The 72,089-nt window shown below is 40.9% G+C and overlaps 2 protein-coding genes across 10 annotated transcripts in view; both read left to right on the plus strand.

Moving 5' to 3' along the window:
* TNIK (TRAF2 and NCK interacting kinase) overlaps nucleotides 1-3,599 on the plus strand; it is a 400,085-nt gene extending 396,486 nt beyond the window's left edge. For all 9 annotated transcript variants that reach the window (XM_055569073.1, XM_055569075.1, XM_055569079.1 and 6 more), the window contains one exon: nucleotides 1,099-3,599. In XM_055569073.1, coding sequence (XP_055425048.1) covers nucleotides 1,099-1,182 — 84 coding nt within the window. In that variant the 3' untranslated portion in view covers nucleotides 1,183-3,599. The remainder of the gene's footprint in view (nucleotides 1-1,098) is intronic.
* A 23,669-nt stretch (nucleotides 3,600-27,268) lies between these two features.
* Nucleotides 27,269-57,030, plus strand: SLC2A2 (solute carrier family 2 member 2). Its single transcript, XM_055570332.1, has 11 exons — nucleotides 27,269-27,369; nucleotides 35,399-35,491; nucleotides 38,792-39,048; nucleotides 42,613-42,737; nucleotides 45,826-45,941; nucleotides 46,824-46,986; nucleotides 47,463-47,650; nucleotides 51,321-51,425; nucleotides 54,990-55,091; nucleotides 56,155-56,358; nucleotides 56,444-57,030. The coding sequence occupies exons 1-11, from the start codon at nucleotides 27,355-27,357 to the stop codon at nucleotides 56,642-56,644; spliced, it is 1,569 nt and encodes a 522-aa protein (XP_055426307.1). The 5' UTR covers nucleotides 27,269-27,354; the 3' UTR covers nucleotides 56,645-57,030.
* Nucleotides 57,031-72,089: the final 15,059 nt, after the last annotated feature.

Genomic DNA, 72,089 nt, shown 5'->3' on the forward strand with positions numbered 1-72,089 from the left:
CTCAGGAACGGGCTGAGACCACACCAGTGTCAGGGCCCTGAGGTTCAGAGCCAGGGCACACACAACCTGGAGAGCAGCAGCCCTCTCCTCCCCTTGTGTTTCCACAGGTCCTCTGTGCTTCCCCCTGTGATCCATTGACCCCACAGTAGCTTTACTAACATATGTAGCATTAGCTGAATGATACACATTTCCACAGAGCTTCCTAAGAAGTTGTTGGGAGAGACAGCAATGTTCTTCTAACGAAGTTGTGGAAATGAAGTAGCAGAGACTTTATACTAGTGACTAAGTAAATGCCTTGGACCAAAGCGTGGTGTCGGCTGATTCTTAAAGGACTCGGCCAAAGCACGTAACATTATTTTCCTAGGCAGCGGTTCATGGATGTTTGGCTCAGGCAAGCAGTACCCCAAATCTTGCTCCCTTCTCTCAGTTGATAAAATGATTTAGCAGACCCAGACCTAATGGACTGTGGTTCTTATGAATGCCATGATCTCCTTCAGCCTAGGATATGCCTTCACCATCACATCAGCAGAGAAGCCAAGTGTTAACTCTTGAAGTGCCAAAGTGAATAGGCATTAAACACCTTATCCTATCCGACTAGAGCCACTTGTTTGTTTGTTTTTTTTTAATTGAAAAATGAAACTGTATAGTAGTCAGTAGGCCCAAAATTCTCTCTTGACTTTCATTCCCAAAGTCTGCCCTCTTGTCATTAGGAGAGAGGTGAGGGGAGCCCCTGTGACTTTCCAGAAATTAACAAAGGAACTGTTGTGTTCTTGACCAGAAATCCAGCATATTATCCTAGCAAGAAACTCCCTTGTAAAAAGTGAGCACCCAAAGGGTTGTTGCAAATCAAGATGTAGTCCCTTCTGGGTCCCTGAAGGCCAATACCATGATAAGGAATAGTAACCTTATAGGAATAAAGGCAGGAATGCCTACAGAGGATGCAGTGTATTAAAAGATGCTTTAAAAACACCAGCCATTGAGTCTTAAGAGCTGACACATGGCAAGGATAGGACATGTGAGAGAAAAATGGATGGACGGTTGAAGAAAAGAGGGAGAGAAACCATGCAGTTGAACTAACTTCTTTTTAATTTCAAACAGGTATTTTTTGCATCCGTGCGATCTGGAGGAAGTAGCCAAGTGTTTTTCATGACCCTCAACAGAAATTCCATGATGAACTGGTAACAGAAGAGCACTTGGCACTTATCTTCATGGCGTTATTTCTAATTTAAAAGAACATAACTCATGTGGACTTAATGCCAGTCTAGAGGCAGAATCAGAAGGCTTGGTTGAACATACTGCTTTCCCCTTTTCCTCTCCCTCCACCCGTCCCGATACAGTCCATCTTTCAATGTTGCAGCCTGGTTGAGAAGGAGAGAAAAAGGTGGCAGGAATTTCCAGGAGATCCCCAAGAATGCTGCGTTGTCTATGGACAGAGATGGACCATGTGCCCTTCGGAGTTAGGGATAGAAACAAATATTGTGTGCTCTTATGATTAAGCTGTGTTACGGTGGATTTTTGAGTTTTGTTTTGTTTTTTACCTTTTTTTTTCTTTACCCCCTTACTTTGTAAGAATGGGGAGAGAATGCATACTGAGAAAGTGTCTTGTTTTTAATTCTGTCTGCCTGCTAGCTTTAAGTATATGATATGTTGTTAAGATCTCCAACTTCAAATGGTGAGAGACAGCACAATAAATGTACCTTATCTCTTTACACTGAAGGCCATAACTACACAGTGGGGTAATTTTAGAACTCTTTTGCCTTCACCAACCCAAGAGGTTGCTTTTTGATAGCAACTGCTAATGAATTTTTAAAAGAGAAGAAAAATACTAGTATTCCCCTCTTTTGGGAAATAGATTTTAAATGGCTAAACTACTAGCCTTAGACTAATAAAATCAACTACCATTTTTGCGAGTCTGGCAGGCCCTATGTTATAGGGCCCTGTACAGACCAGAGTGTGTCTCATGGGATAGTAGTGCCATTGAGTTAAGTTGGCTCTAGTGAATGAGGGACTCTATATACAATGTTGCCTCAATGATTACTGCAACAGATCAGGGCAAAAGATGGGATGACAGAGGGGGTCAGATGGAAAGAGCTTCTGGAAACAAGCTAAAAATGTATATATATAAACACACACACACATTTTTTTTTCAAATGCACAAAACTTCCCAGCTAGGAAGTCACTCTGTTTAGGCTTCGTTAGGAGTTAAGACCTTGTTCTTTCTGGGAATTGGAGAATCGATGACATCCAGGCTCTAGTTACTCCCAGCTTCTTCCTAAGGGTGCCACTGTCTCAAGATGAAAACTGTGACTGAAAAAATAATAATAATAAATGTTTCTGAGCTGCCTGTGTTCTCTCTGGGTTGGTGAGAGAAGGGACTAGACTACTAAGCCTGCCTGGGACCCAGCAGGCATCATTGGTTCAGATTTTATAGAACTTGAAAGCAAGGCTTTGGCCGAAATTCTGAGACCCTAATCATTTTACCTTCCTCCAAATTACCCAACATCCGGTAAACAGCGTTTGTGCAGAGATATGTATGTATTTCGTTCAGGTTGACTTGTGTCCTTATAAACTCTTCCACGGATGATTTGAACTTTTGCGTGACTGTCTGGGATTTTTTTTCCAAAGCTCTGAGCATGGCCGCCTGTGGTATCAAGGTGTTGCAAAACAGTATCTGTGTTGCGCTTCCTGTTTTAACCTACCTCGTTTCGTTCGTTTCGTTTCACTGTTCATCACAGCAGTGTTATCTCCAGGAGACATATAGAGAGCTCAACTGGCAATCTCAGGTGTATTTCGCATTTTTAAAACAAAACAGTAGTTGACCAAATTGTTCTTAAAAAATTGGAAAAAAAAAAAGTCCAACAGCAACAAAACTAATGTGGCTTGTTTCCGGAGAAAACAATTACTGTAAACAGATCCAAAACCAAAAAAATCTGTGAGCCTACTGATTTTGCCTAAATACGTGAGCAGCTGATGTACTATTAATGAGAACGAAATACACATTAGGAGAACACCGCCATTTAAATCTGGTGGCTTGGGCAAGGGTGGGGGACACGGAAAGGGAACTACTCTAGTTTTTGAAGTGGCTGATTCTACCCCTCCTGTAAAGGTGGTTGTCATTTGCATTTATTTTAAGCAGGTAACACACAAATGGAATTGAGGATTATCTTCAGGCGATCACCAAGATGTCCTCATTGTGGTCCCTTTAGCACTCAAAAGCAATGAAATCCTCCCGTTCTCATTTTTACTGCTAAGGTTCTGCTGCTGAACAATACGGCCTTCGCAAATTCCATGCCACAAATTCAGCAATAACGTTTGGGATTGAATAGCAACTACTGTCATGGATGCTGACATGGACAAGGCACATTGATTTGGGTCTCATCTCCGCATGTGATTGCCACCAGCTCTTTATATTGCTGCTGTGGTATTTTGAACCAGAAGCTTCTTTAAATTATGTTGCAAACTGATCTTTGTTTTATGTTTTGTTCCGTTTTGATTTCTAAGTGATAAGTTCGAAACACACAGCTTTAACTGATTTTTTTTTATTGTGGGATTTGGGGTACAGTAAAGAAATAAAAGGGAATCATTGTGTTTAAACATAAGGTAGTTTGTGAATGTATTTTTTAAAATCTAGATTCATTGAAACAAAAAATCATAAGAAAACAATATTAATGCAGTCTTGTTTACAGTATGTACACTGACATGACATAGACCATGAGCTTTTCTGGTGCCAAGAAAAATAAAACACAGACGTTAACCATCAAGCCATGCTTTTTATATTTTTGCACAAATATTTTACACAGAGTACAAGGCAAAACCAAATTTAAAACAGCCCCCCACAATTCTGTGCTCCTTAAAAGATTTCTAAAGAATTCCTTGAAGCTTTTATCTCCAAAAATACATTTTCCTCCATAAGGACAGGCCCTAGCCCTGAAATACTGGAGGCCTAGGTCATGCAGAATATTTCAGAATAACTGTTCTTGGGGCTCATAACAATTACCAACATTTCAGTTTGCCTTAATTCTTTTTTTTTTTTTTTTTGGCAGAAGCAAGCGAGTGGTTGTGCTTTTCATCCCTCTTAATATCATCTTAAAAATAAAATGAGCCAGTTTTAGAGATAAAAAATCCCCTGTGAGAAAAACTAAAACTGAAACTAGTTTCAAAGCTAAAAAAGTTTTTATCAAGATTTGTATACAAAGAGAAATGGAACCCTCCCTCCCCCAGGGTTTCACTGCTGCTGCTGCTGCTAAGTCGCTTCAGTCGTGTCCGACTCTGCAACCCCATAGACGGCAGCCCACCAGGCTCCTCTGTCCCTGGGATTCTCCAGGCAAGAACACTGGAGTGGGTTGCCATTTCCTTCTCCAACACATGAAAGTGAAAAGTGAAAGTGAAGTCGCTCAGTCGTGTCCAACTCTTCACGACCCCATGGACTGCAGCCTACCAGGCTCCTCCGTCCATGGGATTTTCCAGGCAAGAGTACTGGAGTGGGATGCCATTTTCTAGTTTCACTAGATCGTTTCATTCCCTGCTACTCAATGTTGATGACCATGCAATAAAATCCACTTTGGCTGCTTACACCACAGTCGTGGGCCAGGGTCTGTCAGGTGATTGTCATTGCTAGGTGCTAGTCCGGGACATTAGCGAGGATTCCTCCATGCAGTGCATAGTGGGAGCAGATGACCTACAAGATCCTTTAAGATGGGGAGAGTTCTCCCCATGCCAGTTATATTCAGATCGTTGTCCTTGCACACAAGGTAAGGGAAGATATCTTGCACTAAGTGCCACCCAAAATCTAATGACTATTTAAATAGAGCTCATTTTTCTTGAAGACTTTCTAACAGAGCCTCAAGAAGACCAAGGGCTATTTCAACAGTGTAGATTAAGATACAGATGACATCCCACGAGGCCACTCAAACAGGTATTCCATTTCTCTCACACTTTAACATTGCTTTCTAAGACATACTTCTTACGTACATCACATCAAGTACACATTTTTTAAAAGCCTCTTAATTCCTGGTTGTCAAGACCTACTAACAGTTTTCTGTCTGCTCTTGTGACTTATTGGTAAGTGGTGTCTCTGGTCCCTCCTGTGCAGTAGATTAGAAAGATGTGAAAAATTCAGGCCGGAGCCATTGGGGTTTTGTCCATTGCCCAGACAAGGAAGCAGCTGAAGCCTAACCTCACATTCCATAAGCTAAAAGAAAAAAAAAGTTTTCCCTACTAGTATGTGTCCTGGTTCCTGTCACTGTATTCTTGAAATGTTGAAGAGCTTTGTGTTAACAGTGTGTGTTGTCTTTGAAAGTCTGCTTGAACAGGCATCACTTGCATTCATGCTGATTGCTTTAAGATACAAGATGTGCCACATTATTTTAAGAAAGAACATGCCGTTATTGGTCAAGATTTTTTAAACTTCTGGAGGAAAATAGAATATCCGCAACATGCTGATGGCAATTCTGAATGACTCTGTCATGCTCCCATGATTCTATGTTCTAACCATCTCAACAGTTTCTGTGAATTATTAGTCACTTTTTCATTCATTCCTCTTAACCTTAAATCTAAACAAATCAAAAAAATAACAAACAAACCCAAAACTGACTTAACTGAGACTACATAGTTACAACACAAAATCCAAAAATCTAAATTTGATTTCATTTGCCTGTCCATATTTCTCATAAATACCATTACATTTTGGCCTTAATCAGGATCGCAATATCAACAATCTTAAAATGTTCTGTCCTTGTATGGGTCTCAAAATGGATATAAACTGATCTTCTTTCAGAAGCCCCAGCTAAAAAGAAAACCTCTTGAGAATTTGCAAGTTTAAAACTGACCATTGAGGGACTTCCCTGGTGGTCTCGTGGTTGAGACTCTGTGCTTCCACTGCAGGGGGTACAGATTCCATCTCTGGTCAGGGAATGAAGATCCCTTACCCTGCATGGCACAGCTGAAAAAAAACTGACCATTTACACATGTCCATTAAACATTTTCTAGTATTTTTTGATTTCCAAACTGTATCATTGGGATTTGGGGGATTTTTTTCCATAGATACTTAGGATATTCAAAAATTTGCATAACATTAAACAGTATGAGACCATAACTCTCTGCTTTGAAAATTATTCTTCTAAGGCTGTCATCCCAGAAGATGCCAGAATGCACCAAAATAAAAATCTTCATAAAAGCATTTTTTAAACAAAAATCCCTGAATAAGTTTTGAGATATTCTAAATTCACATCAAAATCTTGGACTCTGTGTCCATGATGCCAAACATTCGGAGGAAGACTAGAAAATACAGTTTAAAATAGAAATGTCCTAAAGTTTCCAGATTTGGGGGGTTTGTGTAGATATCTTCAAACAGACTCAATTCCTTGCGTGATAGGGTTTGGTTTTGATAGTTGGTTTTTATCACACCAAATTGCACTGCACATTTGGGGCTGGAGGAAAGGTAAGTTTTCATATCCATCAACGGATCATTGCTCATCTGTAGCGAACATCCATGCCCCAGTTGTCTCTTCCTCATATTTCTCCCTCTGGGGTTAGTGTTAAGAAATAGTAATTTGGTATTATGGTTTATTTACAAACCTCAGACATCACCCTGAATCAGAATTTCAAATGTTAGGTGACAGCAAGAAATAAATCTGTAGCAGGGGGAAAAAAAAGGATGACAGCTTAGATGAAGTTTCAAATTGGATGTTGTGAAACTGTTCTTGTGCATTTAGCTGTCTTTTTTTTTTTTTTTTTCCACAATGTTAACGTAATTGTAGAAATGCCAAATTTGTAGTATTGGAAAGGAAAACTATCATTTTGCTATGCCTACGAGTGTTTATGCTGTTTAAATTTCCAGTTTTCTAAAGTGTTTTCAATTGTCAAAAATATGCTGAAACTGGATCATTCTCACCTGTGTAGTGGTATAAAGAAAGAAAGTCTTCTTGGCATATTTTCTAGTCTGAACCTTTTGGTTACTTTCAGGTATTTTTCCCTGCATTCACAAAGCCTTCACTTACTGTTGTCTAAGGTTGTTCAAGCAGTAGTTAGAAATGATTTACTAGGTTCTAAGCCAAGGTTTTCCTTGACTGTGACTGCCACACCCTGGAATATACTATTTTATGTTATCTCTATCAAAATGTGAATAATAAAATATTGATAGTAGTAGGACGCCTGCTTGTTCTTCATTCAGTTCAGTTCAGTCGCTCAGTCGTGTCCGACTCTGCGACCCCATGAATCGCAGCACGCCAGGCCTCCCTGTCCATCACCAACTGCCAGAGTTCACTCAGACTCACGTCCATCGAGTCAGTGATGCCATCCAGCCATCTCATCCTCTGTCGTCCCCTTCTCCTCCTCCCCCCAATCCCTCCCAGCATCAGAGTCTTTTCCAGTGAGTCAACTCTTCACATGAGGTGGCCAAAGTATTGGAGTTTCAGCTTTAGCATCAGTCCTTCCAATGAACACTCAGGACTGATCTTTAGAATGAACTGATTGGATCTCCTTACAGTCCAAGGGACTCTCAAGAGTCTTCTCCAACACCACAGTTCAAAAGCATCAATTCTTCGGCGCTTAGCTTTCTTCACAGTCCAACTCTCACGTCCATACATGACTACTGGAAAAACCATAGCCTTGACTAGACGGACGTTTGTTGGCAAAGTAATGTCTCTGCTTTTGAATATGCTGTCTAGCTTGGTCATAACTTTCCTTCCAAGGAGTAAGCGTCTTTTAATTTCATGGCTGCAGTCACCATCTGCACTGATTTTGGAGCCCCCAAAAATAAAGTCTGACACTGTTTCCCCATCTATTTCCCATGAAGTGATGGGACCTGATGCCATGATCTTAGTTTCCTGAATGTTGAGCTTTAAGCCAACTTTGTCACTCTCCTCTGTCACTCTCATCAAGAGGCTCTTTAGTTCCTCTTCACTTTCTGCCATAAGGGTGGTATCATCTGCATATCTGAGGTTATTGATATTTCTCCCAGCAATCTTGATTCCAGCTTGTGCTTCTTCCAGCCCAGCATTTCTCATGATGTACTCTGCACATAAGTTAAATAAGCAGGGTGACAATATACAGCCTTGATGTACTCCTTTTCCTATTTGGAACCAGTCTGTTGTTCCATGTCCAGTTCTAACTGTTTCTTCCTGACCTGCATATAGGTTTCTCAAGAGGCAGATCAGGTGGTCTGGTATTCCCATCTCTTTCAGAATTTTCCACAGTTTCTTATGATCCACACAGTCAAAGGCTTTGGCATAGTCAATAAAGCAGAAATAGATGTTTTTCTGGAACTCTCTTGCTTTTTCCATGATCCAGCTGATGTTGGCAATTTGATCTCTGGTTCCTCTGCCTTTTCTAAAACCAGCTTGAACATCAGGAAGTTCATGGTTCACATATTGCTGAAGCCTGGCTTGGAGAATTTTGAGCATTACTTTACTAGCATGTGAGATGAGTGCAATTGTGCGGTAGTTTGAGCATTCTTTGGCATTGCCTTTCTTTGGGATTGGAATGAAAACTGACCTTTTCCAGTCCTGTGGCCACTGCTGAGTTTTCCACATTTGCTGGCATATTGAGTGCAGCACTTTCACAGCGTCATCTTCCAGGATTTAAAATAGCTCAACTGGAATTCCATCACCTCCACTAGCTTTGTTCGTAGTGATGCTTTCTAGGGCCCGCTTGACTTCACATTCCAGGATGTCTGGCTCTAGGTGAGTGATCACACCATCATGATTATCTTGGTTGTGAAGATATTTTTTGTACAGTTCTTCTGTGTATTCTTGCCACCTCTTCTTAATATCTTCTGCTTCTGTTAGGTCCATACCCAAATTATTATCCCTTCTTCCTCCCAAACACTGGAATGTTTTGAAGCTCTTGCCATTAGCCTATGAAGTCTCCAGTAATCCTCAGCCACTCTCCCTCATTGTTTCAGTATCTTGGCTCTTAATTCCTTCTCACTATCTCCAACACCACCCTTGATTAGTTCTTGTGATCTCAGTAACCACTTAGACAATCCTCTAAATACCCTGGCTTCTCAGTTTCCTGATCTTGACCAATTAAATTTAAGGATTACCGATTACCTCACCACCTCCTAAGCTGGTAGCAGTCAATCTTCATTTGCTCTAAGTGGACCCATCTATCCATCATCACCAAATAAAGGTCATCACCCCAAGAATCCCCCCGCCCTCTTCTGCATCACCAGCTTTACCCATTCTATTGGAGAGTTTCACTACGTTCATACTGCAATCTCTTGTGTTATAAACACTCTCGACCCCATTAATTGCCAACTTATCTTCTCCCCTTCACACACAAGAAAACCTCAGATCAGGCTTTTATCCCCACCACAAGCAGCTCTTGCTGAGGGCACCAGTTACATTCATGATGTCAAATGCAGCAGCCAGGTCTCTGACTTCATGCTTCTTGATTTACCTTCAGTCTTTAACACAGGTAATAACTCCTTCCTCCTTGAAGAAGTTTCTCAGCTTGGGGACACCCCTCATGTTCTTTCACCCCTCTGGCCATTCCTTCTGGGTCTCCTTTGCTGAATTCTTAGAGTGCCCAGCACTGGATATCCTCTCTCTTAAGTGATCCCTACCAGGCTTGGGGCTTGAAAAACCAGCTATATGGAGACAATACTCGTATTTTTATTGCCAGCCCTAACCTCTTTTCTGAAAACCAGATTTATACATCTAACTATTTACTTGACATCTTCATTGGATGTGTAATTGACATCTCAAATTCAACATATTTAAAACCAAATTGATTTGTACTCCACCTTCCAATCTACTCCCATTACAGTATTCAGTTCAGTTCAGTCGTTCAGTCTTCTCCAGCTCTTTGCAACCCCATGGACCGCAGCATGCCAGGCCTCCCTGTCTATCACCAGCTCCCAGAGTTTACTCAAACTCGTGTTCATCGAGTCAGTGATGCCATCCAACCATCTCATCCTCTGTCGTCCCCTTCTCCTCCCGCCTTCAATCTTCCCCAGCATTACAGTATTCTCTGTCAGTGAATGGCAATTTTGCTCCTCCAGACCAGAAAATATTCTAGTTTCCTTTCTTTTGGCTGTGCCGGGTCTTTGCTGCTGCCCAAGGGCTTTCTCTAGCTGAGGCGAGTGGGAGCTACTTTCTTCACTGAGGTGACTTCTCGTGGAGCATGGGCTCTAGGTATGCCAGCTTCGGTAGTTCCAGTACTCAGGCTCAGTAGTTGTGGCACACAGGCTTACTTGCTCCATGACATGTGGGATCTTCCCAGACCAGGGATGGAACCTGTGTGCCCTGCTTTGGCAGGCAGATTCTTAACCATTGGACCACCAGGAAAGTCCAAGATGACACTTTTAAAACATCCACTAATATACAGGTTATGCCACTTTTCTGCTCAAGAGCTCAAGGTCTTCCCATCTTACTCAGAATATCAGTGTCCTTACAGTGGCCTATAAGGACCTCATAAATCTGACTTACACTTTGCTCCATCCCCAACCACCGCTACCACTTCTCTGACTTCATCTACTTTTTCCCTAGTTCACTTTGCTCAGCCATACTGCCCTCCTTGCTTTATCCAGGAAACACTCAAAGCATGCGCCTGTCTCGAGGTCTTTGCCCTGGCTGTCTCCTCTGTCTAGAAAGCCCTCCATTCATGTATCTGTACAATGTGCTTTCCCCCACCTTTGGGTCTCTGAACAGATATTCCTATCCTATCAGAGACCTATATAAGATAATTCTCAATTCCCCATTTAGTCTCTGCTTTATTGCCTTTCATAGAGCTTATCAACATCTAGTTTGTTCACTGGCCGATCTCCTGTACTTACAAGAATGCCTGGCAAATAGTAATCAGTAAGTATTTATTGGATGAAAAAATGAATGAAAATAAATAATAACAGAGTTTTGGAATTCTTTTATTAAGGTATAAGCCTATAAGACCATTTTCATTTCAATATCAAAACAAAAAGCTGTGTCCAAATTCTATATTATAAAAGCATAGGTCTGCTTTCATGTAGAAAATGAAACACTCAATGGATTTTCTTTCTTGGGAGGCTTCTGTGGATGGAAAGCACCTGGCTGTACTTTTTGGCTCCATGAATCATCTTAACAGGTCAAGAGTTGAAGCCCTGCAGGGTTGGAAGAGAGGCTGCCATATAGAATCTTGAGAAAAATAGTATTTCAAGATTCTTACATTTATACAGATAATGATCCATTTTAAGCTACTGGCATTGCAGTAAGTGCAAAGTTGCTAGAAGTGGGAAGAGGATTCTAAATTTTGTTTTTTGGTCTAAATGTTTAAACATGATAACAATTCTTTTTTTTTTTTTTTTCTAAAACAAGAAATAAACAACATTAAAGGTATCTCCTGCCAAATGCAGCTTCAAGAAAGCCTAATGACAGCCTAATGACATTTTGGTTTTATCATTCTTCCAAGTGACAATAGTTAGGAGGCTTCCCTGGGCGGCCTGTAACATCTGTATATATTCAGCTCCATTGAATATTGTTGCATGAAGTTTTGTTGTAGGAAATTGACACATGCCTTCTGATGAATCCTTGTTTCACTCAGTCTTGTAAAGGGCACAACTTGTAGTTTCAATTTGTTCAACCATGTATTTTCCTGCTCACTTAATAAAAGAAATATTAAAAATAAATAAAAGAAGAAAATAATGAAGTGATATAATATAAAGCAATATAACAGTAAAGGAATTGTTTTGCTTATTACTTTTCATGTCTTTTCACAAATCTGTTGAGATGCAGGATAATGTGTAATTCATGTTAAATAGCAAGGGTGATGGTCTTAATCAACCTTTTCCAGTACCAAAGCCATTTTTGGATTCCAAAAATGCTGTAGATTCTTGGAGTCCTTTACAGAAGATAGAGAGTATTGGTTTCCGTTAAGATGAAGAATGTGAAACAGGTGCTAAGTAATGCCTGAGGTATCAGTCATTGCAGATGATCTAAGCATCACAAATTGCAGTTGTAAAAGACACCCTAAATGATTCTAAAATAAGTTCTCAATAATTTATGTGACAATATTTTAGAGTGTTGGTTTTCTTTAAAATTGAATAGCATCCGCTTGAATATGTGTTTTTATATTTCTGTAAGCAACTAAGTTCATGCCCCATGACAGCAACAATTTTAAAAGGGTCACCTCCAGCACAAAACAGTCATCTTAGATTCCCAAGTTCAAAGTTACTTTGCCAGATGATGTCAGGACGACACGGACCAGCGGCATTATGGTCTGACAGAATGTTCTAGCCCTATGCCCATGCTGCAGGATCTCAGCTTATCCTGTATTACTAAACTCATTTTGTAAAAGAGATGCCAGTTAAGATTGAGGAATTTAGGGCTAGGAGGCATCACTGGAGCAGAAAGAAATAGTATAGCCTTCAGGATAATCTGATGCTTTCCCCTCATCTCATCCTTCCTCCTCACTAAGACGGCCATTAATAATTGGAGGCCCATCAATCTGACAGGCCAAAGTTATCACCGGTCCAAGACAAAGGCCAACAGAGTGACTTTTCCATAAAGCTCATTTAAAGACAGTCTTTTTGCAGGTGGCATGCTCTCATATAATGAAGAAGATGTATTTGAGAGTCTGATAATAATATGTATACATTCATTTCATTAAGTGTTCTAGTTTGGTAAAGTTAATAATTGGCAGCCTTTTTGTTGGTCCCCAGAAGATTTGGGGTAGCATAAGGAATGCTTTAGTTTTGTTTTTGAAATTTCCCTGCTTAGTGGAAATTTTTTTAATGTGGTAATAATTGTCCATTGTTGTTGTTTAGTCACTAGGTCATGTCTGACTCTTTGTGACCCCATGGACTCTAACCTGCCAAGCTCCTCTGTCCATGGGATTTCCCAGGCAAGAATACTGGAGTTAGTTGTCGTGCCTTCCTCCAAGGGATCTTCCTGACCCAGGGATCGAACCTGCATCTTCTGCTTGGCAGGCAAATTCTTCACCACTGAGCCACCAGGGAAGCCCAATAACTGCTCTAGAGAAGTTATGAAAGTCCAGATCATTTTTTTTTTCTTAGTATAGGAATGTACTGCCCATCTCAAAAATTGATGGGATAAATATAGAAGGGGAAGAAAGAGGGAGGAGCATCACCCAGCATCAGGCTCAAAGCAGATGGCCCGCCTGGTGTCCATATTTAGATTTCTGTTGCTGGCTTTATCCAGGTAATTGATGGTTAATCTTGGGCAGAATGCAAAGCACTTCTATAGGCCAAAGTACCAGTACAGAGTGGACATGCTGTAAGACAGAAGCCACTCCATCAGCTAACTGGATCCCAGTCACCTTATAAGCCTGAGTTTCCCAATCATTTTAAATATGATGACTTCCCATCATAATCACCTAAGAAGCTAAAAAGCACAAAAAGTCCACTAATGCTTCTAAATATAACTGCATTTTATAAGCCACATCATTTGAAAAAATTCCTTGTACATGTGAGTCATTTAGTCTACAAACAATGCTCAGTATACACTTGGGTACTGGACCCTTTACTGGACCCCCAGCCCTGCTGAAGTCCTTGGTCCATAATTTGGAAATCGTAACTGTTTGCATCTTCCCTAAAGACCTTCATTTGTTTGGCTTGCTTCTGGCTGCATTCTACAGCATGCGGGATCAAACCCTGCCACTGCATTGAGAGCATGGAGTCTTAACTACTGGCCCACCAGAGAAGTCCCAGAACCTTCTTTTGTATCTTTGTTGTGTTTTATGGCAGCGTTTAATGTGGATATATTAATGGTCATTGGTTCAGTTCATCTTAACAAAGCTACCTTATCATCTTCATGTATCAGAGAACTCAAAAAAAAAAAGTATTTTTATTTTTTGCCTGCTTATGTGCTGTGCTATGCTTAGCCACTCAGTCATGTCGGACTCTTTGCAACCCCATGGACTGTAGCCCACTAGGCTCTTCTGTCCATAGGGATTCTCCAGGCAAGAATACTGGAGTGGGTTGCCATGCCCTCCTCCAGGGGATCTTCCCAACCTAGGGATCAAAGCCAGGTGTCCCACATTGTAGGTGGATTATTTACCAACTGAGCCACCAGGAAAGTATATGCCATCTTATTTCTTTTAGAAGCGTTGGAGATAGCCACAATCTGACTTTTGACAAGCCACACACAAACCCACCTATATAGAGAAAAACCAAGCAATGATTTATTTACCAGCTGCCTAGGACAGAGAAGCCTGGAAGGCTACAGTCCACGGGGTCACAAAGAGTCAGACATGACTGAAGCGACTTGGCACTCATGGCACATATGACATAGCAGAGGGGCTTCCTAGGTGGCATTGCTGGTAAAGAACCCACCTGCCAATGCAGGAGACATAAGAGACACAGGTTCAATCTGTGGGTTGGGAAGATACACTGGAAAACAGAATGGCTACCCACTCCATTATTCTTGCCTGGAGAATTCCATGGATTGAAGAGCCGGGTGGGCTACAGTCCTTGGTTTTGCAAAGAGTCGGACATGACTGGAGCAACTTAGCATACACACACATTACATAGCAGCCTTCACACCGGATGCTGAGGGAGAAAGCTGATGAAGAAATGATCCCTGCCTCCAAGGAGCTGCAGTCTCCTTTTGCTAAAGGGCAGGTGGGGAAGGCAAGGGAAGAACACCAACAAGCACAGAGACGACACCAAAAGGAGAGCCCAGCATTTGCCAGAGGAAGGCAGGGACTGCTCTGGGACTGAAGAGAAAGGGCCTCTGCCTGGAATGTTTATGGAAGGCTTCCAAGAAGAGGTGGTCTTCACCAGATTATGGGTCAGGAAAAAAAGGGAGAGAGACATTCCATTGAACGAAGCGGCTGGAACAAAGGCAGAAAGGAATGAAGAGTATGTGGGCCCTGAAACAGGCAAGGAATTCAGCAGGACTAGAGAAAGTGCTGATGGGGCAGGAAAAGCAATCACCTGCCTACTTAGATGGTGAGCGTATTCTTTACACTCCATGCTCTAACATAGGTCCCAGGAGTTCAAAATCCTGATTCAGCTGTCTGCCTGGCCTCCGTGGGCAATGTTTGATGAATGAATCATACCATCAGTAAGGACCGTGCTTAATTCTCTGTGTTGGTGGTGGAAATCCGTGAGAATGGAACATTTGGGGCATGTTATTCCCAGCATTCTTTCATTTGCTGTCTCTAGCAGCAAGTCCCCAAATTTCTTCATTGAACCCCAGCTTTGAAGCATGAAGCTGTCCTGAGCCCTACTTGCGCTAACTCCCCTGGTCCTAAGAATCACCCAAGTGCTTGTTAGTAAGACAAACTTCTGGAATACCCCCACCCAGCTGTGAACAGCAGTCTGTAATTTGGGTGCCCATGGTCTTGAACAACTGTGAACAACAACATCTCATACTTTGAGAAATGCTACACTTCTGGAGTTTTCCTTTCTTCCCCTTTCAATGATTCAGCGTATTTCCAGTGTGTCTAGACACCAAAAGTGTGTCCAAACAATCACCCTTTCTCATGTTGTGTAGGCATGTTGGTACCATTTTTTGACCCAAGTAGGGATTGGAGAAGACTTACTCAGAAGCTGCTATGACCAGCCAAATGGGTCAGGCCACCTAGGCCACCGACCCTCCTCATCTCCTCTGCTGCTTCCCTTCATCACTGGGCCATTCTCCTCCTAACAGCCAGGAGCTTTGCTGCCCACAGGGCCTGAGCCTCCTACGTGGAGACACAGCACTGCAGCATGTGGCCTCGGCTCAGAGGCTTTGCTGAAGACACCGGATGCCTACCTGCTCTCCTACACAGGACATTTTCTTCTTGTTTTCTTGAAGTTAATTTAATAATACCTTTTACTTTTAAAATATACCCTTTGAAAAACACATTCTGTTGATTGTGTGTGTGTGTTTGTGTTGCTTTAGTCTTATCCAATTCTTTGTTGATCCCATGAACTGTAGCCGGCCATGCTTCTCTGTCCATGGGATTCTCCAGGCAAGAATATTGGAGTGGGTTGTCATGCCCTCCTCCAGGGGATCTTCCTGACCCAAGCAGATTCTTTACCTTCTGAGCCACCTGGGAAGCTACTTTCACCTATTTGCCTGTACTTTGCTATTCTTATTTATATGACTTTGAACTTCCTTTCTTTTTTCATGCTGACCCTCTTTCTGTCTCAAAATTTTAAACCTCCATTTATTTTTACATCCTTTTTATTGTCTCTTAGAATTAGGTTGAGATTAAAAATTTGTATTGCTACTTGCTTAATACTTGTCATTTTATGTCACTGTTGTTTAGTTGCTAAGTCCTGTCTTTTTTGAGACCCCATGGACTGTAGACTGCCAGCCTCCTCTGTCCATGGAATTCTTCAGGCAAGAATATTGGAGTAGGCAACCATTTTCTTCTGCAAGGGATCTCCCCTACCAAGGATGGAATCTGCATTTCCTGCATTGGCAGGCAGATTCTTTAACATTGAGCCACCAGGGAAGCCCTGGCTTTTTCTACTCAACTTCTAATTTCTCTTACTTAGCTATATATATATTTTGTTCTATTTTTTGTTCTATTTTGTTCTATATTTTTTGTTCTATTTTGACCTCTTATTTGGCAACTGTCTTGATCTCTGCTTCTTTGCAACCTAAAATTCTTCTTAACTTTGATTTTCTCCTTCTTTGAATATTTTTATGCTTAAATATCTCTGTTTACCTTGTGTTATTTGCTTTCAACCCTTTCCCTCTTTTTATTTACATTTTATGCCTTAATCTACACTTATAATCTTGCTTTACTCTTAATTCCTTAGTCTCTTGGTTGTTTTGTTGGTCTTGCCTATTTTTTATATGCTCTAATTATTTTTCCTTATACATTTTAATTTTTTCCATCATATTTAAAAATTTCCCTAATTCTAATTTAGAGCTTTATGCTTAATCCCCTCATTTTGTGAATGGAGTTGCTGAGATGCAAAGAGTTAAAAAAAACTTGCTCAAGATCTTAAGAAGGGCAGTGATGGAACCTAAATGAGCAGCTGGTTCTATTGGTTGCCAGTCTGGTGCTTTTCAAGCAAACCACTCCAATAACAATGACTGTGCAAAGAGTACGGCTCCCCTGGTGGCTCAGATCGTAAAGAATCCGCTTGCAAAGCAGGAGCTGCAGGAGACTGCGTTCAATCCCTCCCTCAGTCAGGAAGATTCCCTGAAGGAGAAAATGGCAACCCACTGCAGTATTCTTGCCTGGAGAATCCCATGGACAGAGGAGCCTGGTGGGCTACAGTCTATGGCTCACAAAGAGTCAGACATGACTGAAGCAATTTAGCATGCACACATGTGCAAAGAGTACCCATTTTCTTTAAAATAAAGAATTCCAGGGACTTCCTTGTTCAGTGTTAAGACATTGTGCTTCCTCTATGGGGGGGGGAGGGGCAGGGGCGGGAGTGGAGGAGGTAGGTTTGATCCCTGGTCGGGGAACCCACATGCCTTGTGGCACAGCCAAAAAAAATAGGAAAATAAAATACAATTCAATAAAGAAAGCCTGGGTAGCATCTCATTCAAGAGCATTAGGCTTCCAAGACATTAGAGTCAAGACTGTGACTCAGTGTCAGTGATCACCCTAGGAGAAGGTTTTTCTTGACCTCTCACTAAAAAAACATGTGGAATTAATGTGAAAAAGGGAAAGCCAAGAATTGACTTTATTTGTAAAATACACAGAAAAAGAGGGTGTGAAGTCAGAACACAATGTGCAAACACTCTAAGCAAACAGACAACTCCAAGCCTGTTTTCTTGTTTCTAAAATGGAATCATCTGGCTATTCCTGCCGTACTCACATTTGTGTTGTTGATCAGATCAGAGCACCAACAGAAAAGTTCTTTGTAAACTTTGTGCCTAGTTGTTCTTATAATGCCTATAAAATTCAAGAGACATGTTATAGGATTAACTATATTATAAAGAACACCACTTTTACTTTTAAAATATTAGTATGTATATAGGTTTATATAAAAAGGGAAAGAATACGATGTTGTGCTACTCTCAATACTCCAAATCATATCCTCCCCTTCTTTTTTTCTTTTTTTATAAATCAGATTCGCTTTTATTGACTTTCTATTGTTTGATGCACATTTCCATCCAGTGCTCTTGGGTTTATAGTCCTGTGTTATATGCCTGCTTCATTCCTCAAGTTCTGATGGATTTTTAAAAATGAATATAACACTACCTTAAAGAAAAATACTTTATAAGAAAGTCTGTCTTTAGACTCCAATTTGATCTTACCAATCAAGCAATGACTTCTGCAGCAAACTTGGGGTTTCTTCCCTGATCTATTTCTTACTTCTACTTTCCCACCAACGTTCCACTACAATCTTTGTGGAAGTTGACAATGACAATGAGAACAAGCATTACCTTGCACATCTGGTATTTGAGACGATTTTTTAATTTCATTATCCAATAAACTTTTCAGACAGCAATCTTTCAGGGCCTTGGCATCTGAGGTGGTTATCTCTGAGGCAGAACTGGCTCTGCAGCAGCAAATTAATGGATTAAAATGCTGAGTGAATTCTCACTGGTGAGAAATGTGGGAGTAAGAACAAAGGATGAGTTAGGTCAGGTGTTACTGATGAGGATGACGGATCAGGAACATTCTAGACCTGGAGCTGCCTCCCAGCCAGTGCAACAGCCACCAGAAAAGAACTAGAGTAATTGTCACTCGGGACACTTACGTGTGGGGGCATCTGACCATCTTTTTGTCCTTTAGTGAAGTGCCTATGAAGCCATAGGCAAGAAACCTATCCCTTGCTGTGATCTTACATGTGATCTCACACGTCGTACTCTGATCTTACATGTCTTGGAAGGACAAAATTGCAAGGAACTTAGAACTTCAGTTAGAAGTTCTTCACTATAACTCACAACTTCCTCTCAGAGACCCTCAAGTCCCTGAGTGACTCAAGTTGGCCTGGAGGCTTGCATCAGCAGTGGAACAAGAAGCTTCCTAGGACGACATTCTTTCCTCCCCACATTTCTGACCCTCTTCACCCTGCACCCATCAATGACAAAACAGAGGCAAAAGAGCCCACCCACAATGTTTGACTAGTCTTACATTTGTCAGGGTGGGAGACCTGTGTTCTTGCTGTAGCAAAGCAGAGCAATTTCTGCCTTCAGCTCAGCATAGGCCACCTGGGGAGACTTTGGGAAGAGAGAATAAAGAGGAGTGACTGGAAGTGAGAAGACAGGCAGGGCACAACCTTAGGGTAGACTCTTATGAGAGGAGACTGGCCACCACCAAGAAGGCTCCATCCTACAGCAGTCTTGGACATCCCTAGAGGCCCAGTGGGTTGCTCCTAGGACCATGGACACTGTGCTATCTACGACATGGAGACACGGAGGCACTGAGTTTCATTAAACATTTTTTTTTCTGTTTTTTTGGCTGCTCTGGGTCTTCCTTATGGTGGCCGGACTTTCTTTGGTCATGGCACGCTGGGGCTTCTCTTGATGCAGAGCATTGGTTCTAGAGCAAGTGGGCTCAGCAGGTTGTGGCGCCAAGGCTCCAGAGTGCACACGCCTCTCTAGTTGTAGCACGCAGGCTTAGTTGCTCCTTGGCATGTAGGCTCTTAGCTCCCCAACCAGGGATCGAACCAGTGTCCCCTGCACCAGAAGGCAGATTCTCAACCACTGGACCACCAAGGAAGACCCTTGCGCTTCAATTTTTGATGTATTCATTTAAAAACCACTTCCTCTTCCCACCAACCACCACAAAGTGCTTCCCCAAACCCAGTTGCCCTGTTCAAAGAGGGAAGGTGATTTCAAGATGTAAGGGAGAGAGATATTCCATTTGGGTTTATTTTTACCTGTCTTGCCACTGACGCTCCATGTCTCTGAAGAGATGCCAGAGCCCACATTGGCTGTTTGTAAACAGTGAGGATTTTCTGAGGACAGTTAATGTTAGTTGCTCAATCTGTCTGGTTCTTTGCAACCCCATGGAATGTAGCCTGCCAGGCACCTCTGTCCATGGAGTTATTCTGGCAAGAATACTGGGGTGGGTTGCCATGCCCTCCTTCAGGGGATCTGCCCAATCCAGGGATCAAACCCAGGTCTTCCACATTGCAGGCAAATTATTTACTGTTTGAGCCACCAGGGAAGCCCTTTCTGAGGAGAATGGGATTAACAAATATAGCTGAGTGTGTCTCTTCAAGTTCTACCAGACAACAAAGCACCTGGTCAACAACTCGCCCACCACTGAGTTGCACCATCTGCGTGTTACAGTACATTCCTGGAACTCTTCTCTGTCTGGTAAACAGCTGTCACGAGAATCATTTCTCCCTGACACTGCTTCTTTTACTGGTGACCTATTGGTCAATAGCACTGAGCAACATTGTTTGCTAAACCTCAATGATGACCCCATGATCTTCACTCCCAATTTATATATCCACCTCCCTTAGCACCCTGAAAATTAGCAGCAAATGGTACAGAAGGCAGTGAAAGAAAATAGCACAGTGTTGGAAAATGATTAACTCACAGACATTAAAGAGACACAAACTCATAAATAGAAAGATGCCCTGCAGAGTACTGTGGGCATTTAGGCACACTTGATAGAAAAATGGTTAGGAACAGGGAATTTTAATTGACTTAATTTAAACTGAGATGACTCAAGAATTGCAAACAAAAACTTTCTGCATGCAGCAGCACCATTCAATTTAGACTGAATGGCCCAGTGATTAACTAATTTGAGACAGTGCTCACTGATAAATTGCCATAGATGCACATCTGTCAAAGAAATTTGTCACAGGTTGTCAAACTTCCGTGACATGAATGACACAAATCCACTCATTAGGTGGCCCCTTGTTCTTTTCATGAGCCCTCATTGACCTCAAGGACAAATAACACAAACCCCAGGCTAAAAGAAGGAGCAGAACTCACGTAGCTAGTCAACCTTGGGGGTCACAGGAGTCTATACGAACTTTTGGAGAGGCTGTTAGGAACAAAGAATCATGGAAACTGAGAGCAGAAATACACTAAGAGCTGACATGTACTGAGAGCTGATGATGTTCTGGGCTTTATTCTAAGCACTGTATCCATACTATCTTATTTAACCCTCACAACAATCCTTAGAGACTGATTCAATCTTCATCTTTCATGTGACGAGACAGAGATTATCCACTTTGCTCTATAGATGAAACCTAGAGAATTTGAGCAAGATTTGCCCATAGTCACAGAGCTAACCCTTTGGGGAGGGAAAACCCAAAGGACATCTCTTGACCCTGGTCCAGTGCTCCAAACCCTTGTAAGCGGGTGGCAAGCATTCATTTTACAAGGTTTACTGAGTTCAGAAAAGACATAAAGCCATTCCAGGAAGGGGAAACTTTCCATCATTTCCAGAGTAATTGATGGCCAGTAGGCTAAAGGGGTCAGCCAGGTGTCATCTGGACTGGCCAGAAGTAGAGACACAGCTGCTCTTCTTTTCCTCATGTTCTCTCTCAGACCAGCAGAGGCCTGGGGTGCTGGAAGGGGCTATTGGGACACCTGAGGAACTGGGCATCACTTGTCTACAGCTTCTGAGCCATGCTAGGAAAGCAAACTAAGAGGAAGCTTCTTGAGGAGGAGGAGTTAAACTAAGACCTCATCCTAACATGGCAGACAAGACAAATCTGGAGAGGAGGCCAAGTGATAGAAACAAAAGTAGGAGGTTCAAAGGGGATGGTGAATTGGAAAGATACCTACTAAACTGAAAACAGAGGCATCCTTAACCAACTGTTGTGGCTGAAAGTGGTGGTAGAGAGTCATTCCAGCTTTATCTGTGGCCAACAAAATTTTCTCAGTGACAATAGTCTCATGTATTTATATTTAATTTGCTATTAAAATGAAGTAAATATTTTTGAAAGGAGAAAAACAGATAAATGAAAGGTGGGGGCAGTGTCTAGACTTGTACAGGTATTGGGTAGCTTTTCAGCTGGTACCTGAGACTCCCAGTGTGAGTCATTGAACAGCTATTAAGGTCACTATATCAGTCCAAAGGGGGCTTCCCTGGTGGCTCAGCAGTAAAGAACCCACCTGCCAATGCAGGAGATATAAGAGTGATATAAGGAGATATAAGATTTAATCCTTGGGTCAGGAAGATCCTCTGGAGAAGGAAATGGCAACCCACTCCAGTATTGTTGCCTGGGAAATCTCATGGACAGAGAAGCCTGGCAGGCTACAGTCTGTGGGGTCACAAAGAGTCGGACATGACTTAGTGACTAAACAACAACAATCTGCCCAAGAAGTCAAGATAGTCACAGCCCCAGTGACCAGGGTTTCTTCCTCTTCCCTGCACCTGGGGGCCATAGGTTTTCCTTTGGGACGGGGTCAAGAGGTGCCCCAAGGAGAGAGAGAGAGAGATTTTGAGGAATTGCCTCGTGTGGTTGTGGATGCTTGGTGAGTCCAGAATATGATGGGGGAGGCCGGCAAGCTGGGAAGTCAGGAAGGAGTTAGAGCCCAAAGCCTGAGAAATCCCTCTTGCTCAGGAGATGTCAGGTTTTTGTTCTATCAGACTTTCAACAGATTGGATGAGACCCATCCACATTCTGGAAGGCAACCCACTTTATTTAGTGTCTACTGATTTCAATACAAATCTCATCCAAACCCATCACAGAAATGTCCAGATTAATGCTTAATCAAATGTCTGGGCACTGTGGCCTGCCAAGTTGAGACATCACATTAATCATCATAGCATGTAACCTTTGAGGACTTTAAGAAGATTGTCCTGTGCTGAGACTAAGAGGGAAGGACATGGGGCAGGTTGCTTGTGCCAGTTCTGTCTATGGCAGCCAGTAAATTAGCCTATATCCTTTATTCCTTTTCTTTCTTTTAAACTTGCCCATTACTGAATCAATTCAATGACTAATCTTTAGGTGGGTTAGGAGGAACTGGTGCTTGCCTGGTGGCTCAGATGGTAAAGATTCAATGCAGGAGGCCTGGGTTCGATCCCTGAGTCGGGAAGATCCCCTGGAGAAGGAAATGGCAACCCACTCTAGTATTCATGCCTGGAGAAGCCCATGGACAGAAGAATCTGGTGGGCTACAGTCCATAGGGTCCCTGAGTCAGACACAGCTAAGGGCCTAACACACACAAAAAGGGATAAGTAGATTCTCCTGGCTAGCTCCGTGATCATCTAGCAACACTCAGACACTCTCAGATGATAAACCCAAATGCACACAGAGGCCTGGAGACCTCTTGATCCCTTCCCAAAGGCAAACCTGTGGCTCCCAGGTGCAGGGAAGAGGAAGTATCCCTGGTCACTGGGGCTGTGACTCTCTCGACTTCTTGGCCAGATTACTGTTGGTCTTTAATTGCAAAGTCATGTCCGACTCTTTTTCAAGGTGAGCGCCCCTGCTTTCTCTTCCTAAGCACCTGTTTAGTTTCTTTCATGGAAAGTAACCCCCACATGAGCAGATAATGTTTTGTTCATTGTTGTGACTAGTGCCTACAAAGATGTTCAATAAATACTGCATTTATTGAATGTTAAATCAATAAATGTCCCCATTGCAGGCTCAGACTATTGCAAGAAAGTAACTCTTTTTGAACTTCTTTCATTTGTTAAACAAACATTGAGTGCCTACTATATACCAGGCACTCTCAAGCCGCTGCAGATAACAAGAAGGGCAAGGTCTCCTCCACATTCATGGAACTTAAATGGGGTGAGGAAAGTGGACCATGATAGACTGTAGCCTATCATGCTCCTCTGTCCATGGGCTTTTCCAGGCAAGAGTACTGGAGTGGGTTGTCATTTCCTTCTCCAGAGGATCTTCCCGACCCAGGGATTGAACCTGAGTCTCCTGCATTGTAGGCAGACACTTAATCATCTGAGCCACCAGCGAAGTCCAAGTAATAAAATAGTAAAGAGTAATAAATTTAAATAACAAAATAATTTCAATATTTGATACTTTAATAATTAGATATTTTGACTAGACATTTCAATTTATTAAATGTTTAATTTTTAATAAATAATGGCAAATCAGATTTCAAGCATAGATCTATGAAGAAAATAAAGCAAAGTAACAGGCCTGAGAGTGAGTTGGGGGGTAGGTTGTGCCCACCTTAAGAAGCCTGCTTGGCGAGCCTCGGTGAGCCCTCAAGGGAATATAAAGGAGCCAAGACAAGCCTGGGGTGGAGTGCCGTAGGCAGAGCCACATCAAGTGCAGAGGTGCTGAGACTGGAACACGTTAATCAAGTCTGAGGACAGGGTGGCTAAGCCCAGAGAAGGAGAGCGTAAAAGGCTAGGTCAGGGTCAGGGAAGGCTATATCAGCTCAGCCTCTGAGGCTGTGCTGACCAATGTGGGTTTCCTTCTAAGGGTGACAGGGAAGTCTTTGGAGACTTTTAAGCAAGGGGTATTACTTTCTGGTGCATGAGGCATAAGAGCTGTGGGTTTGATCCTGGATCAGGAAGAGATCCCTGGAGGAGGGCATGGCAACTCACTCCAGTATTCTTGCCTGGAGAATCCCATGGACAGAGGAGTCCATGGGGCCACAAAGAGTCAGACACCACTGAAGCGACTTAGCATGCATGCATTACTGTCTGGTTTACTTTTTAAATCACCATTGGCTTCTCTGTCAAAAAGAGGCTGTAGGATGAGACTGGGGGCAGGGAAGCCAGGCTGGGCAGTCACATTCAGGAGAGATACTGGTGGGATGGATCAGAGTGGGATCTGTGGAGAGGGTGAGAAGAGGCAAGCTACAATAAGGACAAACTTGACTCAAAAATCTTAAAATACACTGGCCTTCTTCAGAATCTAGGACTTCCCAATATTCTTCCTGCACTCCTGGGTTGGCCCAGTTTGAATTCATTTTATTTGGTTCCCCAGAGATGCCTTTGCACTTCTCCATACCTGATCCTATCAGAGAGGGACGCAGCATGCTAAGACAGTGAGTTGTCTTTTTTCCATTTATAGAAATAAACTCTCATTTCACTCAAAGTAAAGATATTATGGGGTTTCCCAGGTGGCTCAGCCTGTAAAGAACCCGCCTGCCAATGCAGAAGAAGCAGAAGTGGGTTCAATCCCTGGGTGGGGAAGATCCTCTGGAGAAGGGAATGGCTACCCACTCCAGTATTCTTGCCTGAAGAATCCCCATGGACAGAGGAGCCTGGCAAGCTACAGTCCATGGGGTCACAAAGAGTCAGACGTGACTGAGCAACTGGGCGGGCAAAGATAATACAGAATAAAGGAGGGGAAGCTCTTTTCCATCCTTGGAAAACTCTCTCCAGTTAGAGCCACTCGTGTCTACTATGAAGATTAAATTATTCAAGAAGTAATCAGAATATGACTTGAAGTGTTTAAAAAGTGAATCCTGAAAAAACAAACAAATAAACAAAGCCCACCACACAGAGCTGGTTTTACACCACCCACAGGGCATCTCTGGGTGATTCTAGGCTCTGGTGCACCTCATTGGGTGGCCCCCATCCCACCAGCAAAGCGAGAAAAGGCTGACTTTATCTCACAACCAGGGAAACATGGAGATAACTCCAGGCAATCGGATCTGCCGCTCCTCGGGTGGGTGCTAAGGCAGACTCTCCTGAGAGGCTGACACGCTTTATCAGTTCTCCGAGAGCTAAATGCCAATGCAGTCACTGTTAACAATTCCTCCACCCTACAACTGGAGATAAAGTTCCAGCCCATCCCTAAAAGGTGCAGAGATTACTTATTTCTGAGTAAGAGCGGAACAGGAGAGGTCTGGGCTAAACCAGAGGAAACTGGTCTGGGTGGCTTAAGGTCCCGCATCCTGGGTTAACGAATAGCAGGGCGCACTTCCAATGGAGAGAACAGCTACCCTGCACGCGCTGCACGGCTCCAACCTAGTAAAAGTTAAAGGTTTCCTGACCTCACGCCGCACTCAAGGCCATCTCTTAAAAGGAAAATCCCAAAAACAAAGGTTGGTAAACAGAGGGGACTATTATTTTTGACAGCAGCACAAAGGCTTTCTGGCAGAATATCATGTCACTGGAAAATGATTGCTAAGGAGTCCTCTCCTGATTAAAGATGCTCTGACAATTGTTGTGGGCCTCACCAGCTGAAACCAGAGCAGAAAGCCAGGAGCCAGGCTAAGAGGAGTGTAGCTACCTGGGGTCTTCAAAGTCTGATTTCAAAACTGCTCCCTAAAGCGTGGCTGTGCAACGGAGAGTGCCTTCTGTTATGATTGAACCGGCTAAGGCGTGCAAAGTGCTAAGAGCAGCACCTGGCACCAAGCAAGAACTCATAAAGATTAACTATCTTTGCTAATAATACTCACTCATGCCTTTCCACCAAGAAATTACTGTATTGTTGTCTATGGTTACGTTTATCCCTCCTTATGCATTATGAGCTCTGAAGTGTCTTTTTATATCATGCATCCCAGAGCCTGGGACTGTGATTTGAAATGAATTATTGACTCACTTGCATTATCTGGTAGAAGTGACAGAAATGGAAAGAGGGCAGAGAAATAAAAGACAAATGAAGTCTGAGTTTCCTTTGCATCCTCACCCTCTGTTTCTTTGTAACACCCCTCATTTAGGGGCTGTTTGTTACATTTTCTCTGTTGGACACTGGTTCCAGTTGAGCCTCAGTGGAACCAGTAACACTCTCTGCTAGACACAGTTCAAGCTCAACCAAATGAGATGTCACCGGTCTCCCCACAAGGACTGAACATCACAGAGGATACACAGAGGGCACAAGCCCAAGCCCTGTGAGCAGGTTTATTTGAGACCTCTCCACCACTGCCCCTGACAGGTACTTCCTGACATACACTGAACCAATAACAGTAATAGCAAAAACAATAGCAACCAACATTTGCTGAGCACTTATTATTTCATATATTACCACATTTAACCCAATCAATAAAGTGTATATTCTGTTCTTTCGTCGGGCGAAAAACTAAGGCACAGAGAAGTCTCATGCTTTAAGGTCACACCACTAGTAAAATGGTGAGATTCAAACCCAAGTTCATGATTGTCCAAATTCATTCAGGTAACCACTCAATCCTACTGTGACCCCTGGCCACACAGTCTGGCTCTGAAGCAGAAGCACCACAGCACTGGTTATCTGCAGGGCATGTGCCTCCCGTGTGCCTTTCTTGTCCCCGCAACAGAGCAGGGCAGCCCAGCATATCTCATTTTTTATAAAAGCCTCTATAAGCTTTCTTTTTCACTTGCACCTGGTTACTGCCACACTTAGCATGTGCCTTAAAACACAACCATCTCTGCTTTGTAATTACACTGAAGAAACCTGCTCTCCTTTTCTTTCCTGGTGGAACAAAAACATTGACACCACAGGTAACAGAGGCAAAGCATTTATTGATTAGATTCTCATCAATATTCACCTCTGCCCAAGATTAGACTTGGCCTCATGCCTCCTACCTGGCCCCTCCTATTCTAATGTATAACTAGTCTCAGAAAGCTGGAGAAGGACAGTCAGAAGCTGGCCACTGCATCTGCCACTCTAGACCTGGAATTAAGAGGAGGACTCTGGCCCATAAAATGACAGAAGATAAGGTACAGTTGTATTATGTCCATTTGAGGACATGAGTAGGGAAATCTGTTCAAGTCAGTGAGCATATTGAAGATTCTGTACGAGTATATTGAAGATTTGGGGAATGTTGGGTGTAGCTACTACAGATGAGCCCTTCTTCTCTTGGCCAATTGATAGTTAATTTAGCCGCTAAAAAATCATATTTTTTTTTCAGTAATTGGAAGTTTAAGAATACTTGCTCTGTTTTCTGACTAGCCTATGTAATGTTTTCTCGAGTGGTACAGCATAACAATATTACTGAAAGAATGTGCAAAAAAGGGCACTTTAACCCAAATCTAACTCATCATGAAACTGATCTGAAATTCTCAAAAATATCAATATATGAGAAGGACTGTCCTAGATTAAAGGAGAGTAAAAAGGACTATTCTAGATTAAAAGAGACAAAGAAGAACTGACAGCCAAATGCAACAAATGAGCTTAGATTGTGGAAGGAAGAAGAAAACAGCTCCGGGGACACTATAGGGATAGAAATTGTGGGTATATTAGATAATATTTTATAACTACTACATTCTTGGATGTGATAATGGTATTGTAATTATGTAGGAGTAGGAGAATGTCTTTTTCTTAGTGAGTACATGCTGAAGTATTTAGGAGTAAAGTGACATAAATATCTGATACTTATTTTCGAATGATTTGCCAAAATAACACACACAGACACACACAGTGAGAATGAAACAAATGTGAAGGCTAACCATTGGTGAACACAGGTGAAGGTTATGGAGTGTTCACTGCACTACTCTGTCAATTTCTCTGTAGATAAAATACTTTTCAAAATAAAAACTTGAAAAGAGAAAGGGTATAGTGCTATTGTTCCCTTATAAGTGTCCCCCAACCAAATCACAATCATACAATGGGTGTTTGAGGAGGGACCTCTGAGTTCTGATCTGGTGTAATTTACTCTGCCAAGCCTTCCTTCATGTCAGTAAGTGACAAGGCTGGGAGCACAGGCTTTGTGGTCATGATCCTAGATTGCGAGTGTGCTAATGTTGCCTACCTGCTGTGATATGGGGGTTAAGTTTTTTTAATTGGCCTATCCACCAATTGAGATTTTAAGGATATTTGCTCTGTTTTCTGACTAGTCTGTGTAATGTTTTCTCAAATGGTTTTTCTCTCTTGCAACAAATTAAAAACACATTGGAATCAAACATAAAGATATAGTAGGGGAGATAGGGATTATAATAGTTCTTTACTGTATGGAGCTTCCCTAGTAGCTCAGACAGTAAAGTGTCTGCCTGCAATGCAGGACACCTGGGTTCGATACCTGGGTTGGGAAGATCCCCTGGAGAAGGAAATGGCAACCCACTCCAGTACCCTTGCCCAGAAAATCCCACAGATGGAGGAGCCTAGTAGGCTACAGGCCATGGGGTCGCAAAAGTCGGACATGACTGAGCGACTTTACTTTCTTTCTTTCTTTCTTTTACTGTATGGGAGTAATTAAATGAGATAATATTAGAGAAACTCAGGTGACAAACAGTTTACTATCAATAGCTGTGTGTTTGTATAATGTATATTTAAGGAATACTAGCTAGGATTTCATGATTTCCTATTACAGCTCAGGATACAGCTAAATTAGATAAAACTTTAAAAGCAGTATAAAGATAAATATTGAGTTAATAACTATACAGATGATATGTAGATTTGGCAAAAAAAAATCATGAAGGTAGCATTCAAACAACTGAAGTTTGGTAGATACTGCAAAACAGAAGGTGCTTGTCCACGGTGCCTGGCACATAGAAGATACTCAAGTTTCATTTAAAATGATTATTACCTTCCCTTAGGAGCCTTAGAAATTGTGCTATAGCACTTCTCTTGAGAATTAAAGAATTGCCTAGAAAGGGAACCCAGAAAGAATGAGAACTATTGTAAAGCACTATGTGTCATCTTTGTAAGTTCACCCGGGTTGAAAGGAGTGAGCTAAGCACGAGGCTGGGGGGTAGGAGACCTGGATTCTCACTCTGGATATAGCCAGTAATGCATTGTATAACTTAAAGGACTTTGATTCTCCAACTGAAAAAGGAAGAGATTAGACTAGAATCCATTGCTCTTAAAGGTCCCTTGAAACTTGAAAATTCTATAGCTTGAGAAACTCCTGGACTTTTCCAAAGTTGAGTGCAAGATCGCCTTTGACTTGCTGTGTGTGATATTTTGTAGAGGAAACAGTACAAGCTTCTCCTCCCTGCCTAGTCAATCAATAGCTGCTGAAAATCTGAAAATCATTTTGTTTAGCAGTGGGAGTTTAAGATGAGCTCTGGGTTCCAATAAAAGAGTATCTGTTATTTACCAGCTATGTGTGTTGGGAATACCACTTGGTCTCTGAGCCCTGGTTTCCTGTGAAATGGGGATATTTTGTAGTAGTGTTATAAAAACTATATGTTTGAAAAATTGACAGGCGGTTTTTTTGGCAAGAGTGATGAACAAGATGGTAATAATGTGATTAAAAATCAATTGTTTTACAGCCCTTTTACTATTTATAGGAAGACCATAGTGTGTGTCTTATTCAGTCTTTATAATAAGTCTATGCATAATTATTATACCCATTCTGGGGGCAAAGAAACTGACACGTGGGGATGTTAAGGGCCTGGATGGGACTTATAGGTTTTCTGACTCCCAAGTTGATTTGTTTTTCCTAATGGACTCCATCTGACCTCTAAGTCACAAAATAAACACCACGTTCTGTTCTTTGTTAAGGTTTAGCCCACTTGCTCACATTCTTTTCTTCTATATTTATCCAGCAGCATATTTTTAATTGGATATAGAGCATAGCTTTCTTTAACTTAAAATTATTAAGCTCCAAATGTCTTTCAAAAAGTGCAGGCTTAATACCTTGCTGTCTATGAAAACGGAGAAGGCAATGGCACCCCACTCCAGTACTCTTGCCTGGAAAATCCCATGGACGGAGGAGCCTGGTGCTGCAGTTCCTGGGGTCGCTGCAAGTCAGACACGACTGAGCGGCTTCGCTTTCACTTTTCACTTTCCTGCATTGGAGAAGGAAATGGCAACCCACTCCAGTGTTCTTGCCTGGAGAATCCCAGGGACGGGGGAGCCTGGTGGGCTGCCGTCTATGGGGTCGCACAGAGTCGGACACGACTGAAGTGACTTAGCAGCAGCAGCAGCCTATGAAAAGGTTGAGAAAAGACTTGAATACCTTCTACCACTTGGTGGTCACAGGCCTTCAGGCAAGTTCCTTACCCTTTCTATACCAGCTTTACCGTATGTAATATGATAGAATTCCAACCTGCAAGGTTATTGAGAGAAAAGGCAAACCAATTAGATCACAGAGCCTGGACAGAGTAAGCTCCCAGCTAAGTTTTCACTAGCTCCTATGTACTTATTTGTGGGTCAGTCTCTTGGATGATAGATTGAATGAATTAGGGTTAATGGGCTAATTCAAATTTAGTAGTTTTCAGAAATTCTCCCTCTCATCAACAGAACTTTCTCTGACCAAATCTAACCACATAGAGGGTTGACTACAAATGTTACCTCTTTTTATTTGACAATGGAAAAGGAAAAGATGAGATGCAAAGAGCCAGTTCAGCATGGAGTTCAGAGAGGGAAATCAAGCCTGAAAATAAGAGATACAAAACAAAAAAAGAAAAATGCAATCAAACAGTTCCAGAGACTTCGATATTTGGAATGATTGCTTCATTTGGGAATTCAAATGACCCACTTAAAATAAATGAGATTGCTCCTTGTCTGACCAAAAATTTCTCTCTTGATGAGTTAAAGTGAGGAACTACAGGCCATAGGGTGGCAGGATCAGAGCCTTCACTAAAGAAAAGAAGCCAGGAAGACCAGAGGACAAAGATTTTAAGAACATCCTACGATTTCTAAACATTTAAAACCTCTCCTGAGTGGGACGAGTGAAGAAAGTAGCATCGACATGTATACACTACCATGTGTAAAATAGATGGCAGGTGGGAAGTTGCTATACAACACAGGGAGCCCAGCCTGGTGCTCTGTGATGACCTAGAAGGGTGGGCTGGGAGGAGGGGATGGAGGCTCAGGAGGGAGGAGCTCGAGCTCCAGTTCCAGTTCCAGTTCAGTCGTTCAGTCAGATCTGACTCTTTGTGACCCCATGGCAGGCTTCACTGTCCATCGCCAACTCCCGGAGTTTACTCAAACTCATGTCCATTGAGTTGATGATGCCATCCAACCATCTCATCCTCTGTCGTCCCCTTCTCCTCCTGCCTTCAATCATTCCCAGCAACAGGGTCTTTTCAAATGAGTTAGTTCTTCAAATCAGGTGGCCAAAGTATTGGGGTTTCGTCTTCAGCATCGGTCCTTCCAATGAATATTCAGGACTGATTTCCTTTAGGAAGGACTGGTTGGATCTCCGTGCTGTCCAAGGGACTCTCAAGAGTCTTCTCCAACACCACAGTTCAAAAGCATCAATTCTTCAGTGCTCAGCTTTCTTTATAGTCCAACTCTCACATCCATACATGACTACTGGAAAAACCAAAGCTTTGACTTGATGGATCTTTGTTGATATATATATATATATAATTATGGCTGATTCAAGTTGTTGTATGACAGAAACCAAAACAACATTTTAAAGCAATTCTCTTACAATTAAAAAATAAATTTAAAAACCTCTCTCTCCTGTTTCCTTCTCAGTGGTATTTTTTGTTATCTTTAAGTAGAAGAAAGTGATCTTAGGGTCAACTCCAGTATTCCTACAGCACTGACTTAAAACAATTTAATTGGGAGGTAATGAAACGGGAGTTCTATCTTTAAAAATTAACATTTATTTTTGTCAAAGAAATGTAGGAACAGCTAACACTGTTGTGACTGAGACTCATTTGGAGTGTCAGAGGAAGGCTGATGGAGTGTGTGTGTGTGTGTGTTTGTGCATATGCAAGCACATGCACTCAGTTGTATCCACTCTTTGAAACCCTCTGGACTGTAGCCTGGGGCTTACCAGGGTGCTAGTGTAAAGAACCCACCTGCTGATGCAAGAGCAGAGGCGTGGGTTCAATCCCTGGGTCGGGAAGAGCCCCTGGAGAAGGTCAGTATTCTGACCTGGAGAATCCCCATGGATGGAAGAGCCAGGCGGGTTACAGTCCATAGGGTCACAAAGAGTTGGACACGACTGAAGCAACTTAGCACACAGCATGCACAGACTGTAGCCTGCCAGGCTCCTCTGTCTGTGGAATTTTCGAGGAAAGAATACTGGAGCAGGTTGCCATTTCCTCCTCCAAGGAATCTTCTTGACCCAGGGATCAAACCCTCATCTCTTGGGTCTCCTGCATTGGCAGGTGGATTCGTTACCACTGCACCACCTGGGCACAGCAGACCAAACCAGCTGCAGCCACTACCTTCACTCCCAGCTTCCATTCCTGCTCACCACTGCCATGGTCACTGGTTGTACTCACAATAAGAAGAAAGGAACTGTATGCTTGCCTGGTAGGGACCGCAGAGCCAGCAGAGAGCAGAGCCTGGGGTAGGAGGGGCATCACTAAGACACCGGGTGCTGGGAGACCCTGCCGCCGGAGGGACAGGGGGTGTGGGGAGGAAACTGGGAGAGTATATCGCGGTCCTGGGCTTGGTGTTGGGTAGACCCTGAGGTTCTTCAGCTGAGCTACAGAGGAGCAGTTGAGTAGACCTTGTTTGTCTTTTCAATTTTTGCGAAAAACCTCACAAAGGTTTTCTGTGGGTGTGTGAGGATGGCGGGCAATTGTGTGGTGAGTGGTGGGAAAATGTGCTTGGAATTGCTGGGTGTTTGGTCATTTGACGTCAGCATCAAAATTGGCAAATTCTATGAATATGTGCACTCTTGGATATTTTTTCCAATTTAGGAAGATTAGGATCCTAGATTTTCAGATATGTTTGCCTTTTGAATGTCTGTTTCTGATTCATGAGAAATTCAAAATAACCAAGTAATTAAAAGCATAGGTTCTAGATCCAAATCATTATTCTACAACTTACTGGCTGTAAGACCTTAACCTAGTCTGCTGCTGCTGCTGCTAAGTCGCTTCAGTCGTATCCGACTCTGTGACCCCATAGACGGCAGCCCACCAGGCTCCCCCGTCCCTGGGATTCTCCAGGCAAGAACACTGGAGTGGGTTGCCATTTCCTTCTCCAATGCATGAAAGTGAAAAGTGAAAGTGAAGTCGCTCAGTTGTGTCCGACTCTTAGTGACCCCATGGACTGCAGCCTACCAGGCTCCTCCTTCCATGGGATTTTCCAGGCAAGAGTACTGGAGTAGGGTGCCATAACCTAGTCTAGTTATCTATAAAATAGGGATACTAATGGTACTGTTGGCAGAATAAGGGCCCTCAAAAGATACCCATAACTGTCCCTGGTTGTGTCCTTTGTCCGTGTGAATCTGTTACCTCACACAGAAAAAAGGACTTTACAAACATCTTTACTGTTATGGACCTTGAGATAGGGAGATTCTGTTATGAAGATGGAGGAAGGGCACAACAAATCAAGGGATGTTGTGGCCTCCAGAGCTGGGAATGGCCCTTGCTTTACAGCCAGCACAGACTCTGGTCCTTCAACAAGAAGGAACAAAATTCTATCAACTCAAATTTTCCCCTACATCCTCCAGAGAGGAACACAGATTGCCAACACCTTAATTATAGTCTGGTGAAACTAGTATCAGACTTCTGACCTACAAGAACTGTAAAGTAATACATTTGTGTTACTTAAGCCACTAGTTTGTTGATTTTTTTGTAATAGCGACAAGAGGAAACTATTACACATACTCACAAAGTATGTGTGAAGTGATACTAAATCACTCGAGTCATGTCTGACTCTGTCCTTCCCCATGGTCTGTAGCCCCCCAGGCTCCTCTGATCAAGAGATTCTCCAGGCAAGAATACTGGAGTGGGTTGCCATTTCCTCCTCCAGGGGATCTTCCTGACCCAGGGATGGTACCCGCATCTGTCTCCTGCGTTGGCAGGTGGGCTCTCCACCACCAGCACCACCTGGGAAGCCCCTTGTCTTATAGGAGAGGAGATTTAATGACAAACATGAGAATACAGAACCATGCATGACAGACAGCAGGTGCACAACAGTCTTTTAGGAGAAAACATCAGCCTGCCAAGTGCAGAGCTGAGCGCTGCAGGGAGAGGTGGTCTCCGGCCAGCAGCCTGTGGGCCTCCTGCCTTGCTGCTCTCCTGCGTTCTGTGAGCTCCATGCCCAGCCCTCTCGGTTGCATTTCTGGTTTGGTTCTCAAGTTCAAGTTTCCGGGTGCTACTTACAACTCTGCACATACAGCATCTTGCTTCCATGTCAAGATGCAAAGTAAGCGACTTCATTTGTAAAGCAGTTCTCGGAGACAATTTAGTATCATGTCCTATGGGTGCTTCTTTAAACATATATGCCCCGATCCCATCACTTAGGGTTTTGTGTTAACTGAAAATTTTTTCATGCTTCCCAGTACACACCGAGTCTGACACAAGGAACCCCTCTTATCTCCTATCTCAAAACCCTGCCTATTCATATAAAGAACTCAGATTCCCTTGTAGCTCAGTAAAGAATCCACCTTCAATGCAGGAGAAGCCTGGAGAAGGCATTGGCTACCCACTTCATTATTCTTGAGCTTCCCGGGTAACTCAGACGGTAAAGAATTTGCCTGCAATGTGGGAGACCTGGGTTGGGAAGATCCCCTGGAGAAGGGCATGGCAACCCACTCCAGCATTCTTACCTGGAGAATCCCATGGATAGAAGGCTATCATCCTTGGGGTTGCAGAGTCGGACACAACTGAAGCAACTTAGCACATACACATGTGGAAAAGGATATTTGGTTCCTTCCCTGGACGAAGCTGTCCCAGACTTTTTGCTGCTTTGGCAGTATAGGAGAAATGAAAGACACCCACAGTCCCATATGAATGAGCCCTGCCAGGAACATAGGGGTATATGATGAATGAGTATCAAGTGGCAAGAACCAGCCCATGGAACCTGTCAGAAGCCCATGCTGCAGACTGATGGATGGTGGGTAACTGAAATTGCCTGGTGTTTCCCAGCCCTGTGTTTCATTCCCCGCAGGTCACCGGGACCTTGGTTTTGGCTGTCTTCACTGCTGTGCTGAGTTCCTTCCAGTTTGGATATGACATTGGTGTGATCAATGCACCTCAACAGGCAAGTGAAACGTACAAGTTCTCTTTTTGGCAATTTCTGTCAGTGGCAGAAAGATATCAGCTCCTCATCCAGAGAGATAAAGTGTGCCCACATGGGGAACACGTGGCAATCCGGTCTTCTGTCGGGTACCACGTGTGTGATTCCAATGCTGATAACTTGACCTTTACTCCTCATTTAATAACCCTCATAGAAAAAGAAAGAGTAATGAATAATTCTTGATCTCTGATTCTGCTGTTCGCTGAGCTCACAGAAAACTTCAGCCAGAATACCATGTGCCAAAAGGATTTAAAAAAACAAAAAAAGGCTTAAGAGCTTATTGCAGCATATATTCAGAGCTCCTAGCCAAAAATGGATGGAAATGCCAGGGTGTAAGAAGAAATAGTGGAAGTACAGGCTTTTTTCAGTGCAGAAACATGTACTGAGCACCAACTCTCTGTGTGTCAGGAACCAGCATATTCTCTCCCCTACTGATTCGCCCAGCAACCTGGTTATGCCCATTTTTTGTCCAGATCAAAGCATTTTCGAGCCTTGCGTGGGGAGGGGGTGGAATCAGATAAAGGTAGTTAAAAGGTACAAACTTTTAACTGTAAGAGAAGTACTAGGGATGTGATGTTCAACATGACAAATGTAATTAAATATAACTAATACTGCTGTGTGTTATATATGAAAGTTATTAAGAGGATAAATCTTAAGAGTTCTCATCACAAGAAAAAAAAAAGACAAGCAAAGGAGAAACTCTGTAGGAGCCTAACACTGGAAAGATACCAGTCCTTCCCTCTACGTCAGTCTCCCATGTATGATCCAAAGTAAAATAATATAAACCTTTTAAATAAGTCAAGAAGTCCAACAAAGTTTGGGTTTTCTCCACATTGACTCTTTGGGTATTTTTAATATTAGGTACTTTCTATCATTTTTCACTTTTACTGTATGCATCCCTACTCTGGTTTCCAGGAAATACACAGAGAGAGATGTCATTTGTCTCACATCCCACAGCCTGTAAGTGGGGAAAATCAGGACTTCATTCCCTCTGCCCTAACTCAGACCATCAGGTCATTTAGGGTGGGATTGATATTGTGTTCGTCTTCTTAACACCAGTGCCAAGCACACTGATTGATATAAACATAAAATGTTTAGTAAATAAAGAAGAAAGAGAGAGACAGAGAGGAGAAGCTGGGGAAAGGGATGGCATAAGGTGACAATACAAGCTTCAGTTGGGTGTTCTCTGTGAACCCATCATAATTCGTCAGCTTCTCTTAACATAGTGGATGCTAAGGAAAATGTAAGAGACTACAGGGTGTGAATGTGTGAAATGTGTACTTGCCAAGTCCGTCTGCTGAAAAGGGTTGCTCCTTGGACCAAAAGTTGCTCTCTGGTTAGGCACCTCATGGCATCATGAATGTGGCAGGTCTTGCCAAGGCTGAGAGATTTAGGGAATCACTCTAGAGGGGTCATATCTTTTTTTCTGTGGCTGATAACATGTGCCAATGTAGCAGGATTCCTGAAATTTGGCATTGGTAGAACCTTTTCTCTTCTTGTGGGAGAACTTTTCAAATCCTTATTTAAACCTTCCTTTTCAGTGTTGGACGTAAAAATTAATCTAAGGTTCCCCTCCTCTAATCCAAGTCCTAGAGCCAGACCTGACAACAGAGGTCATCCCTCTCTGGCATTAGGATTAGTGCCCTCTCTATAGCCCCTTCCATCTATATTAAAAGAGCTGTTTAAACACCATTATGTAAGAAGAATTTGTTTTTTATTAGCAGAATGACATTTGGAATTATTTTAGGGTATTTTAAAAATCACACTTTTTATGAGTGTGAAAACTCTGCATACCTGTTGCAGAAAGTTTCAGAAAGAAAACCATTAATGATTATTCATGTAGGGCAAACTACTGAAAACATCTGGGCTATTTCCTTTCAGCCTTTCTTATGTGTACATTACCTATATAGAGTGATCTTCCCATGAGGCAAAGGTCTGGATCGGAGTCCTTTTATCATAAGAGGATGTAAGTTCTCTCCTTCATCAGCTGACTTTACCACATAGGACTTTGCCCAGGTCTGGCAGCGTAGACAGCTGCATTCCAGGTCATTGTTATAGGTCCTCCCAGCCCATTGCTGCCAAGTGGTGACCAAATCATCGGGGGGAATGACATGGAAGAAGAGCCGGAAGGATGTGCCTTTACTCAATCATACTTTTGTTCGAGTTTGCCTCTACTGAAACATTATAAAATATGGCTCTGTGAAATCTAGTTTTGAACACTGTTTACTGTTACCTACTGCACTCAGTGAGGACCCACGCAAGACACTTCCTTTAGGTCCCAGTACCTTCTCAGGGACTTCTGAGTTGGTTTTGATCTTCGGAATTCACCAATATACATGATTGTTTTCCTCTCTTTTCACTGGCTGCTAGGAAACTTACTAATAAATTTATAAATTTATTTTAAATATATCCTCACCTAAAGCAAGGATAGAGCACCTGGTGTTTGAATTTTGTATGCTAACTTTATTTTTGGCCTCAACTTTCTCAAACTTTTTTCTTATATCCACTTTTTTGTTTCTGTTAAAATATTTACAGTAGCCAATTTAAATCCTGCTATGCAGGGCTAACAGTGGCATGAAAATGTACCTTTTCAGCTTGCAGGATAGTTTCAATATGGACAGCTGCCAATCTTTAAAACTTGAAGCATTTTACATAAAAATACACATGTCTGGTTTCTCTTTAAAAATTAAATGCCATGCAATGCTAGTCTCAAGTTGCAGCTTCCTCCTTCAGATGGGACAAATAAATACTGCCCACTCAGTATTCTATTCCCAATAGTCGTTGTTTAGTCACTGAGTCGTGTCAGGCTCTTTGTGACTCCATAGACTGTAGCCCATCAGGCTCCTCTGTCCATGGGATTTACCAGGCAAGAATACTGGCATGGGTTGCCATTCCCTTCTCCAGGGATCTTCCTGACTCAGGGATTGAACCCATGTCTCCTACATTAGCAAGCAGATTCTTTACCACTGGAGCCCATATTCTCAATAGTATAGACTATATTTCAGCCCTCAAGTTATCAAGCTTCTTCTTGCCTCCTTTACTTGTTTGTTCCTTCCAGGTTCCTGTTGGCACTGGAATTTGTGACCTCTGTTTTATAGGATGTGGTCAACTGTAAGCAATCTATATGCATTAGTATGTGCATAACACACATAATTGAAATAATCCTGCTTGAACACCTAACAAATAGTTTCAAGGAAAAACAAACCAAAAATATACAGAATGTTTGAAATATTTCAGCTATTTTTCTTTATTTTATCTCCTTAGGTAATTATAACCCACTATAAACATGTTCTGGGTGTTTCACTGGATGACCGAATAGCCATCAACAACTACGCTCTCAACAGTACAGAGGAATTGCCCACAAGCCTAGGAGATCCAACGCCAGTCTCTTGGGCTGAGGAAGAGACTATGACATCAGCTAGCCTCATCACCATGTTCTGGTCCCTGTCTGTGTCCAGCTTTGCAGTTGGTGGAATGATTGCATCGTTCTTTGGAGGGTTGCTTGGAGACAAGCTTGGAAGGTAGGCAAATTTCATAAATAAGCATACACACAGAAAAGTCACTATTTGGGGTTTCAGAATTTGTTTGGAAAGAAATAATCTTCCATTTTGTGGGATAGTTTTAGAGTTGTTTTTTCCAACTCATGACCTTATGAGTTAGGTTGGTATTGGACCAAATAAGGGCTTCTCTGGTGTCTTATATGGTAAAGAATCTGAATGCAAGGCAGGAGACCCAGGTTCGATCCCTGGGTCAGGAAGTTCCCCTGGAAAAAGAAATAGCAACCCACTCTAGTATTCTTTTCTGGAGAATTCCATGGACAGAGGAGCCTGGCGGGCTATACTCCATAGGGTCACAAAGAGTCGGACATGACCAAGCGATTAACACTTTTACTTTCTGGACCAAATAATAGAGAAAGCTGTTGCAGTAAAGTACTTAATTGTGAAGATATTTAAAGACAAAGTGAATTTGGTGTGTATTTCTGGATAATCACTTTGATTCTCTGACTTTATAACTTATAAAATGTATTAAGAAATCACAGCCCATGTGGTTTACTCAGGAACTCAAGGGAAGAGTCAAGCATGGAATTTTTAAATCTATTGTTGGTTTCACCAAGTTGCTCCATTTCTCAGACACCCAGTTTTTCCTTTTAGATTAGAATTTGACATCTGGATCAGTCAAGTCATAAGGTTAAGTCAATATCACCAATTCCCAGTTGCCCAATGTACTTGATAGGGGGTTTCTAGCTGCTGCTACTGCTGTCTCAAAACCCAACCACAAATGAAGCAAGTGGTATCTCCATTCCTCAACTTTGTGTTTTGGATTGAAACTTCCTGTTTTGGATTAAAAACATCAGTAGAACTCCTTTACATCCAAATTTCATTTAGTCATGTGAAATACTAAAGCTCTTGGAGTTCCCCCCACCCCCATCAACTCAGTTCAGTTGCTCAGTTGTGTCCAACTGTTTGCAACCTTATGGACTGCAGCACACCAGGCTTTCCTGTCCATCGCCAGTTCCTGGAGCTTGCTCAAATTCATGTCCATCGATTTGGTGATACCATCCAGCCATCTCATCCTCTGTTGTCCACTTGTTCTCCTGCCTTCAATCTTTCCCAGCATCAGGGTCTTTTCCAATGAGTCTGTTCTTCACACCAGGTGGCCAAAGTATTGGCGCCTCAACTTCAGTATCAGTCTTTTCAGTGAATATTCAGAACTTATTTCCTTTAGGATTGACTGGTTTGATCTCATAGCAGCCCAAGGGACTTTAAAGAGTCTTTGCCAACACCATAGTGCAAAAGCATCAATTCTTGGGTGCTCAGCCTTCTTTATGGTCCAACTCTCACATCCATACATGACTACTGGAAAAACCATAGCTTTGACTATATGGACCTTTGTCAGTAAAGTAATGTCTCTGCTTTTTAATATGCTGTCTAGGTTTGTCATAGCTTTTCTTCCAAGGAGCAAGTGTCTTTTAATTTCATGGCTGTAGTCACCATCTGCAGTGATTTGGAAGCCAAAGAAAATAAAGTCTGTCACTGTTTGCATTGTTTCCCCATCCATTTGCCATGAAGTGATGGGACTCAATGCCATGATCTTAGTTTTTTGAATGCTGAGTTTTAAGACAGTTTTTTCACTCCCCTCTTTCATTTTCATCAGGAGACTCTAGTTCTCCTTTATTTTCTGCCATAAGGGTGTTATCTGCATATCTGAAGTTATTGATAGAGAGGAAATAAAACAGAAAATCAAACAGTTAATTTTTTATATTTATTTTCTGGTCTTTGCATCCACTTTTTTATCACTTTTTTCTGATGATAAAAATATGCAAAATGGAAAAATTAGAAAATGCAAAAACTTTTAAAGATCTAAATGATACAAGCAACTACCTTAGTAATGTGTATGCTCAGTCGTGTCCAACTCTTCATGACTCTATGGCCTGTAGCCCATCAAGCTCCTCTGTCCATGGGATTCTCCAGGCAAGAACAGTGAAGTGAGTTGCTATGCCCTCCTCCCCAGGATTTTCCCAACCCAGGGGTTGAACCTGCATCTCTTACATCTCCTGCATTAGTGTTGCTGCTAAGTCACATCAGTAGTGTCCGACTCTGTGCAACCCCATAGATGGCAGCCCACCAAGCTCCCCCGTCCCTGGGATTCTCCAGGCAAGAACACTGGAGTGGGTTGCCATTTCCTTCTCCAATGCATGAAAATGAAAAGTGAAAGGAAAGTCGCTCAGTCGTGTCCGACTCTTAGCGACCCCATGGACTGCAGCCCACCAGGCTCCTCCATCCATGGGATTTTCCAGGCAAGAGTACTGGAGTGGGGTGCCATCGCCTTCTCCGTCTGCATTGGTGTACTGGGTTATAATTCATTTAATTATTAAAATTCTTATTTTAAATTATAGTTTTCCCTCTTTGGTTATTAAATTCTGATAATTTCTTCCTTTTGTACTGGAGCTTTTAATAAGACTATAAGAATTTTTCTAAAGTAATAGGTAGCACAGAAACACAAGTTTTATTCTTATTCTTATTTGAAAGGGACTTCCCTCTACCATAAAAGAAAATGGTCAGTTCTTCAAATTTTATCAAATTACTGACTATTGTGGGGTATTATCCAGCTCATCACATGGTTTGTTGGGAAAATGAGTATGAAATTATATAGTTTTATTCTTCCAGAAAAAAACAATCTGCTTGGTGTTTAAGATACTTGTTTAGGAAAAGCTCACCTATTAAAGTTTGAAACACTGAAAAAGAATGTAACAAGATACTTACATTTCTTTGTGGGACAGACATTTTCACATTTATTCACTCAGGTTCTTTTATTGGCCTTATCATCATTGACTGAACTTTGAAGAAGGTTTTTGTGTACATCACTTTCTTATTTAACAGGAAGAAGAGTATCAGAGACCTGCAAATGTCAATTTTTGTATGATCAATTTTGAAAATGGTGTTTTTTTGCTATTATCACCTTTACTATGTATTTTGCATTGGTTGACATTGATTCATAGATTCTGGAAATATGCTGGCATATAATGATAAAATAAGAATAATTATAGTTCTCTGACAAGGCTTAAAGTAAAAGCATGTTTTAATCTACTTCCAAATAATTTATACTAAAGAAAACTTAAATTTTAAAGTTCTTTCATGATCTATAGCGGCTAAAATCTTGTACCATTAAAAGAAAAAAAGTGTCAGTGTGGTAGGTTACAGCTACAGAATTAAATTTAGCTATCGCCAGGCATTTATTCTTCAAAACAGCCAGCATGTAGAAAACTAATTGTTAACTATTTGAAAAGGTCTCAGAAGTGTTATCTTAAGGCAAACTAGTCATCATCACAATTGAATCTTCTCTATCAAAATGTGGAGATTAAGTACATGTAACCCAAATTCTCTCATTATAAATATTATGTATTGTTAATGCTTTACTACATAGACAAATCAAAGTAGCAATCATGGTTTAAGATTCCCCAACTAGCTCTATCAACAAAATTAAAATAATCACTCTTTGGTAAAAATTTCAGCATGCTCTGAAAGCAAATCCTTTTTATCAAGTTTCGATGCTAAATTTATAATCCTTGCTTTTCAAATTTTCAGAATCAAAGCCCTGTTGGTAGCAAACATTCTTTCATTAGTTGGAGCTATCTTGATGGGGTTTTCGAAATTGGGACCATCTCACATTCTTATAATTTCAGGAAGAGGCATATCAGGACTCTACTGTGGTAAGTTGTGCACACATACACACACACACACCCTCCCACACAAACACGTGTACATCTGAAAATTATTCTCAAGGTAGATGTGGTTACATGTAGGGAACTTTTTGAGCATAAGGTGACATCACAAAAAGAAAAGATAATAGCACAAAGTTTCAGTTCTGAGTCAGGGAGGTTTGGGACCAGTAAGTGGAGTTGTAATGAGATGTTCTTATCCACAGCAATGACATCATTTCTAGTCATATGCTCCAAGACAAATTACTTTACTCTTGTTTTTCTTATCCATTAAATGAGAAGGATAATAATATCTACGTCATGGGGGTGCTTGTGAGAATATGTGTAAAATGTTCAGCATAGAATCTGACTACAGCTAGCTGTTATTATTACTTATGTTGTTCAGTAGACACTGGAAGACTGCTATGCCCAGAACCCCTAACTCTACCCTTATGGCTTGCCTGGCTACTGAAGTCTCTGTCTCTCCTATCTGGAAAGACCTTGATGTTCTGGCCCATCTCTCAGGCCACATTCCCTTACCCTATCTGCTTCCACACTTGGATGGTCCAAGTGTTAAAGTGAAGGTGGCCATAGGGAGAGGAGCTCAGGCAGAAGCAGCTGGTAGAGGAGTTCAGAATGGAGGAAAGATGCTTTTCCCATCTAAATATCTGAATCACTATTTCTTGGGAAGAGCTCTTCAATCTTCCTGAAGCAATTTAGCAGCGGCGGCCTGAAGAAAGGGAGGATAGTCCATTCTCTAAAATAGTCAAATCTTTTTCTCTTCAATCCCAGTAATACCCATTGTCCCAAATCACAGCCACTAATAATAACCGTTGCGGGTGAGAGAGGGAAGGTGAGCACACAAAATGCTGTATGAAATATTTCTAACACTTTTACCTGAAAAAGAGGAAAGACTACAATTCTGTTCATCTTCAATGATTGGTTGAACCAAAAGTCTGGTCTTCTGCATTGCAGGCAGATTCTTTATCAGCTGAGCTACCAGGGAGGCTCGAAATAAAAATCTAAGATTATTTAATTAAACGGCTTTTCTTGTTATTTTCAATGTTAATACAAATAACTGAAATGATAGTTTGATCAAGGTAAAGAGGCAACTCACTTATGGGAAGAGCTTTGGATTCAGAATGCATCAATTCTGGCACTGTCTTGGTCTGGCCTTAGTCATTGAATAGAAGGCTCGGTTTCCTCCTTGGTATTAGTTCCCTCTTACTGCTCTAATGAATTACTTCAAACTTAGTGACTTAAGACAGCACAAATTTGTTTTCTTACAGTTTTGAAGACTCAAATTCAGTTTCACTTGACTGTAAAATGAAACTAATAACACCATCAAAGAGGTCCAAATCAAGATTCTTCTTTATTTTCTCTCTACTTTTTGAAATACAATAAGAAAAAAAATTATAAAATATTTTTAGTGAAATTGAAAATAAATGTTATATACAGTGTGTAGCAACCTATTACTAGCATAACTAAGTAACTTGTACTCTCCAAGCACCTTCTAAAATTATGTCTGATTTTATTATGAGCATTAAAATAGCTAAAAATTAATGAAAATAAATTAATAACAATTAATAGAAAATACAATTTGATTTCGAGTTCGTAAGACTTCAGACCAGGTGGCCAAAATAGCTCAGTTGGAGAGAGCGGTTAGACTGAAGACTTCAGACCTTTGAGCTTATCTGCATTTTCTGTTCTTGAGGTATGTTTGGCCTTAACAAAAATACTACAGCCCAGAATAGGACCAAACAATGTTTATTTTTTATTTTTTTCCCCCTGCTTCTTTAAGATCAACAGACCACACAGCAGAGTTGCATGTAAAAGCAGAAATTTAGATGCTGTATCAGCCACGCAAATGTTCATGGGATATTAAGAACAATTTGGAGCATTAAAAAAATATTGAAACAATTCTCAAAAGCATCTTTTATACAAAGACCATACATTTCCATTTGATAGGCCCACAGTATATCTAAGAGGAAGCCTCTGACAAATCTTATTTTCAGAAAATGTCAAACATTGCATTCAGTTTTGCTCATTGACTAGTCTCTGACCTTTTTATGCTCTTAGCAAATGGCTAGAGTCTCCACCATTTTCAACATGATTGGTTACATCTGCATCTAGGAAAACTACAGAAGGCATAATGGTCTAGACTTTTCAAAATTTTGTTTTCTTTTAAGCATCAGAGGGCTTCCCAAGTGGCCCTAGTGGTAAAGAACCCACTTGCCAGTGCAGGAGACATAAGAAATGGAGGTTCGATCCCTGGGTTGGGAAGATGCCCTGGAGGAGGACATGGCAACCCGCTCCAGTATTCTTGCTTGGAGAATCCCATGGACAGAGGAGCCTGGCAGGCTACAATCCATAGGATCGCAAGGAGTCAGACACAACTGAAGCAACTTAGCACACATGCAAGAATCAGAAATCTTTATTCAAATAAAATCTTTTCTGAAGCCCATTATTTAGAGAAAATAAAGAAGCTAGGTTGCTCTGGTTGGAGTAATTGGGGGAGGAGCCCCTGAGTCCCTTAACTCCTAACACCTCTCTCCACACCCCACCTCTTAAGTGTAATTTTGAGGCACCTCCACATTGTAGAAACTCAAGAAGGGCTTGTAGTTCTCCTGCTAACACTCTATTGCACTGTGATCTTGGGTAAGTCATTTCTCACCTTTATCAAGTAAAGAGGTTGGCATAGATATGTTCTAATTTCCTTTAATCCCATGATTTTAGAGTAAGAATATTACTGTATTTTTAAGAATATTGTTAAAGCATTCTTCAATCTCTTTTCTGAAGATAACCTAAGGCATCATGATACAAACTCAACATTAACATGAATTTTTTAACTAAATAAAGGCAATGCTATGAATAATTGCCAGATGAATGACTAACCATCTCCCTCTATTTATATCTCCAACTACAATTTCATTTGGAGTCTCATCAACAAACATTCTTTGCATAAATCGTGTCTGCAGTTGGTGACAAGGACTCCTCCTTCCAATAAACTCAGAATGAATACTGACTGTACTTAAATAAAGTTACTGCTGTTGATGTCATCCTGATTACACTTTAACGTGTATGTTCATGTTTCACTCAGGGCTAATTTCAGGCTTGATTCCAATGTACATTGGTGAAATTGCTCCAACCACACTCAGGGGCGCTATCGGTGCTCTTCATCAGCTGGCCATTGTCACGGGCATTCTTATTAGTCAGGTAAAAACTCCCATCCCCTCCCTCACCCATCCTCTACTTTACCCAGCTTCTCTCCCCCTGACTGCCACTCTTACTGTAAAACAACACAGAGGAACAGACAGTTTCACAAGTGGTCTCAGAGGTGGCAGTACAGAGACATAGGCTTTTTAGTAGCTCAAAGTTAAAATATTACTAATCCACGCCTCACTTTTCCCCTGGAAGCTGTGGTGGAGTTGGCACCGAAGGTGACCTGGTAAGCCAAGTCTTAACTACTGGAGCTATTCCAGAATTAAATTATTCCATTTAGATTTCAAGGGAAAAAAATTTCAAAATTTTGGCTGCCTGGGTTTCCTTTTTTCTTAGCATCTTTCCTGCTCAGATTTAAAATGCAAAGGATTGCAGTAGCAGTTCTTGTTCAGTTACCTTATTCTTTCCTTCTCTCCTGTGTTCTCAGAGGGAGTCCTCAGAACCTCAAACTTATGACTATCCAGAGGATAAACTACTTTGCAATAGGGATCACAAAACTAGCTCTCTCAGAGTAATTGCTTTATCTATGTAACCCATTCTATTTAAGTTCTGGGTAATTGTCCAAAGTTATGCATGATTTTTGCTGTTGTTTTAGATATCAAATGTGTGCTTAGAAGTTTGGTTGATTTCTATCCTAAATGTCCCATAGGAGTTAATGAAAACAAATCTAGGTGAACTCTTTGTAAAACAGAGTCCCTAATTCAGTTAAGGAGAGACATACTAGTAATAATTTCCATCTTAAGCATATTTGTGCATACTTGAATCAAAGTTGTCAGGAATTACTATCAAATAGCCAATGTGCCTTTCCAACAAATTGTTTCAGAAGGCAGCTCCAAAGTGATGTGTAGTTGATATGCTTCCTCCCTGCCTTTTCAGATCGTTGGCCTTGACTTTATCCTGGGCAATCACGAGCTATGGCACATCCTGCTTGGCTTGTCTGCTGTGCCAGCCATTCTCCAATGTCTGCTGCTCTTCTTCTGTCCAGAAAGCCCCAGATACCTTTACATCAAGCTGGATGAGGAAGCCAAGGCAAAGAAAAGTAAGTCTATGGTGGTTTTCCTTTCTTCCTATTGTTTTGGAATTATCAGTTAATGAGAAACAGTACACATGAATGGATACTCATGAAACTGGTACCAATGCTTTTCAAATGAAGTCAGTGATTATATGTAAGAATATGCATGATCACTTAATATGACTGGTACATGGCATTTTGCAACCATAAACATTCACACAAGCCCAAATAGAAAATCCACATGCAGTGTATTGAACTCAGAGACTTCTAACAGACCATTCCTACATTGTACTTCTATGATAATGAGGAATAAGATGAAGCCAAATGTTTTGCTTTCTTAAAAAATAAAAAGACAGGATTTAACAAGAAAGGATTTCCAACACCCATTCTATTAGGTAATAGAATGGGCTATGCAGAACTGTAGTTCTTTCATTAGCATAACAAAAATAAATTTATTTTTGTTTTGACCTGAGTTGTGTCAACCTGATCATTTTGGGGGACAGGCTTGAAAAGACTCAGAGGAAGTGATGATGTCACCAAAGACATCACTGAGATGAGAAAAGAGAGGGAAGAAGCATCAAATGAAAAGAAAGTCTCCATAATTCAGCTCTTCACCAATGCCAGCTACCGACAGCCTATTCTAGTGGCATTGATGCTGCACGCGGCTCAGCAATTTTCTGGAATCAATGGGGTAAGTTTAAGAACACCCTCCCTCACTCTTAAGAGCAAAATGAACTAAGACAGATGAGGACAGGAGTTTAAGTTTAAGTAACTAAAGGACATGTTAAAATGCTGACATCACAAATATCTTGAATGAGCATTAATTTTATCTTGCCTAGTCTGCTTTCTAAATTTACCTTACAATTTTTAAAAGATGTCAGTGATCAGTGGTCTGCATGTCAATTAAGATGAAGATTAAAAGGCAAGTCATAATAAATACAAAAGAGGGCAAAGGAGAATAAATATACCAAGAAGACTGAATTACTATGGGCTTCTAGAGTTGAGTATCAAATTTAGGATTTCAGATAGCCTAGGCAGAAGGACTCATGGTTCCTGCTATCTATTTAAATGAAGTGTAGCAGATAGCCTAGTGCAAAGAATTTTCCTGCCATCCAAGAAATTTTCACTGTTTGGGGAGACAGCACACAAAATAAACAATAGAAGGAACTGATATGATATTGGTGAGTGAGGGTAATAGAAAAGACATGATTGAAAAGCATACTGAGTACTAAACTAGCTAGCTTTTAGGTTTTGAAATCTTTGTATTATGCAGACTAAAATTGTCTTACTGACGGTTAGCTGCTAGAAGAAAAAAATTAAGCATTTGTTAAGAAACCAGATTTTAAAAACCACGTAACCCCATTCAATGCTGTTAAAACTGTGATTTGGGCTTCTACAGTGAGTCAACCCCAGATTCACAGACACTGTGGGGGTGACTGATAGATGGGCAGAGACTTAGAGGAAGCAAAGAATGTATTTCCCCCGAGGTGAAGGAAAAGGAGACCTGAGCCTCATTCCACAAGCTGAATGCTCTGCTCTGGCCTCTGTCCTCCTTTAAGGGTCCTTGATGTTGATTTTTTTAATCTCTTAATTCTTTATAACTTTGGGTCTCAGAGACCAAATCTCTCTGAGCTCTCTCTCAGCTCTACGAGTATATCCAAGAGCACAACGCTTAATCTCTCTGAGTGTCCCTGCTTTAGCTTCCATCCCAGTGCCTGGCTTAGAGGCATCCAGGAAATGTTGAACCAGAGGCTTCTGGGTAGGATCGTGTGCGGTGAGTAATCCATTCCTCACTGAACACAGTCTGAACAGTCATCCTGCATCAGGCTTGTCTGCAGGACGAGGCTGTAGGAAAGGAATGACAGAGGATGACACAACCAAAGAAAATGACTGTTATGCACATAAAGATGTAACTAATAATAAAGGCTATTAAGGAGGCTGTGAATCAGATTTCTCCATTTGGATTAAGTGCAATGAAACCAAAATTCTTATACACACTGGTTCAGTTCAGTTCAAAGTTGCTCAGTCATGTCCGACTCTTTGTGACCCCATGGACTGCAACACGCCAGGCCTCCCTGCCCATCACCAACTCCCGGAGGTTACTCAAACTCATGTCCATTGAGTCAGTGATGCCATCCAACCATCTCACCCTCTGTTGTCCCCTTCTCCTCCCACCTTCAATCTTTCCTAGCATCAGGGTCTTTTCAAATGAGTCGGTTCTTCAAGTGGCCAAAGTATTGGAGTTTCATCTTCAGCATCAGTCCTTCCAATGAATATTCAGGACTGATTTCCTTTAGGATGGACTGGTTGGATCTCCTTGCTGTCCAAGAGATTCTCAAGAGTTTTCTCCAACACCACAGTTCAAAAGCATCAATTCTTCTGGGCTCAGCTTTCTTCACAGTCCAACTCTCACATCCATACATGACTACTGGAAAAACCATAGTTTTGACTAGACAGATCTTTGCTGGCAAAGTAATGTCTCTGCTTTTTAATATGCCCTCTAGGTTGGTCATAACTTTCCTTCCAAGGAGCAAGCGTCTTTTAATTTCATGGCTGCAGTCACCATCTGCAGTGATTTTGGAGCCCAAAGAAATAGTCTGTCACTGTTTCCAATGTTTCCCCATCTATTTGCCATGAAGTGATGGAATCAGATGCCATGATCTTAGCTTTCTGAATGTTGAGTTTTAAGCCAACTTTTTCACTCTCCTCTTCCATTTTCATCAAGAGGCTGTTTAGTTCTTCACTTTCTGCCATAAGTGTTGTGTCATCTGCATATCTGAGGTTATTGATATTTCTCCCAGCAATCTTGACTCCAGTTTGTGCTTCATCCAGTCCAGCATTTCTCATGGTGCACTCTGCATATAAACTAAATAAGCAGGGTGACAATATGCAGCCTTGATGTACTCCTTTCCCAATTTGAAACCAGTCTGTTGCTTCTTGACCTACATAAAGATTTCTCAGGAGGCAGGTCAGGTGGTCTGATATTCCCATCTCTTTAAGAATTTTCCATAGTTTGTTGGGATCTACACAGTCAAAGGCTTTGGCATAGTCAATAAAGCAGAAGTAGATGTTTTTCTGGCACTCCCTTGCTTTTTTGATAATCCAATGGATGTTCAGTGATTTGAACTCTGGTTCCTCTGCCTTTTCACTGGTAAGAGTGCAAATTGACACAACTTCTTTGGAAAACTATTTGGTAGTATCAATCAAAGCTGAGAAAACACATACATTATGATCCAACAATTCTATTCCGAGGTGTAAATGTGTATGTATTTTACCAAAAGGCTTGTACTAGAATAGAATGTTCATAGAAGCACTATTCATAATCACTTTAATGATAACTACCTAAATAACCATCAATAGTAGAATGGGTGACTAAATAGTAGAATGGGTAACTAAATTGTGGTATATTACTATGATAATATGCTAAATAGCAGTGATAATAAACAGCCTGCAAATGCAACAATGTGGATGATTCTCACAAAGGCAATGTTGATGCCAGATATAAAATATACATCAAGCAGTTTCACTTATATCAAGTACAAGACTAGGCAAAATTTATCTACAATGGTTGAAGTTGAAAGAGTTTCCTTTGAAAAAGGGTGACATTTAGGGGGCTTCCAGAAGGCAGGAAATGATTTATTTTTTACCTAGATTATACGGGGGTGTTGGAGAAGACTCTTGAGAATCCCTTGGACTGCAAGGAGATCCAACCAGTCCATCCTAAAGGAGATCAATCCTGAGTGTGGAGGGACTGATGTTGAAGCTGAAACTCCAATACTCTGGCCATCTGATGCAAAGAGCAGGCTCATTTGAAAAAACCCTGATGCTGGGAAAGATTGGGGGAGGAGAAGGGGACAACAGAGGATGAGATGGTTGGATGGCATCACCAACACAATGGACATGGGTTTGGGTGGACTCCGGGAGTTGGTGATGGACAGGGAGGCCTGGTGTGCTGTGGTTCATGGGGTCGCAGAGTCGGACACGACTGAGTGACTGAACTGAACTGATACAGGTGTGTTTAGTTTGTGCAAATTAATTGAGCTGTACACTTAAAGGATATATGTACCTTTTTGCATGTATTTTAACTTTAAGAAAAAGTTTTAAAACTGAAAAAAGTTAGATGCAGATGTCGAGTTTTCAGCTGAGTATCAGGAGATTTTAAATGATTGGAAGTTTTACACACTAAAGGGAGATTGTGATTTCTCCTTTTCTGGAAGAAGAGGGATAATAAAACCTTTTGGGATCTCTCGAAACTCTGGTTCCATTGAAACACTCAAAAAATAAACAACCTAAAATAATTCTTGCATTAAAGCCTTAGCACTAGGCTTCTTGATTAAAGCTAAACTATTCTCATCTTTCAGATATTTTACTACTCAACCAGCATTTTCCAGACAGCTGGAATCAGCCAGCCTGTTTATGCAACCATTGGAGTTGGTGCTGTCAACACAGTTTTCACTGCTGTCTCTGTAAGTGAAATACTCTAGATAAATATTCTGCTTGTTCCTCAGTCCAGAAATAGGAGTGAAAAAGCCCTCGTAACATAAAAGCAACCTGTGATTTATTGTCCGCAAGTACTAGATATGTAGATAGAACCATGTGCGTCACAGGAAGAGTCCTAGATGTGAATAACCAACCACTGTAGTGAGATTAGGCATAACTGAACATGTGGATCAATGGTTCTCCCTATCTCCCAAAGATGTCACTTGTCACTCACTTGTGAATCAGGAACTCACTTGGGGACAAGACACTTGGTATTTTTGTGTAAATACCTAGGCTTTTTCTCCTTTGTTCTGTACTTATGTCCCTTAATATTAGCAAATGTGTGTATGCATGCTCAGTTGTGTCTGACTCTTTGCAACCCCACAGACTGTAGCCCACCAGGCTCCTCTGGGATTTTCCAGGCAAGAATACTGGAGTGGGTTGCCATTTCCTACTCCAGGAGAATCTTCCCAACTCAGGGATCGAACCCTCTTGCGTCTCCTGCATTGGCAGCAGATTCTTTACCACTGTACCACCTGGGAAAGAAAGTGTGAAAGTGTTAGTCTTTCAGTCATGTCCGACTCTTTGCGACCCCGTGTACTGCTGTCCATGGGATTCTCCAGGCAAGAATACTGGAGCAAATTGCCATTCCCTTCTCTGGGGGATCTTCTGGATCCAGGGCAGATTCTTTACTGTCTGAGCCACCAGGGAAGCAGAGAAGCATCCTGGGAAGCACCACGTGGGAAGCCCCTGATATTCGCAAACAGCTTGTCATTTCTGTCAGTACTGGATCTTCCACCTTGATTCCTATCCTTCCATGGTTGAAATTTTTTATCCTGATATCTTAGGGGGAAAAAAAATTTTTTTTAAATAAACATTGTCCTCTCGATTAAATATCTAAGCCTCTAGCAAAATTAAACTGATTGAGCAGATTCTTATGATGTTAGGCCATTGGACAGAGCTTCCAGGCAGCTCTGAGGCTTCTCGTATAGCTCTGTTAGAAAAGCATCTGCCTGCAGTGCAGGAGATCTGGATTCAATTCCTGGATCAGGAAGTTCCCCTGGAGAAGGAAATGGCAACCTGCTCCAGTATTCTTGCCTGGAGAATCCCATGGATAGAAGAGCCTGGCAGGCTACAGTTTATAGGATCACTTGTTTTTCATTCTCTGCACATGGACTTTTAACTATTACCTAGAGTGGTCAATAATTACAGCCTTGCTACCTAGATCAAAAGGCAAGTTTGTCCAGACCACATTAAACAGAACTGGACCTTGGAAAGAGAAGGAAGAACAGATAATAAGGGAACACCAGTGCTTATGCCTTTAGAGTTAATGCTTGTTCAATCCAAAAGGCCACTCTAAAATCAATAAAGGATTGGTACTGGGATGGAATCCTAGCAACTATTTGCATCCTTTTGTCTCCTGAGATAATATTTTTGCAAATCTCACTTCAACATATTTTTCTCATATAGAGATTGTGATTAAAATATTTTATGTGTAACAGGATTTGCTATGTGAAGAATCAAGTTATCAAGATCAGGGCAATCCAAACTGTAAGAATGCCTAAAGAAACTACTGTAAAATTCCATTGTTGTCCACCCATCCAACCCCACCAACTCCATGGAGTGGGAGGAGTTTTTCCAAAAATAGTGTCCTGATTATTTTGAATATACCTTTTTAGAAGTCATCCTTTTATTCTGTGAACATTTTTGCAGGAGTGACATAATTTTAAAACTCTAATCAGCCATCTAATGAACCCTCCAGGACTACAAATAATATTTAACACTTTTAATTATATTTATTTTTGAAAAGTTTTAAAGTTCAAAGAAATACAAAAAGGATAACCTCTCAATCATCCGGATTCTCTTGCCAAAATCAGGCAATGTTACCGAATTCCGTGTATCCATTCAAATAAAGATGTGCAAATAGGAATATGTACTGATAACATAGTAATGTTTCAACAATTTGGAGGGAATATAATCCTTTTTTTTTTTTCCTGAATAAGTATTTGAAGAGAGAGACTTTCTAAACTCGCTGCTGAATGATGTTCCATATTTTGTATTTTCTTTTACACTAATGATCCAGTAGATGGAAACCTGTAATCTTGAGTGAGAAAACAAAACAGAAAGAAATATGAAGCCAACGGAAAGACAGCATGGGTCTAGAGGAGAAAGAGGCCTCCAAGTAGGCATCGAGGGTCTGAGTGCTGCACACTGTCTGTGGGGAAAATGGAAGTTAAGGTCAGGTGTCCAGGTCTCTAAGACCTGACCAAGTCTCACCCTGTGTCTGTGCTCACCTGGCCCCAAGGGAGTCTGGCTCAATTTTCAAGGCATGTAGTTTTAGAATTTATAATCCTATCAGTAATACTTGTTCAGAAATAGAAGAAACAGATGTAGTGAAAGCCCTTTTTGCTGAAGAAATGCTCCAGTTTCCTTGGTGGCTTGACATGGTGTCATCAAATCAACTTTAAAAGTCATAATATAGAGAGAGTCAAAATATATAGAGAGAAATTTTATAAACTAGAGGAAGTTTTGTTTTTCCCACTTCATTCTTAACAATTAAATATGGGTTCCTTGCTTACCACTCTGAAGTGATCTGAAAGCCTGAGAAAAAGGGGTTTTTTCACTGTGAGTGAAAAGAAATGTTTCTCAGATATTTTCAGAGCCAAAGCTCACTGCACTAAGAGTATTGGATTGCTATTGATTTACTGATAGATTTATGAGAATAGCCAAGTGAGAAATTATGACACGTAATTTTTGTGTGTGTTTGACTCACCAACCTTGGCAATATTCCAAGGATCAAGCCAGAGTCTATTCAGCAAACTCTGGTCCTTGCTAATTGTAAATCTTAAACATTAGTGCAAAGATTCCGACCCAAAGGAATTGATGCCAAGTCTCCTAAAATAGGATAAAAAAGCAATTTAACCTTTTGCTTTAAAGTCTTATCTTTTCAAGTGGATAGTTCATTACCAAGACCAAGTACTTTCAGGCTCACCAAAAAAAATACAGACCTGACTCTTTAGTGAGATGATCAAATTCTGTATTTTTCCCCTGAGTGGTCACAATTTGTCTTTGTTTGCAATAAGGAAGTTGGATGATGATAGTTGACACATCAATAATCGCACTGTTTCAGAAGTCTGCAGTGCTCAAACGCTTTTAATTATAACTTAGGATAATTATCATAAGAGAAATTAATGTCATTTTTATGTAGACCCTTCATATTTTAAGGGTAGAGGAAATACTGGACATCCAAGATGTCCAGTCTCTAACTATTGCACCCAAAGTGATAAACATCAGGTGGTAATAATGCTATGGTTCTTTCTCTAGAATGACCTGTTCAAATCAACGTGACAAAAGGAAGACAGCATCTGTTAATCATCTCTGGTCACTGAGACCAGTTCCACCTTTCTGGGCAAGAGTCACTTCCCTCCTTAATTCCACATCTGCAAAATGAGATAATAGAATGGCTTCTTCTCAGCTGTATAAATTTAAAAGATCTCCTCGGCAGTAAAAACTATTTAAGTATAAAGCCACATGTTTTAAAACTTTCCTAGGTGTTCCTTGTGGAGAAGGCAGGGCGACGCTCTCTGTTCCTAATTGGAATGAGTGGAATGTTTGTTTGTGCCATCTTCATGTCGGTGGGACTTGTGCTCCTGGTGAGTCTGGTGCCTGCACTGAGATTTTTTGTTACCCAGTGATAGCATTTCTGAGCCCCAAGTTAAACATCTGAGACTTACTTAACAAAATAAAGCAAGAGGAACAGCATATAAAACAAAAGAGAAATGTAAAGAAAAAGAATTAGCTTCAGGGTTTAAAGACTGAATATCAGCAAGTGAATGGTGCTTGTCACCCAGAGACGCAGGGTGTATAATAACCAGGTTTCAGTCCTGGCTCTGCCACTTGGCTGCTTGTGTGACCTTGAACAAGTACCTAGACCTTTCTACCACTTTACAGGGTGTCGCGCATCCTGTCTACCGAGCTTGGTATGAGTAGAAGCAGAGGTCACTGGATCCTTGCTTTGCTTCTTCCACAGGAAGAGTGACTAGGAGGCAGAGAAAATCCAAATCCACAGGATTTCTTATAGCTCAAAAGATTTAAGGATGACTCGGACAAGGAAAAAAAAAAAAACAAAACTCGTCTATGACTCATTGGAAAAGACCCTGATGCTGGGAGGAATTGGGGGCAGGAGGAGAAAGGGACGATAGAGAATGAGATGGCTGGATGGCATCATCGACTCAATGGACATGAGTTTGGGTGAACTCCGGGAGTTGGTGATAGACAGGGAGGCCTGGCGTGCTGCAATTCATGAGGTCGCAGAGTCGGACACGACTGATCGACTGAACTGAACTGAACAACTGGAATAACTTATACTTAATTGAACATAAGCACATCAGTGAAAGTGAAGTAGCTCAGTCGTGTCCGACTCTTTGCGACCCCCGTGGACTGTAGCCTACCAGGCTCTTCCGTCCATGGGATTCTCCAGGCAAGAATACTGGAGTGGGTTGCCATTTCCTTCTCCAGGGCATCTTCCCAGCTCAGGGATAGAACCTGGGTCTCCCACATTGCAGGCAGACGCTTTAACCTCTGAGCCACCAGGGATTCCCATAGCACATCAGGAAGAGTGCTATGTCCCCTCTGAACTCAACAAGGACTTAGCTACAGGAAGAAGCAGTCAGTGATCCCAGTTCCACTTTTATTTTGTTTTTCTTTTCTCCTCAGAGTAAATTCCCTTGGATGAATTACGTGAGCATGACAGCCATCTTCCTCTTTGTGTGTTTTTTTGAAATTGGGCCAGGCCCCATCCCCTGGTTCATGGTGGCTGAGTTTTTCAGTCAAGGACCACGCCCTGCTGCTTTAGCAATAGCTGCGTTCAGCAACTGGACAGGCAATTTCATTATAGCTCTGTGTTTCCAGTACATTGCAGTAAGTAGCCTAGTTCTGTGCAAACTTACTGAACAGAAGATAAGGTTTAACAGCTGCTAACTGGGACTCTGTTTCTTCTCTGCAGGACTTCTGTGGACCTTATGTGTTTTTCCTTTTTGCTGGTGTGGTCTTGGCCTTTATTCTGTTCACATTTTTTAAAGTTCCAGAAACCAAAGGAAAATCCTTTGAGGAAATCGCAGCAGAGTTCCGAAAGAAGAGGGGTTCAGCTGAAACGCCAAAAGCTGCTGTAGAAATGGAATTCCTCGGACCTACAGAAACCATGTAAAGATAACCTGCTTTTTGACATGAACAATAACAGGAAGAAAGCAGTGTTTTTTAATGACACTTTTTTGAGAATTTTATATCTGTATCTTGAAGTATTGTTTTATTTTTTATAGAGACTTTATAGGCTCTGATCAGAAGTATCATCAAATATTACAAAAAAGTATTTTTTCTTTTAACTTAGAGAATCTATATTGGGTGGTAAGACTATAAGAAAACCAAAAAATCTAGCTCATTTTGTTACACTAACTGGCAAGTACATTTAGTACCAAAAATAAATTTTTTTTGTTACTTTGATGACCAAATGGTTTTTGTAAAATTAAACACTAAACGGCTTGGTCATTTAGCCTGGGTTATCAGTTAATAATAACAACTATCATAAACTTGTGCTAATTCCTTGCTGGTTCAATCCCTTGAGCTATATTTTTGTTTTGCTTTTTTATTAACCACAGCCTGGTTTTCTGAGTTGTCTTATAAAATACATTCAAACAGTGATAAATTAAACATTTATCTCCTCAAACTTCAAATAAGATACAGCAGTCTAACGCTGGAAATTGGAAGCAAAAGATTGTTCTGTTTGTTAAAAAATATTTTCTGAACTATTATGTTTTAAAATAGGTTGAAAAGGTAGGGTTGGAAGATCCTGAGGGTGACTTCCTGAAAATTCAAAAACATTGAATTTCAGCCTTGATCAAAATCCTTATTTAATTTTCCTGGAAAGACTGAGTTCCCAAACACAAAGTAATCATTCTTTTTGGTGTTTCCTTTTTCGCCTTGGCAGTATATGGAGCTATCTAAGCTGTTCTATTACAATTACTAACATTATTGTATACTACTTATGTGCCAAGCACTAAGTGCTTTTACTTATGTAGACAAATTGGAAATACACAGATGATTAAACAGACTTTCACTCAGTCAATTTTGCAACTATGGAAATAGAGTTCTGAAGGATACCAAAGGCTTAGCAGGGAGCTGAAATATCTCCAGGCTCTTTTCCTCACAAAGTGGAGCACTGAATCACTCCTTTTTACATTTGCTTTAATGTATGGAAGAGAAAGGCACTTTCTCTTTTTAAAAGTTCTTTTTAAGAGTGGGAAAAAAAATACTGAACACTTGAGGGGCTTTTTTTTTCTTTGACCAAAGTTGTTTACCTTTATGTAATTTGACATTCCAAGCAACATGAAATTATTTCTTCTCACTTTGATTTTTGTTTCTTTTCAGCCAGTTTGGGATCAACTATGTTCCCTTAGCTGTTCTGGGACACCAAGTGAGCTTAAATAGTTTGGTAGACTTTTTTTCTAAACTGTGAACTCAGTTTAAAAAAAAAAGAAAAGTAGGGACTTGGAGTTGGGCAGAAGCAGGAAAATGGCTCATCCCGTAGCTCCTGTCTTCTTCAGGATGCTGGTGGCCTTTGAGAAGCCCAAAGTTGCACCAGTAAAGAAATGTAACATATTTATAGGTGATGAATGTGATTTATTCAAATCACTATTCCTGATCTCATTTAGAATAAAGTGGAAATGGCAACCCACTCCAGTGTTTTTGCCTGGAGAATCCCAGGGGCAGGGGAGCCTGGTGGGCTGCCGTCTATGGGGTCACACAGAGTCGGACACGACTGAAGTGACTTAGCAGCAGCAGCAGCAGTGAGTATTTAGGACTTGCCTGATGACTCAGTGGTAAAGAATCTACCTGCCAGTGCAGGAGATGCTAGTTCAATCCCTGAGTCAGGAAGATCCCCTAGAGAAAGAAATAGCTTCCCCTCCAGTATTCTTGCCTAGAGAACCCCATAGACAGAGGAGCCTGGTTGGCTATAGTCTGTGGGATCGCAAAGAGTCGGACACGACTTAGTGACTGAACAACAAGTAAGAGTTTAAATAAAGAACCCACAAGACCCCTTTTAACTTTTGATTAATTTTTCTGACTGACCGCAAATACTCAAAATTCAGACCCTGAAGTTTTCTGCCTCAGAGAAATGTAAATAGCAGGTATTGTTTCCCTTTCATAATTTTTTCCTTGCAAAGATACTAGTGAGTTGAAAAGAAACATTCAGATGAAGTAAGCGGTTAAAGCTTCATACTAAAACTAAGTAACTAGCTTAACATAATAAAAACTGCTAGGTTCTCAGCAATATTCATCATAATATATAATAAGATTGACTCTAATTAATTAGATTTAATCCCAGGGAAATTAGATGTGAGTTGGAATGGTTAATTTTCATAGTACACTATCATTTCTGTGGAGTCGTTTTCATAGTCAAACATCCTTACAAATGTGATCTTCTCTTAACTTGCTCGGAGCATGATCCAGTCGGTCATCTGCTACATCTAGTATTGTCCACTGTCCTGACACCAATGCAGGGATCTCCTCTCACTTCCTCTTCCATGCTCCCTTCTACAGGATCAGCACTGTCATGCACTCTGAGACACAGTAAGAGAATGCCTCACCTCAAGGAGCTCAGTCTATTGAGGAGTTCAGGAAGATCACCTGCATTTCTTGCCTTTCATCACCTCAATGTATAGCACTTTGTAAATAAAATGCACTCAATAATATACCTACCTCAGAGAGCTGTGAGGATTAAACATAAAGTGCTAAGCAGAGTGCCTGGTACAGAGAGGGCACTCAATAAATGTTACCTAAAGTTAGTATTCATGACAATACTGTTAGGACACAGAGCTATCATATATAAGATAGTTCCAATTTTTTTCTTTTGAATAAAAAAAAGTTTTATAAATGCAATATAATATTTTCTTACTTCCAGCAACAATCCCATAATGACAAGGGAATTGTAAGAATTAGGGGGAATATTAAGCTGTCTAATACTTAAACCTATACTTGATATATCTAAGTAGAGTATAAGAGTTTTTCTTGTATTTTTTAAATTTGCTTTTGCCTAAGTTATTTTTAAGAGGTCTATATGTAGTATTATTTCTTTGGATAATGCTAAGTACAAACTAAAATGCTATGTATCATATATAAATGTAACAACAGGATTAAATCACAGGACAAGGCCAAGCCTTCTTGATAAGATGCAAAAACTGCAAAAATGAGGACTTCTCTGGTGGTCCAGAGGCTGACTCTGTGCTCCCAGTGCAGGGGCCTAGGTTCCATCCCTGGTGGGGGAACTAGATCCCACATGCCGAAACTAAAAGATTCTGTGTGCCGCAATGAAGATCGAAGATCTTGTGTGCTACAGTGAAGATCTGGCAGAGTCAAATAAATATGGAAATAAAATTAAAAACATTTAAAATATTATATTACCTAAAAAGGTATAAAAATAATTACAAAAGTGCATAAACTAGTGTACATAAGTATTTCTTGCTAGCTTATTATTGTATACATAGCAAAGCAATGTTAGGCAGTATCTTGTGCTTACAGTGTCCTAAGCAAAGGTGCTGAGTAAAGTGTGAAAAAATATAATTTTTCATTACAATTGTATATTAGTGATCTGAGGAGAAAGGGTTTATTGCCAACCACTCTTGAGCCATCTGCTGGTGTTTTTACTGCTTTCCAATTGGGTGCATGTTAGAAAGAATCATCATGAAAATCCACTGGTTTTAGTTAAGAGTGTGTATACGCTGCAGTTTTATGTCAATAAATATATTTCTAATTATTGTGTTACTTTATTTTATGTAGAAAATAACCACATCTAAGAAAATTTGTATTGGTTTACTGTATGTAATCATTTCCTTCTCACAGTATTTTTCCTGTTCTCATATTAAAGATAATATGTGAGTTGCATTTTAAATCCAAATATTATTTCCATCAAGCAGTTGTTTTGATTATCAGTTTAGTAGGGAAAACTAACCGGTAGACTAGGTAAGAACAGTTGAAGAGGAATGAAGGACTCCCTTTGATGAAAATAGAAATACTTCAATTCAGGAAATATTTAATTGAGCTCCTATTATGAACACAACACTTTATTAAAGTTTTCTAAAAGATACAAAGCTTAGAAAACATGGTCCCTATCCTCAATCACCTGAATTCTCATAAAGAAGCTAAACTTTAAAAACAAATAGTTATGGCACAAGGGGCAGAATAGGAAAAACTGTAAGTTAGTGGTTTTAAAAATTTTTAGTTGACATCTAAAATTTTCGTCATATGTTTAAATAGCTGCAAAGGATATAACTTTTCAAAATATACATATACATTTAAAAATTGCTATGCTCTATTTATCCAATAGCATTTAATTACCATAGTAATTTGTTACTCACCATAACCATTTTTTATGAAATTATTCATTTTCTTATTTTTAAATTTTCATCATGAAATTTAAGAACACTAGCAAGTAAAAAGTACATATAAAAGCATCTAGAAAGTAAAGACAGGTCATATACAAAGAAACAGGATTCATAAAAGCATGTCATATCTGAACAGCAGCTGTGAAAGCTGAAAGGCTGTGGAGCAATACCTACAAAATTCTAAGGGAAAAATGATTTTCAGCCTAGAATTCTGTTCCCAGATGTACTATCAGTTGAGTGTCAAAGTAGAATTAAGTATATTTCCAGACATGCAAGACTCAAAATTTTACCTATTCTGTACCTTCTCTCCTGAAGCAAGAGGAATGTGTCCTGTGCCAAAGAGAGAGAGAGAGAGAGGAAAAACTGAGTGTGAAAGACATGGAATTCAGCAAAAAGGGAGGATGGAAGAAAAGTCTCAAGGCATGAGTCATAGGTGACGGCAAGTACCAGAGCCTAGAAGACAACCAGTTCAGACTGAAGCAAGAAAAAGAAGGTTCTGGGGAAAAACAGAACTAAAATATTCTCTGATGTGTTTGGCCATATGAGGAATAATTTGGAACCTTTAGGAAAAAAGAATAGTGCCAAACACATAGAAAACTAAACAAATGCAAATACGAGGCAATTATGAATTCCTAGGGAGAGAGTGTGGAGGGAGCAACATGGAAAAGAAATGTCCTGGTGCACTACTCAACTCAATGGTGAATAATTATTTACACAATTATGTAAAACACTGAATATTGTTACAATTCTCATTTTCAAATAAAATTTCTAATAATATAATGAGATATGTGGAAAAGAAAGGTGAGGAATTGTGAGGAAAAGCTCAATGATAATTAACACAGTAAGTTGTTGACACATAGCCACCAAAATCTATAAAGCAAAAAATATCCATATGAGGCTATGCGCTGGTAATTTTCCCTGTGCTCCTGCAGTCTATGTTTACCCATTGTACTCTGCTCTGTGACTCAGAAAGCTGGTCTCTTCAGACTCTATCATCTAGGTTCCTTGTCTTTGGCTTCTAGTTGAGTTTGCTTAATGCGCTGCCCTGGTGGCAAATGGAAGGATAAAAAGAGGGAGAAGGAAGGCTATTGTTTGCTTCAGCTTCCAGCCTCCCTCTCCTTGGGCAGTGACTGTAATCCTCTGCTTATGGCCACAGCTTCCATATAGCTCCAGTTATACTCATTACTGGGTTCTGGTAATCATTCCCCCAAATCTTGCCTCTTTTAATCCCAGAGTTGGTAATGGCATCATACTACTGTGAGTTCTACTACTACTAGTCCCAGGTACTTGACCATCCCTTGCTGTTCCTTAACTTGGCTCCCTCCTTTGTAAACTGTTTCTCCATTAAGCTTCTTTAACCACTCCTTTGCAGTGGGCCAGCTGCTTCTGTTGAGACCCAAACAAAACAACATATGAACTTGAACGTGGAAATTAAAGCTTTAAGAAACAGTTAAAAAAATTTCAAGGGGCTTCCCTGGTGGCTCAGTGATAAGGAATCCAGCTGCCAATGCAAGAGACACAGGAGATGCAGGTTCAATCCCTGGGTCGGGAAGATCCCCTGGAGGAGGAAATGGCAACCCTCTCCAGTATGCTTGCTGGGAAAATCCCATGGACAGAGGAGCCTGGTGGGCTGCAATCCACAGGGTTGCAAAAGAGTCAGACACAACTTAGCAACTAAACAGCAGCAACTACAAAAATTTTTCAAATATTCACCTATAAGAAAATTCATGGTTGAAGAAGGCTGGGGCAAGAACTTATTGTATTTTTTTTTCAAATATATGTAATATAAGCCTGTACTATTATTTGACCTTTAAACTATAGACATGCATTACTTTATAAAAATAAAAATTATTAAATAACAATAAATATTTTAATTTAAACTATTGAATCAACTGATAAAATGCTACACAGCACAAAGGTGGATGAGATTGTATATACCAAATATATTTTAGATAGATGAGAGAGGCTGAGAGAGTAAAGAGGGTAGAAAGGGAAGAAGAGAGAGGAGGGAGAGAGGAATAAAGAAGGATGTACGGTACCTAGTGCTTATGGATAAATGATAGGATTTCAGCTAGGTTAGGGTTACAGTTGGGGTTGGTGTTCGGGTGTGTATGTTTGTATGTATGTGTGTGTGAGCATGTGGTCCAAGTTTCCTTCACTGTGCATGTATATTATGCTTGCTTGCTTGCTAAATCACGTCAGTCGTGTCCGACTCTGTGCAACCCCATAGACGGCAGCCCACGAGGCTCCCCCATCCCTGGGATTCTCCAGGCAAGAACACTGGAGTGGGTTGCCATTTCCTTCTCCAATGCATGAAAGTGAAAAGTGAAAGTGAAGTCGCTCAGTCGTGTCCAACTCTTAGCGACCCCATGGACTGTAGCCTACCAGGCTCCTCCGTCCATGGAATTCTCCAGGCAAGAGTACTGGAGTTGGTTGCCATTGCCTTCTCCGATATTATGCTTATAATAGGCTAAAAAAATGTAAGGGGAATTAACCTTCTTTCAGAACTAGATGGTGAGAAGAAAAGGAGAAATAGGTCTGCAGTTTGCAGAACAATAAAGAACTTTATTACAACGTGGGGATGTGTGAATGTATTTACAGACTAAGGGAAAAGAGAAATAGAGAAGAATTTTAAGACACATGAGAGAGGATAAGGGAAGAATGGGAAAGTTTAACATAAAAAAATTATAGGCAGTGATATTAGAAAGGAGGAGACAGGTGAGAGAAAAATTTAAATGAAAAATGATATGAAGATATTTTGAGACAAAGAGTAAAAAAGTTGAGGTTGCTTGTATAAGGTTGACTCTCCATTTTCTGCAGAGAAAGTACTAGATGAGCTCCTACCCTGAGCAGGAATCCTGAAGATCATTGATTCCTGAACCAACTCCTATGAATCAATTGCACCCTAAAGCTAAACCCTGCCTATAGAATTATCAGCTGAGTCATCTTGGGCAGTTTACACAATCCTCTAAAGTTTCAATCATGTGCTCTTAATGTGAAATGAAAATAAAGATAGCACAGATTTTGCTTACATTATAGGATTTTGCAAGGTACAATAATTTTTTTAAAAAATTTTAACTGAAATGCAGTATGAAATATGTACATAATTTAGTCCTCTAATGATGTATTTGTCTTCTCAGACTGCCATAACAAAATACCATAGACTGTGTAAGTTCAACAACAGAAATTTCCCACAGTTCTAGAAGCTAAGAAGTCCAAGGTTAAGGTGCCAGCTGATTTGGTTCCTAGTGAGGGCTCTCGTCCTGGCTGGCAGATGGTCACTTCTCTTCACAAGGCAGAAAGCGTTCTAGTGGTTTTTTCCTCTTCTTACAAGGGTATCAGCTCTATCAATTAGGGGCTTACCCTTAGGACCTCATTTAACCTTTATCACCACCTCAGAGGCCCCAACTCTAAGCAGAGTCACATCCGGGTTAGGATGTCAACATATGAATTTAAGGGGACATTAAACATTCAGTCTATAACAAATGGTAAGGAACTTTTACCTTCAGGAGAGAAAAAGAAAAGACACAGTGAGGGAGGGCTGGAAGTAGAAACAGGACCAACTTGTCTTGGAGGAATTAACATGCTTTAATAGTCTATTTTGAAGAATGAAAATGTAGCCTATTTTTGTTTACTTTTGCTGGTGCAGTCTTTTTTTTTTTTTTTTAAAGAATGTTTATTTATTTGGCTGAGTTGGGTCTTAATTGCGGCATGCAGGATCTTCATTGTGTCATGGTGGGATCTTTCACGGCAACACACAGACTTCTAGTTGTGGCATACTGGCTCAGTAGTTGCGGCACGCAGGCTTGGTTGCTCTGCAGCATGTGGGATCTTAGTTCTCCGACCAAAGATCAAACCTTCATACTCTGCATTGCAAGGCAGATTCTTCAGCACTGGGCCACAAGAGAAGTCCTTCTGGTGTAGTCTTTCACACCTAAGAACTTCCCAAAGCACCTACACATCAATTTCTTAAAGGATTCTACTCTTCACTTTTAAAAAAAAATAGTAGAACATTCTGTAAGAGAAAAAGGATTGTGGGAAATATGTGTGGCAGACACTGGAATTTATTACTGACAGAGGAGAAGGGGATGACAGAGGATGAGATGGTTGGATGACATCACTGACTTGATGGACATAAGTCTGAGCAAGCTCTGGGAGTTGGTGATGGACAGAGAAGCCTGGTGTGCTGCAGTTCATGGGGTCACATAGAGTCAGACACAACTGAGTGACTGAGCCGAACTGAGAAAAATACAGGCGAATGAGTTAGATCTGAATTTTGGAATCTCATGAAATGTTTGAAACATACATATGCTGAACAATTATTCATTGTTTATTTGAAGTTCAAATTTAACTGAGTGGCCCATATTTTCATTTGCTAATTCCAGCAATACTAAGAACGTATCAATATAAAATTGTGGCATGAGATAAGAAGGCCTTCTTAAATGAACAATGCAAAGAAACAGAGGGGAAAAAATAGAATGGGGAAGACTAGAGATCTCTTCAAGAAAATTGGAGATATCAAGATTTCACGCAAGGATGGGCATGGTAAAGGACAGAAAGGGCAAGGACTTAACAGAAACAGAAGAGATTAAGAAGAGGTGGCACAGAAGAATACACAGAAGAACTGTACCAGAAAAGTCTCAATGACTTGGATAACCATGATGGTGTGGTCACTCATCTAGAGCTGGACATCCTGGAGTCAGGTGGGTCTTAGGAAGCATTACTACAGGCAAAGCTAGAGGAGGTAGTAGAATTCCAACCAAGCTATTTAAAATCCTAAAAGATGATGCTGTCAAAGGGCTGCACTCAGTAAGTCAGCAAATTTGGAAAACTCAGCAGTGACCACAAGACTGGAAAAGGTCAGTTTTCATTCCAGTCCCAAGGAAGGGCAATGCCAAAGAATGTTCAAACTACTGTAAAATTGTGCTCATTTTACATGCTAGCAAGGTTATGCTCAAAATCCTTCAGGCTAGTTTCAAGCAGTATGTGAACCAAGAACTTTAAGATGTATAAGCTGGGTTTCGAAGAGGCAGAGGAACCAGAAACCAAATTGTCAACATTCATTGGATCATGGAGAAAGCAAGGGAGTTCCAAAAAACATCTGCTTCTGCTTCATTGACTATGCTAAAGCCTTTGACTATGCCGATCACAGCAAACTGTGGGAAAAGAGATGGGAGTACCAGACCACCTTACCTGTCTCCTGAGAAAACTGTATGCTGGTCAAGAAGCAACAGTTAGAACCTTGCATGGAACAACGGACTGGTTCAAAATTGGGAAGGAGTACAACAAGACTGTATATTGTCATCCTGCTTATTTAACATATATGCTGAGCACATCATGTGAAATTCTGGGCTGAATGAATCACAAGCTGGAATTATGATTGCCAGAAGAAATATCAACAACCTCAGATATGCAGATGATACCACTCTAATGGCAGAAAGTAAAGAGGAACTAAAGAGCCTCTTGATGAGAGTGAAAGAGGAGAGTGAAAAAAACTGGCTTAAAGCTTAACATTCAAAAAACTAAGATCATAGCATCCAGTCCCATCACTTCCTGGCAAATAGAAGGGGAAAAAGTGGAAGCGATGACAGATTTTCTTTTCTTGGGCTCCAAAATCACTGTGGGACAGTGACTGTAGCCATGAAATTAAAAGACACTTGCTCCTTGGAGGAACAGCCATGACAAACCTAGACAGCCTATTAAGAAGCAGAGACATCAATTTGCCAACAAAGATCTGTATAGTCAAAGTTATGGCTTTTCCAGTAGTTATGTACCAATGTGAGAGTTTGATCATAAAGAAGACTGAGAACTAAAGAATTGATACTTTCAAATCATGGTGCTGGAGAAGATTCTTTTCTCTTTTTTTAAGCATTTATAAGCAGTGTGATCTTTTCTCTTAAATTTATTTATTTTTAATTGGAGGATAATTACTCTACAATGTTGTGTTGGTTTCTGCCATACAACAATGTGAATCAGCCATAGGTATACATGTGTTCCCTCCCTCTTGGAATGTAAGGATATCAAGCCAGTCAATCCTAAAGAAAATCAACCTGAATATTCATGGAAGGACTGTTGCTAAAGCTGAAGCTCCAATACTTTGGCCACTTGATGTGAAGAGGTGACTCACTGGAGAAGACTCTGACGCTGGGAAAAATTGAAGGCAAAGGAGAAAGTGGCAGCAGGGGATCAGATGGTTAGAGAGAGTCACTGAGTCAATGGACATGAATCTGAGTAAACTCTGTGAGTTAGTGGAGTATAGAGGAACCTGGTGTACTACAGTCCATGAGGTCGAAAATAGTTGGATACGACTTAGCAACTGAATGACAACATCAACAAATACACAGACTTATGGCAAAATAGAATTAAAAACTCAGCAGTCACAACTATATAAAAGTAATTAACACTTGATAAAATGGGTATTTCAAACAAGTGGAAAGTATACGTGCTGTGCTTAGTTGCTCAGTCATCTCTGACTCTGCGACCCCATGATTCTCCAGGCAAGAATACTGGAGTGGGTTGCCATGCCCTCCTCCAGGGGATCTTCCCAACCCAGGGATCAAACTGGGGTCTCTTGCATTGCAGACGGATTCTTTACCAGCTGAGCTACCAGGGAAATTATATATAACATGACAAATGTTACTGAATATATGCTTGTGCAGTGCTAAGTTGATTTAGTCCTGCCCGACTCTTTGTGACCCTATGGACTGTAGCCCTCCAGGCTCTTCTATCCATGGGGTTTTCCAGGCAAGAATACTGGAGTGGGTTGCCATGCCATCCAGGGGATCTTCCCAACCCAGGGATTGAACCCACGTCTCTTTAATATCCTGCATTGGCAGGAGAGTTCTTTACCACTAGTGCCACCTGGGAAGCCCGAAAATATACTAACAAGTTAGAAAAAATAAAGTTAGATGCCTACTTCACACTGCTGCTGCTGCGTCGCTTTAGTCGTGTCCGACTCTGTGCGACCCCATAGACAGCAGCCCACGAGGCTTCCCATCCCTGGGATTCTCCAGGCAAGAACACTGGAGTGGGTTGCCATTTCCTTCTCCAATGCATGAAAGTGAAAAGTGAAAGTGAAGTCGCTCAGTTGTGTCGGACTCTAGTGACCCCATGGACTGCAGCCTACCGGGCTCCTCCGTCCATGCGATTTTCCAGGCAAAAGTACTGGAGTGGGGTGCCATTGCCTTCTCCACTTCACACTAGCCAAAACAATTAGCTGCAAATGGAGAAAAGTGCCAAATTTGGAAAACAACAACTAGAAGGAGCAAAAGAAATGTGGTATACCTAGGGAAAATATCCTTCAGGGTGAAGGGAAAGAAAAAACATTTTCAGATGAAGGAAAAAACAAGGAATTTTTGTTACCAGTAGATCTATTGTAAAAGAAATTCTAAAGACATTTTCTAAGCATTTTTTCAGGTTGAAAGACTAATACAAATTATTATGATTGCAATGGTGGTTTATTAAAATAGATTTTTTTCTAAACGTAGAACTGTATATAAATAGAGTGAATTTTAATGTATAAAGTTTATGAAAAGTAAATTTAGTGTTTTGTAAAAGCTGGATAAAACAAAAGGCAGTGTCTTCTTATTGTCTCAGATTACTTGAAGAGAGATTTTTCTCCCCATCTTTTTCTACATCTGGCCAGTCATCAAAACATGAATCAAAACCAAGCAAATTAAGCCTTGTTTATTCTGTTAATTACGGGTGACTTGCAGTAGAAAAGGAATATGCCAATCAACAAAATCCAGAGATAATTCTGAAGCACAATTTGAACTTCTCTTCACAGTCTCTGAGCTGACACTCAAAACCTTTTTCCAGAACAGTCAAAGAGGCTTGACTGAGTTTCAGCATCATTGCCAGACCTCCCCAGGTGGAGCCATTAACAATCAGTGAAATGGACCCAAAAAAGACAAAAGGAACACGAGTTTCAAAAATCTGCTAACTGCATCATCAATTTCTGAATGATTGAGAGCGGACTAGAAATGCCTTGGTAGCACTTTTCCTGTCTCACACACCTGTCACACTGTAGCAGAAATGAGCCTGCAACAATGAGCTCATGATATTGTGTAACCCTGAGGCCAGGATGAGGCTCTCTCTGACTGGAATTGTCAGCCATCTGCACTATCAGGAATGTCTGTACCCAGAGCCTCTGGCCACCTATTCTACTTTAGACTTGTTCCCAAGTGACACTGCTGATTATTTTTATCTCCTAACATTATTGTTTAACTAGTTCACTAATGATTAAGACAATTTCAAAGACTGAGCAAGCCCCACTAACTAAAAGGCTGTTGCACTCTAGTTAAGATAGAAAGGGTGTCCACTGCCTGCAATTAGCTGATAATGCATTATAACTAATAGTACTTTGGGAAAATGTCCTGTCAGCGGGAGCCCTGGGGTTGTTTTCCTAATGCTTGAAGATCATCCCATCAGTGCTTTTCTGTTTCATTGGATTAAGTGGTTGGTGCTGTACTAACCCTGATTTTTTTTTTTTTTTTGAGTGGACCAGTTTTTAAAGTCTTCATTGAATTTGTTACAATATTGCTTCTGTTTTATGTTTTGGCTTTTTGGCCCCGACGCATGTGTGATATCTTAGCTTCCCAGCCAGGTATGGAACCCACACCTCCAATATTAGAATGTGAAGTCTTAATCGATGAACCACCAGAGAAGTTCTCCTACTCTGCTTCTTCTAAATTCTGAAAGTAATTTGGGTTCTGATTCCACAAACTCACAGAATTTTCTTCATTAGCATTTTCTTGAACTGTGATGTGGAGTGCTGTGATGATAAAAGTGGATAACCACCTTCCTATTTACCCATCTCCAGTTCTGCCTTGCAAAAGCATATCTATCTCAGCAGGAGGGCATGGTCAAGCAAAATCCAGGGGAAGTCAGAACAATATTTCATCTACCCCATTAAGTATTTCTCCATTTGCTTTCTCTATCCCATGCTTACTTTCTTTAATTTTTATCTCCCAGTGTATAGGATCTGCTGTTTTCATTATTCGTCTAATAAGTATATTTTGTATCCATTTCAGTTCAGTTCAGTTGCTCAGTCGTGTCCTACTCTTTGCAACCCCATGAATTGCAGCACGCCAGGCCTCCCTGTCTATCACCAACTCCCGGAGTTTAGTCCATCGAGTCAGTGATGCCATCCAGCCATCTCATCCTCTGTCATCCCCTTCTCCTCCTGCCCCCAATCCCTCCTAGCATCAGAGTCTTTTCCAATGAGTCAACTCTTCGCATGAGGTGGCCAAAGGACTGGAGTTTCAGCTTTAGCATCAATCCTTCCAAAGAAATCCCAGGGCTGATCTCCTTCAGAATGGACTGGTTGGATCTCCTTGCAGTCCAAGGAGACCAAGGAGACCAACACCACAGTTCAAAAGCATCAATTCTTTGGTGCTCAGCTTTCTTCACAGTCCAACTCTCACATCCATACATGACCACAGGAAAAACCATAGCCTTGACTAGATGGACCTTTGTTGGCAAAGTAATGTCTCTGCTTTTGAATATGCTAATTAGGTTGGTCATAACTTTCCTTCCAAGGAGTAAGCGTCTTTTAATTTCATGGCTGCAGTCACCATCTGAACTGATTTTGGAGCCCTCCCCAAAAAATAAAGTCTGACACTGTTTCCACTGTTTCCCCATCTATTTCCCATGAAGTGATGGGACCAGATGCCATGATCTTCGTTTTCTGAATGTTGAGCTTTAAGCCAACTTTTTCATTCTCCACTTTCACTTTCATCAAGAGGCTTTTTAGTTCCTCTTCACTTTCTGCCATAAGAGTGGTGTCATCTGCATATCTGAGGTTATTGATATTTCTCCTGGCAATCTTGATTGCAGCTTGTGCTTCTTCCAGTCCAGCATTTCTCATGATGTACTCTGCACATAAGTTAAATAAGCAGGGTGACAATATACAGCCTTGATGTACTCCTTTTCCTATTTGGAACCAGTCTGTTGTTCCATGTCCAGTTCTAACTGTTTCTTCCTGACCTGCATATAGGTTTCTCAAGAGGCAGGTCACGTGGTCTGATATTCCCATCTCTTTCAGAATTTTCCACAGTTTCTTATGATCCACACAGTCAAAGGCTTTGGCATAGTCAATAAAGCAGAAATAGATGTTTTTCTGGAATTCTCTTCCTTTTTATATGATCCAGTGGATGTTGGCAATTTGATCTCTGGTTCCTCTGCCTTTTCTAAAACCAGCTTGAACATCAGGAAGTTCACAGTTCATGTATTGCTGAAGCCTGGCTTGGAGAATTTTGAGCATTACTTTACTAGCATGTGAGATGAGTGCAATTGTGCAGTAGTTTGAGCATTCTTTGGCATTGCCTTTCTTTGGGATTGGAATGAAAACTGACCTTTTCCAGTCCTGTGGCCACTGCTGAGTTTTCCACATTTGCTGGCATATTGAGTGCAGCACTTTCACAGCATCATCTTCCAGGATTTGAAATAGCTCAACTGGAATTCTATCACCTCCACTAGCTTTGTTTGTAGTGATGCTTTCTAAGGCCCACTTGACTTCACATTCCAGGATGTCTGGCTCTAGGTGAGTGATCACACCATCGTGATTATCTTGGTCATGAAGATCTTTTTTGTACAGTTCTTCTGTGTATTCTTGCCACCTCTTCTTAGTATCTTCTGCTTCTGTTAGGTCCATACCATTTCTGTCCTTTATCGAGCCCATCTTTACATGAAATGTTCCCTTGGTATCTCTAATTTTCTTGAAGAGATCTCTAGTCTTTCCCATTCTGTTGTTTTCCTCTATTTCTTTGCATTGATCGCTGAGGAAGGCTTTCTTATCTCTCCTTGCTATTCTTTGGAGCTCTGCATTCAGATGCTTATATCTTTCCTTTTCTCCTTTGCTTTTCGCTTCTCTTCTTTTCACAGCTATTTGTAAGGCCTCCCCAGACAGCCATTTTGCGTTTTTGCATTTCTTTTCCATGCAGATGGTCTTGATCCCTGTCTCCTGTACAATGTCATGAACCTCATTCCATAGTTCATCAGGCACTCTATCTATCAGATCTAGGCCCTTAAATCTATTTCTAAATCCACTGTATAATCATAAGGGATTTGATTTAGGTCATACCTGAATGGTCTACTGGTTTTCCCTACTTTCTTCAATTTAAGTCTGAATTTGGCAATAAGGAGTTCATGATCTATGAGCCACAGTCAGCTCCTGGTCTTGTTTTTGTTGACTGTATAGAGCTTCTCCATCTT

Source organism: Bubalus kerabau, chromosome 2 (genome assembly GCF_029407905.1).
Source record: "Bubalus kerabau isolate K-KA32 ecotype Philippines breed swamp buffalo chromosome 2, PCC_UOA_SB_1v2, whole genome shotgun sequence".
NCBI classification, from domain to species: Eukaryota; Metazoa; Chordata; class Mammalia; order Artiodactyla; family Bovidae; genus Bubalus; species Bubalus kerabau.

What these genes read in the sequence shown, in the direction of transcription:
- SLC2A2 (XM_055570332.1), top strand. An exon ending in CGGTGGGACTTGTGCTCCTG is followed by an intron (nt 55,092 to 56,154) that starts GTGAGTCTGGTG and finishes TTTTCTCCTCAG; the next exon opens with AGTAAATTCCCTTGGATGAA. An exon ending in TGTGTTTCCAGTACATTGCA is followed by an intron (nt 56,359 to 56,443) that starts GTAAGTAGCCTA and finishes TCTTCTCTGCAG; the next exon opens with GACTTCTGTGGACCTTATGT.